At 44.8% G+C, this 72089-nt stretch overlaps 2 protein-coding genes across 5 annotated transcripts; one reads left to right on the top strand and one right to left on the bottom strand.

Annotated features, from left to right (window-relative positions):
• Nucleotides 1-24133: 24133 nt before the first annotated feature.
• Nucleotides 24134-29532, bottom strand: fam210aa (family with sequence similarity 210 member Aa). Of its 2 annotated transcripts, XM_084192953.1 has the most exons (5): nt 29435-29532; nt 28866-28900; nt 28236-28648; nt 27570-27681; nt 24134-27375 (listed from the first exon to the last, which is right to left on the bottom strand). In XM_084192953.1, exons 3-5 carry the CDS (start codon nt 28619-28621, stop codon nt 27076-27078), a joined length of 798 nt encoding a protein of 265 aa, XP_084049079.1. In that variant the 5' UTR covers nt 28622-28648; nt 28866-28900; nt 29435-29532; the 3' UTR covers nt 24134-27075. The 2 variants fall into 2 exon arrangements, with proteins under 2 accessions (XP_084049079.1, XP_084049080.1); XM_084192954.1 differs by lacking the exon at nt 28866-28900 and having other exon boundaries at nt 29435-29520.
• Nucleotides 29533-29601: 69 nt separating this feature from the next.
• rnmt (RNA (guanine-7-) methyltransferase) lies at nt 29602-67419 on the top strand. Of its 3 annotated transcripts, none has more exons than XM_084192950.1 (11): nt 29602-29861; nt 30339-30615; nt 30812-30938; nt 33596-33718; nt 44621-44736; nt 45023-45204; nt 47582-47746; nt 50348-50465; nt 53433-53534; nt 54693-54726; nt 65210-67419. In XM_084192950.1, exons 2-11 carry the CDS (start codon nt 30427-30429, stop codon nt 65245-65247), a joined length of 1194 nt encoding a protein of 397 aa, XP_084049076.1. In that variant the 5' UTR covers nt 29602-29861; nt 30339-30426; the 3' UTR covers nt 65248-67419. The 3 variants fall into 3 exon arrangements, with proteins under 3 accessions (XP_084049076.1, XP_084049078.1, XP_084049077.1); XM_084192952.1 differs by having other exon boundaries at nt 29828-29861; nt 30403-30615; XM_084192951.1 differs by having other exon boundaries at nt 29837-30001.
• The last annotated feature ends 4670 nt before the right edge of the window (nt 67420-72089 follow it).

The following is a 72089-nucleotide window of genomic DNA, read 5'->3' as shown; positions in this document are numbered from 1 at the left end:
CAGGGTTAGGGTTAGGTATGGTGAGGGTTAGGTTAAAACCAGGGTTAGGTATGGTGAGGGTTAGGTTAAAACCAGGGATAGGGTTAGGTATGGTGAGGGTTAGGTTAAAACCAGGGTTAGGTATGGTGAGGGTTAGGTTAAAACCAGGGATAGGGTTAGGTATGGTGAGGGTTAGGTTAAAATCAGGGTTAGGGTTAGGTATGGTGAGGGTTAGGTTAAAACCAGGGATAGGGTTAGGTATGGTGAGGGTTAGGTTAAAATCAGGGTTAGGGTTAAAACCAGGGATAGGGTTAGGTATGGTGAGGGTTAGGGTTAGGTTAAAACCAGGGTTAGGGTTAGTTATGGTGAGAGAGGGAACCATTTACATTACATTTACGTCATTTAGCAGACGCTCTTATCCAGAGCGACTTACAGTTAGTGAATTTTTTTTATTTTTATACTGGCCCCCCGTGGGAATCGGACCCACAACCCTGGCGTTGCAAACGCCATGCTATATCAACTGAGCTACATCCCTGCCGGCCATTCCCTCCCCTACCCTGGACAACGCTGGGCCAATTGTGCGCCGCCCATGAGTCTCCCGGTCGCGGCCGGCTGCGACAGAGCCTGGATTCGAACCAGGATCTCTAGTGGCACAGTTAGCACTGCGATGCAGTGCCGTAGACTTCTGCGCCACTCAGGAGCTCACTGGTGATAGTGGGGTGGGTTCTATTGGGTTCTAAGACATAATGGGTGGGTTTAGGGTAACTTTCCAAAAATGTCACGGTTTTCCAGAAATTCCGGTTGGAACATTCCTGGAATTAGGAGAGAATAAGCAGGAAAACCAGGGTTAGGGTTAGGTTAAAGCCAGGGTTAGGGTTAGGTTAAAACCAGGGTTAGGGTTAGGTTAAAACCAGGGTTAGGGTTAGGTTAAAACCAGGGTTAGGGCTAGGTTAAAACCAGGGTTAGGGTTAGGTTAAAACCAGGGTTAGGGCTAGGTTAAAACCAGGGTTAGGGTTAGGTTAAAACCAGGGTTAGGGTTAGGTTAAAACCAGGGTTAGGGTTAGGTTAAAACCAGGCAACTTTTGGGAAGTTACCAGACTTTTGCAACACTAAGTGGGTTCTAGTGAGTTCTAGGTAATATTAGGGAGGGTTTTGCATAATGTAATTGACCCTGTGGTTCTGCCTGACTGATGGATGAGGTGGTTCTGCCTGACTGACTGTTGGATGAGGTGGTTCTGCCTGACTCACTGGTGGATGAGGTGGTTCTGCCTGACTGACTAATGGATGAGGTGGTTCTGCCTGACTGACTAATGGATGAGGTGGTTCTGCCTGACTGACTGGTGGATGAGGTGGTTCTGCCTGACTGGTGGATGAGGTGGTTCTGCCTGACTGGTGGATGAGGTGGTTCTGCCTGACTGGTGGATGAGGTGGTTCTGCCTGACTGACTAATGGATGAGGTGGTTCTGCCTGACTGGTGGATGAGGTGGTTCTGCCTGACTGGTGGATGAGGTGGTTCTGCCTGACTGACTGATGGATGAGGTGGTTCTGCCTGACTGGTGGATGAGGTGGTTCTGCCTGACTGACTGATGGATGAGGTGGTTCTGCCTGACTGGTGGATGAGGTGGTTCTGCCTGACTGGTGGATGAGGTGGTTCTGCCTGACTGACTGGTGGATGAGGTGGTTCTGCCTGACTGACTGGTGGATGAGGTGGTTCTGCCTGACTGACTGGTGGATGAGGTGGTTCTGCCTGACTGACTGATGGATGAGGTGGTTCTGCCTGACTGACTAATGGATGAGGTGGTTCTGCCTGACTGACTGGTGGATGAGGTGGTTCTGCCTGACTGACTGATGGATGAGGTGGTTCTGCCTGACTGACTGGTGGATGAGGTGGTTCTGCCTGACTGACTGGTGGATGAGGTGGTTCTGCCTGACTAATGGATGAGGTGGTTCTGCCTGACTGACTGATGGATGAGGTGGTTCTGACTGACTAATGGATGAGGTGGTTCTGCCTGACTGACTGGTGGATGAGGTGGTTCTGCCTGACTGACTAATGGATGAGGTGGTTCTGCCTGACTGACTGGTGGATGAGGTGGTTCTGTCTGACTGACTGGTGGATGAGGTGGTTCTGCCTGACTGACTGATGGATGAGGTGGTTCTGACTGACTAATGGATGAGGTGGTTCTGCCTGACTGACTGGTGGATGAGGTGGTTCTGCCTGACTGACTAATGGATGAGGTGGTTCTGCCTGACTGACTGGTGGATGAGGTGGTTCTGCCTGACTGACTGGTGGATGAGGTGGTTCTGTCTGACTGACTGGTGGATGAGGTGGTTCTGCCTGACTGACTGATGGATGAGGTGGTTCTGACTGACTAATGGATGAGGTGGTTCTGCCTGACTGACTGGTGGATGAGGTGGTTCTGCCTGACTGACTAATGGATGAGGTGGTTCTGCCTGACTGACTGGTGGATGAGGTGGTTCTGCCTGACTGACTGGTGGATGAGGTGGTTCTGCCTGACTGACTGGTGGATGAGGTGGTTCTGCCTGACTGACTGGTGGATGAGGTGGTTCTGCCTGACTGACTGGTGGATGAGGTGGTTCCGACTGACTGATGGATGAGGTGGTTCTGACTGACTAATGGATGAGGTGGTTCTGCCTGACTGACTGGTGGATGAGGTGGTTCTGCCTGACTCACTGGTGGATGAGGTGGTTCTGCCTGACTCACTGGTGGATGAGGTGGTTCTGCCTGACTGACTGATGGATGAGGTGGTTCTGCCTGACTGACTGGTGGATGAGGAGGTTCTGCCTGACTGACTGGTGGATGAGGTGGTTCTGCCTGATGGATGAGATGGTTCTACCTGACTGACTGGTGGATGAGGTGGTTCTGCCTGACTGACTGGTGGATGAGGTGGTTCTGCCTGATGGATGAGATGGTTCTACCTGACTGACTGGTGGATGAGGTGGTTCTGACTGGTGGATGAGGTGGTTCTGCCTGACTGACTGATGGATGAGGTGGTTCTGCCTGACTGACTGATGGATGAGGTGGTTCTGCCTGACTGACTGGTGGATGAGGTGGTTCTGACTGGTGGATGAGGTGGTTCTGTTTGACTGATGGATGAGGAGGTTCTGCCTGACTGACTGGTGGATGAGGTGGTTCTGCCTGACTGACTGGTGGATGAGGTGGTTCTGCCTGACTGACTGGTGGATGAGGTGGTTCTGCCTGACTGACTGGTGGATGAGGTGGTTCTGCCTGACTGACTGATGGATGAGGTGGTTCTGCCTGACTGACTAATGGATGAGGTGGTTCTGCCTGACTGACTGGTGGATGAGGTGGTTCTGCCTGACTGACTGGTGGATGAGGTGGTTCTGACTGGTGGATGAGGTGGTTCTGTTTGACTGATGGATGAGGAGGTTCTGCCTGACTGACTGGTGGATGAGGTGGTTCTGTCTGACTGACTGGTGGATGAGGTGGTTATGCCTGACTGACTGGTGGATGAGGTGGTTCTGCCTGATGGATGAGGGGGTTCTGCCTGACTTACTGATGGATGAGGTGGTTCTGCCTGACTGATGGATGAGGAGGTTCTGCCTGACTGACTGATGGATGAGGTGGTTCTGTTTGACTGATGGATGAGGTGGTTCTGCCTGACTGACTGATGGATGAGGTGGTTCTGTCTGACTGACTGGTGGATGAGGTGGTTCTGCCTGACTGACTGGTGGATGAGGTGGTTCTGCCTGATGGATGAGGTGGTTCTGCCTGACTGACTGATGGATGAGGTGGTTTTGCCTGACTGACTGGTGGATGAGGTGGTTCTGCCTGATGGATGAGGTGGTTCTGCCTGACTGACTGGTGGATGAGGTGGTTCTGCCTGATGAATGAGGGGGTTCTGCCTGACTGACTGGTGGATGAGGTGGTTCTGCCTGACTGACTGGTGGATGAGGTGGTTCTGCCTGACTGACTGGTGGATGAGATGGTTCCGACTGACTGACGGATGAGGTGGTTCTGCCTGACTGACTGGTGGATGAGGTGGTTCTGCCTGACTGACTGGTGGATGAGGTGGTTCTGCCTGACTGACTGGTGGATGAGGTGGTTCTGCCTGTCTGACTGATGGATGAGGTGGTTCTGCCTGACTGACTGGTGGATGAGGAGGTTCTGCCTGACTGACTGAAGGATGAGGTGGTTCTGCCTGACTGCCTGGTGGATGAGGTGGTTTTGCCTGACTGACTGATGGATGAGGTGGTTCTGCCTGATGGATGAGGTGGTTCTGCCTGACTGACTGATGGATGAGGTGGTTCTGCCTGACTGACTAGTGGATGAGGTTGTTCTGCCTGACGGATGAGGTGTTTCTGCCTGACTGACTGATGGATGAGGTGGTTCTGCCTGACTGACTAATGGATGAGGTTGTTCTGCCTGACGGATGAGGTGGTTCTGCCTGACGGATGAGGTGGTTCTGCCTGACTGACCGGTGGATGAGGTGGTTCTGCCTGACTGACCGACTGATGAGGTGGTTCTGCCTGACTGACTGGTGGATGAGGTGGTTCTGCCTGACGGATGAGGTGGTTCTGCCTTACAGATGAGGTGGTTCTGCCTGACGGATGAGGTGGTTCTGCTTGACTAACTGGTGGATGAGGTGGTTCTGCCTGACTGATGAGGTGGTTCTGCCTGACTGACTGATGGATGAGAAGACTGTACATCTGAGACTAACGTTATAATCTTTGGGGTGATGAATATTCATTCTGTATAATCAAGTTTCTTCCACAGTCTCTTGGTGCATGGTGTTCAACTGGCTTGGTGGTCAAGTGTACACTGTGAAGTTTCATACTCATTTGCATTTCATTATTCATTCAATCTTTATTTATTAAAAACAATAGACTATGTTTTAAGTGAGAAGTAGGCATTGGTCTGAAGCTGAAAAAGAAAGGAAATTCACATGAGCTCCACAATGCCTCCTCACCCATGCTCCACCAAGGTTTTCCATGCTCTACCAAGGTTTTCCATGCTCTACCAAGGTTTTCCATGCTCTACCAAGGTTTTCCATGCTCTACCAAGGCTTTCCATGCTCTACCAAGGGTTTCCATGCATTACCAAGGCTTTCCATGCTCTACCAAGGTGTTCCATGCTGTACCAAGGCTTTCCATGCTCTACCAAGGTTTTCCATGCTCTACCAAGGCTTTCCATGCTCTACCAAGGTTTTACATGCTCTACCAAGGTTTTCCATGCTCTACCAAGGCTTTCCATGCTCTACCAAGGTTTTCCATGATCTACCAAGGTTTTCCATGCTCTACCAAGGCTTTCCATGCTCTACCAAGGCTTTCCATGCTCTACCAAGGTTTCCCATGCTCTACCAAGGTTTTAAATGCTCTACCAAGGTTTTCCATGGTCTACCAAGGCTTTCCATGCTCTACCAAGGTGTTCCATGCTCTACCAAGGCTTTCCATGCTCTACCAAGGCTTTCCATGCTCTACCAAGGTTTTCCATGCTCTACCAAGGTTTTCCATGCTCTACCAAGGTTTTCCATGCTATACCAAGGTTTTCCATGCTCTACCAAGGTTTTCCATGCTGTACCAAGGTTTTCCATGCTGTACCAAGGTTTTCCATGCTCTACCAAGGCTTTCCATGCTCTACCAAGGTTTTCCATGCTCTACCAAGGTTGTCCATGCTCTACCAAGGTATTCCATGCTCTACCAATGTTTTCCATGCTCTACCAAGGTTTTCCATGCTGTACCAAGGTTTTCCATGCTCTACCAATGTTTTACATGCTCTACCAAGGTTTTCCATGCTGTACCAAGGTTTTCCATGCTCTACCAAGGCTTTCCATGCTGTACCAAGGTTTTCCATGCTCTACCAAGGTTTTCCATGCTGTACCAAGGTTTTCCATGCTGTACCAAGGTTTTCCATGCTCTACCAAGGCTTTCCATGCTCTACCAAGGTTTTCCATGCTCTACCAAGGTTTTCCATGCTGTACCAAGGCTTTCCATGCTCTACCAAGGTTTTCCATGCTCTACCAAGGCTTTCCATGCTCTACCAAGGTTTCCCATGCTCTACCAAGGTTTTAAATGCTCTACCAAGGTGTTCCATGCTCTACCAAGGCTTTCCATGCTCTACCAAGGTTTTCCATGCTCTACCAAGGTTTTCCATGCTGTACCAAGGTTTTCCATGCTGTACCAAGGTTTTCCATGCTCTACCAAGGTTTTCCATGCTCTACCAAGGTTTTCCATGCTGTACCAAGGTTTTCCATGCTGTACCAAGGTTTTCCATGCTCTACCAAGGTTTTCCATGCTCTACCAAGGTTTTCCATGCTGTACCAAGGTTTTCCATGCTCTACCAAGGTTTTCCATGCTCTACCAAGGTTTTACATGCTGTACCAAGATTTTCCATGCTCTACCAAGGTTGTACATGCTCTACCAAGTTTTTCCATGCTGTACTAAGGTTTTCCATGCTGTACCAAGGTTTTCCATTATCTACCAAGGTTTTCCATGCTCTACCAAAGTTTTCCATGCTGTACCAAGGTTTTCCATGCTCTACCAAGGTTTTCCATGCTCTACCAAGGTTTTCCATGCTGTACCAAGGTTTTCCATGCTCTACCAAGGTTTTCCATGCTGTACCAAGGTTTTCCATGCTCTACCAAGGTTTTCCATGCTCTACCAAGGTTTTCCATGAAATACCAAGGTTTTCCAGGTTGTCCATGCTCTACCAAGGTTTTCCATACTCTACCAAGGTTTTCCATGCTCTACCAAGGTTTTCCATGCTGTACCAAATTTGTCCATGCTCTACCAAGGTTTTCCATGCTCTACCAAGGTTTTCCATGCTGTACCAAGGTTTTCCATGCTGTACCAAGGTTTTCCATGCTCTACCAAGGTTTTCCATGCTCTACCAATGTTTTCCATGCTCTACCAAGGTTTTCCATGCTCTACCAAGGTTTTCCATGCTCTACCAATGTTTTCCATGCTGTACCAAGGTTTTCCATGCTGTACCAAGGTTTTCCATGCTGTACCAAGGTTTTCCATGCTCTACCAAGGTTTTCCATGCTCTACCGAGGTTTTCCATGCTCTACCGAGGCTTTCCATGCTCTACCGAGGTTTTCCATGCTCTACCAAGGCTTTCCATGCTCTACCAAGGCTTTCCATGCTCTACCAAGGTTTTCCAGGCTCTACCAAGGCTTTCCATGCTCTACCAAGGCTTTCCATGCTCTACCAAGGCTTTCCATGCTCTACCAAGGCTTTCCATGCTCTACCAAGGTTTTACATGCTCTACCAAGGTTTTACATGCTCTACCAAGGTTTTCCATGCTCTACCAAGGTTTTCCATGCTCTTCCAAGGCTTTCCATGCTCTACCAAGGTTTTCCATGCTCTACCAAGGTTTTCCATGCTCTACCAAGGTTTTCCATGCTGTACCAAGGTTTTCCATGCTCTACCAAGGTTTTCCATGCTGTACCAAGGTTTTCCATGCTCTACCAAGGTTTTCCATGCTCTACCAAGGTTTTCCATGCTGTACCAAGGTTTTCCATGCTCTACCAAGGTTTTCCATGCTCTACCAAGGTTTTCCATGCTGTACCAAGGTTTTCCATGCTGTACCAAGGTTTTCCATGCTCTACCAAGGTTTTCCATGCTCTACCAATGTTTTCCATGCTCTACCAAGGTTTTCCATGCTCTACCAAGGTTTTCCATGCTCTACCAATGTTTTCCATGCTGTACCAAGGTTTTCCATGCTGTACCAAGGTTTTCCATGCTGTACCAAGGTTTTCCATGCTCTACCAAGGTTTTCCATGCTGTACCAAGGTTTTCCATGCTCTACCAAGGTTTTCCATGCTCTACCAAGGTTTTCCATGCTGTACCAAGGTTTTCCATGCTCTACCAAGGTTGTCCATGCTCTACCAAGGCTTTCCATGCTCTACCAAGGTGTTCCATGCTGTACCAAGGCTTTCCATGCTCTACCAAGGTTTTCCATGCTCTACCAAGGTTTTCCATGCTCTACCAAGGTTGTCCATGCTCTACCAAGGTTTTCCATGCTCTACCAATGTTTTCCATGCTCTACCAAGGTTTTCCATGCTCTACCAATGCTTTCCATGCTCTACCAAGGTTTTCCATGCTCTACCAAGGTTTTCCATGCTCTACCAAGGCTTTCCATGCTCTACCAAGGCTTTCCATGCTCTACCAAGGTTTTCCATGCTGTACCAAGGTTTTCCATGCTCTACCAAGGTTTTCCATGCTGTACCAAGGTTTTCCATGCTCTACCAAGGTTTTCCATGCTGTACCAAGGTTTTCCATGCTCTACCAAGGTTTTCCATGCTCTACCAAGGTTTTCCATGCTGTACCAAGGTTTTACATGCTCTACCAAGGTTTTCCATGCTGTACCAAGGTTTTCCATGCTCTACCAAGGTTTTCCATGCTATACCAAGGTTTTCCATGCTCTACCAAGGTTTTCCATGCTGTACCAAGGTTTTCCATGCTCTACCAAGGTTTTCCATGCTCTACCAATGTTTTCCATGCTCTACCAAGGTTTTCCATGCTGTACCAAGGTTTTCCATGCTCTACCAAGGTTTTCCATGCTCTACCAAGGTTTTCCATGCTCTACCAAGGCTTTCCATGCTCTACCAAGGTTTCCCATGCTCTACCAAGGCTTTCCATGCTCTACCAAGGTTTTCTAGCAAACAGCTTTGACCTACTACAGTAGCTATTGTGCTTCAAACTATGTGTATGCAGGATGCTTAGGATTCAAACCTTCTCAAACAGCCTAATTCATACTCTTTGAGGATGTGCTTCCCCAATAATGTGATTTGTACCACATACAAGGTAAAGTATTGGATTCTTCACACACCACAGTAATCCCATTCCACTACCCTTTCAAGCTTTTTTTTTTTTTGGATATGAAAGCAAGCTCTGCTTTTATACTTACCATCAGTCTTGATTGAGATGTTTTGTCTTGTAGTAATGTGGTGCCTGCCTGTATTTCCTTAAACCTTTATTTTAGCAATACATGTCATTGAGAAAAAGTTAGTTTACCTGTGTAATATTGACATAGGTTCAGAAACCCTGTCTGCACTATCACCCTGTAAAGACTTCACCACATCACTCCGTGACCGCAGTATCACCCTGTAAAGACTTCACCACCACCATCACACTGTGAACGCACTATGACTCTCTAAATACGCCACCACCACACTGACTGCACTATGACTATAAAGACTCCACCACCATCACCACCACCACACTGTGACTGCACCATGACTCTAAAGACTCCACCACCACACTGTGACTGAACTATGACACTGTAAAGACTCCTCCACCACCACCACACTGTGACTGCACTATGACTGTAAAGACTCCTCCACCACCACCACACTGTGACTGCACTATGACTGTAAAGACTCCTCCACCACCACCACACTGTGACTGCACTATGACTGTAAAGACTCCTCCACCACCACCACACTGTGACTGCACTATGACTGTAAAGACTCCTCCACCACCACCACACTGTGACTGCACTATGACTGTAAAGACTCCTCCACCACCACCACAACTATGACTGTAAAGACTCCTCCACCACCACCACACTGTGACTGCACTATGACTGTAAAGACTCCTCCACCACCACACTGTGACTGAACTATGACTGTAAAGACTCCTCCACCACCACCACACTGTGACTGCACTATGACTGTAAAGACTCCTCCACCACCACCACACTGTGACTGAACTATGACTGTAAAGACTCCTCCACCACCACCACACTGTGACTGCACTATGACTGTAAAGACTCCTCCACCACCACCACACTGTGACTGAAATATGACTGTAAAGACTCCTCCAACACCACCACACTGTGACTGCACTATGACTGTAAAGACTCCTCCACCACCACCACACTGTGACTGCACTATGACTGTAAAGACTCCTCCACCACCACCACACTGTGACTGCACTATGACTGTAAAGACTCCTCCACCACCACCAAACTGTGACTGAACTATGACTGTAAAGACTCCTCCACCACCACCACACTGTGACTGCACTATGACTGTAAAGACTCCTCCACCACCACCACACTGTGACTGCACTATGACTGTAAAGACTCCTCCACCACCACCACACTGTGACTGCACTATGACTTTAAAGACTCCTCCACCACCACCACACTGTGACTGCACTATGACTGTAAAGACTCCTCCACTACCACCACACTGTGACTGAACTATGACTGTAAAGACTCCACCATCACAATATGACTGCACTATGACTGTAAAGACTCCTCCACCACCACCACACTGTGACTGCACTATGACTGTAAAGACTCCTCCACCACCACCACACTGTGACTGCACTATGACTGTAAAGACTCCTCCACCACCACCACACTGTGACTGCACTATGACTGTAAAGACTCCTCCACCACCACCACACTGTGACTGAACTATGACTGTAAAGACTCCTCCACCACCACCACACTGTGACTGCACTATGACTGTAAAGACTCCTCCACCACCACCACACTGTGACTGAACTATGACTGTAAAGACTCCTCCACCACCACCACACTGTGACTGCACTATGACTGTAAAGACTCCTCCACCACCACCACACTGTGACTGAACTATGACTGTAAAGACTCCTCCACCACCACCACACTGTGACTGCACTATGACTGTAAAGACTCCTCCACCACCACCACACTGTGACTGCACTATGACTGTAAAGACTCCTCCACCACCACCACACTGTGACTGAACTATGACTGTAAAGACTCCTCCACCACCACCACACTGTGACTGCACTATGACTGTAAAGACTCCTCCACCACCACCACACTGTGACTGAACTATGACTGTAAAGACTCCTCCACCACCACCACACTGTGACTGCACTATGACTGTAAAGACTCCTCCACCACCACCACACTGTGACTGCACTTTGACTGTAAAGACTCCTCCACCACCACCACACTGTGACTGAACTATGACTGTAAAGACTCCTCCACCACCACCACACTGTGACTGCACTATGACTGTAAAGACTCCTCCACCACCACCACACTGTGACTGCACTATGACTGTAAAGACTCCTCCACCACCACCACACTGTGACTGCACTATGACTGTAAAGACTCCTCCACCACCACCACACTGTGACTGCACTATGACTGTAAAGACTCCTCCACCACCACCACACTGTGACTGCACTATGACTGTAAAGACTCCTCCACCACCACCACACTGTGACTGCACTATGACTGTAAAGACTCCTCCACCACCACCACACTGTGACTGAACTATGACTGTAAAGACTCCTCCACCACCACCACACTGTGACTACACTATGACTGTAAAGACTCCTCCACCACCACCACACTGTGACTGAACTATGACTGTAAAGACTCCTCCACCACCACCACACTGTGACTGCACTATGACTGTAAAGACTCCTCCACCACCACCACACTGTGACTGCACTATGACTGTAAAGACTCCTCCACCACCACCACACTGTGACTGAACTATGACTGTAAAGACTCCTCCACCACCACCACACTGTGACTGCACTATGACTGTAAAGACTCCTCCACCACCACCACACTGTGACTGAACTATGACTGTAAAGACTCCTCCACCACCACCACACTGTGACTGCACTATGACTGTAAAGACTCCTCCACCACCACCACACTGTGACTGAACTATGACTGTAAAGACTCCTCCACCACCACCACACTGTGACTGCACTATGACTGTAAAGACTCCTCCACCACCACCACACTGTGACTGAACTATGACTGTAAAGACTCCTCCACCACCACCACACTGTGACTGCACTATGACTGTAAAGACTCCTCCACCACCACCACACTGTGACTGCACTATGACTGTAAAGACTCCTCCACCACCACCACACTGTGACTGCACTATGACTGTAAAGACTCCTCCACCACCACCACACTGTGACTGCACTTTGACTGTAAAGACTCCTCCACCACCACCACACTGTGACTGAACTATGACTGTAAAGACTCCTCCACCACCACCACACTGTGACTGCACTATGACTGTAAAGACTCCTCCACCACCACCACACTGTGACTGAACTATGACTGTAAAGACTCCTCCACCACCACCACACTGTGACTGCACTATGACTGTAAAGACTCCTCCACCACCACCATACTGTGACTGAACTATGACTGTAAAGACTCCTCCACCACCACCACACTGTGACTGCACTATGACTGTAAAGACTCCTCCACCACCACCACACTGTGACTGCACTATGACTGTAAAGACTCCTCCACCACCACCACACTGTGACTGCACTATGACTGTAAAGACTCCACCATCACAATATGACTGCACTATGACTGTAAAGACTCCTCCACCACCACCACACTGTGACTGCACTATGACTGTAAAGACTCCTCCACCACCACCACACTGTGACTGCACTATGACTGTAAAGACTCCTCCACCACCACCACACTGTGACTGCACTATGACTGTAAAGACTCCTCCACCACCACCACACTGTGAATGCACTTTGACTGTAAAGACTCCTCCACCACCACCACACTGTGATTGAACTATGACTGTAAAGACTCCTCCACCACCACCACACTGTGACTGCACTATGACTGTAAAGACTCCTCCACCACCACCACACTGTGACTGCACTATGACTGTAAAGACTCCTCCACCACCACCACACTGTGACTGCACTATGACTGTAAAGACTCCTCCACCACCACCACACTGTGACTGAACTATGACTGTAAAGACTCCTCCACCACCACCACACTGTGACTGCACTATGACTGTAAAGACTCCTCCACCACCACCACACTGTGACTGCACTATGACTGTAAAGACTCCTCCACCACCACCACACTGTGACTGCACTATGACTGTAAAGACTCCTCCACCACCACCACACTGTGACTGCACTATGACTGTAAAGACTCCTCCACCACCACCACACTGTGACTGCACTATGACTGTAAAGACTCCTCCGCCACCACCACACTGTGACTGCACTATGACTGTAAAGACTCCTCCACCACCACCACACTGTGACTGCACTATGACTGTAAAGACTCCTCCACCACCACCACACTGTGACTGCACTATGACTGTAAAGACTCCTCCACCACCACCACACTGTGACTGCACTATGACTGTAAAGACTCCTCCACCACCACCACACTGTGACTGCACTATGACTGTAAAGAGTCCTCCACCACCACCACACTGTGACTGCACTATGACTGTAAAGACTCCTCCACCACCACCACACTGTGACTGCACTATGACTGTAAAGACTCCTCCACCACCACCACACTGTGACTGAACTATGACTGTAAAGACTCCTCCACCACCACCACACTGTGACTGCACTATGACTGTAAAGACTCCACCACCACCACCACACTGTGACTGCACTATGACTGTAAATACTCCTCCACCACCACCACACTGTGACTGCACTATGACTGTAAAGACTCCTCCACCACCACCACACTGTGACTGCACTATGACTGTAAAGACTCCTCCACCACCACCACACTGTGACTGCACTATGACTGTAAAGACTCCTCCACCACCACCACACTGTGACTGAACTATGACTGTAAAGACTCCTCCACCACCACCACACTGTGACTGCACTATGACTGTAAAGACTCCTCCACCACCACCACACTGTGACTGCACTATGACTGTAAAGACTCCTCCACCACCACCACACTGTGACTGAACTATGACTGTAAAGACTCCTCCACCACCACCACACTGTGACTGCACTATGACTGTAAAGACTCCTCCACCACCACCACACTGTGACTGAACTATGACTGTAAAGACTCCTCCACCACCACCACACTGTGACTGCACTATGACTGTAAAGACTCCTCCACCACCACCACACTGTGACTGCACTATGACTGTAAAGACTCCTCCACCACCACCACACTGTGACTGAACTATGACTGTAAAGACTCCTCCACCACCACCACACTGTGACTGCACTATGAATGTAAAGACTCCTCCACCACCACCACACTGTGACTGCACTATGACTGTAAAGACTCCTCCACCACCACCACACTGTGACTGAACTATGACTGTAAAGACTCCTCCACCACCACCACACTGTGACTGCACTATGACTGTAAAGACTCCTCCACCACCACCACACTGTGACTGAACTATGACTGTAAAGACTCCTCCACCACCACCACACTGTGACTGCACTATGACTGTAAAGACTCCTCCACCACCACCACACTGTGACTGAACTATGACTGTAAAGACTCCTCCGCCACCACCACACTGTGACTGAACTATGACTGTAAAGACTCCTCCACCACCACCACACTGTGACTGCACTATGACTGTAAAGACTCCACCACCACCACCACACTGTGACTGCACTATGACTGTAAAGACTCCTCCACCACCACCACACTGTGACTGCACTATGACTGTAAAGACTCCTCCACCACCACCACACTGTGACTGCACTATGACTGTAAAGACTCCACCATCACAATATGACTGCACTATGACTGTAAAGACTCCACCATCACAATATGACTGCACTATGACTCTGTGAAGACTCCTCCATCACACTGACTACACTATCAATCTGTAAAGACTCCTCCATCACACTGTGACTGCACTGACTTTTTTTTCTTCATACCGGCCCCCCGTGGGATGCGAACCCACAACCCTGGCGTTGCAAACGCCACGCCATGCTCTACCAACAAAGTTGGAAGCACAGAATCGTCTAGAATGTTATTGTATGCTGTTGCGTTAAGATTTCCCTTCACTGGAACTAAGGGGCCTAGCCCGAACCATGAAAAACAGCCCCAGACCATTAATCCTCCTCCACTAAACTTTGCAGTTGGCACTATGCATTGGGGCAGGTTCTCCTGGCATCCACCAAACCCAGATTAGTCCGTCGGACTGCCAGATGGTGACGCATGATTCATCTCTCCAGAGAACGCATTTCCACTGCTCCAGAGTCCAATGGCGGCAAGCTTTACACCACAGCCGACGCTTGCATTGCGCATGGTGATCTTAGGCTTGTGTGTGGCTGCTCGGCCATGGAAACCCATTTCATGAAGCTCCCGAGGAACAGTTCTTGTGCTGATGTTGGAACTCGGTAGTGAGTGTTACTGATGGTTTGCTTCAGCACTCCCGTTCTGTGAGCTTGTGTGGCCTACTTCACAGCTGAGCCTTTGTTGCGCCAAGAAATTTCACTTCACAATAATAGCACTTACAGTTGCCCGGGGCAGCTCTAGCAGGGCAGAGATTTGACGAACTGATTTGTTGGAAAGGTGGCATCCTATAACGGTGCCACATTGAAGGTCACTGAGCTTTTCAGTAAGGCCATTCTACTGTGTCATGGAAATTCTAATCAAAAGGAAGAGAGACTGCAGATTCTTCAAAACAACAACTTTTTATTATAAGATTTACAAATCTGGAGCAGTTAACAATCCACTCAACAGTGCAGTGTTAAGAGCCCAACCAACAAGAGTTGGGTCTCAGCTTTTATAACCTTTGTCTACGTGGCAGTTTAGCAGGTGTGTGAGATCATGGTGGGAACATACATACAAACCAGTGATAACGGCAGTTTTGTTACTCCTTTCTGCTGCTCCAGCCAGCCTCTGTCCTCTTCATATCTCCACACAGCTGTGCCCTTGAAAGATACCAAAAGAACAGGATGGACCAGAAACGGGTCACTCTCAGACGGCTGTTTGTCTTTGGCCGCGTGACTAAGTTACTCAGAAACAAGAGAGGAAAAACACTGGCTTCAGACAGTGGACATGTACAGGTTAGGGCTTATACAGCGCATGGGCATAACGGAGGTTGTCATTTTTTCCACCATAACTGCCAATGTTTGTCTATGGAGATTGCATGGCGGTGTGCTCGATGTTATACACCTGTCAGCACCTGGCTGGAATAGCTTCCTCTAATTTGAAGGGAAGTCCACATACTGCTGTATATACACTACCTGTCAAAAGTTTTAGAACACCTACTCATTCAAGGGTTTTTCTTTATTTTTACTATTTTCCACATTGTAGAATAATAGTGAAGACATCCAAACTATGAAAGAACACATATGGAATCAACAATGTGTTAAACAAATCAAAAAAAATATATATTTTATATTTGAGATTCTTCAAATAGTCACCCTTTGCCTTGATGACAGATTTGCACACTCTTGGCATTCTCTCAACCAGCTTCACCTGGAATGCTTCTCCAACAGTCTTGAAGGAGTTCCCACATATGCTGAGCACTTGTTGGCTGCTTTTCCTTCAATCTGCGGTCCGACTCATCCCAAACCATGTAAATTTGGTTGAGGTCGGGGGATTGTGGAGGCCAGGTCATCTGATGCAGCACTCCATCACTCTCCTTCTTGGTAAAATAATCCTTACACAGCCTGGAGGTGTGTTGGGTCATTGTCCTGTTGAAAAACAAATGATCGTCCCACTAAGCCCAAACCAGATGGGATGGCGTATCGCTGCAGAATGCTTAGGTAGCCATGCTGGTTAAGTGCGCCTTGAATTCTAAATAAATCACAGACAGTGTCACCAGCAAAAGCACCCCCACACCATAACACCTCCTCCTCCATGCTTTATGGTGGGAAATACACATGCGGACATCATCCGTTCACCCACACCGCGTCTCACAAAGACACGGCAGTTGGAACCAAAAATCTCAAATTTGGACTCCAGACCAAAGGACAAATTTCCACCGGTCTAATGTCCATTGCTCGTGTTTCTTGGCCCAAGCAAGTCTCTTCTTCTTATTGGTGTCCTTTAGTAGTGGTTTCTTTGCAGCAATTCAACCATGAAGGCCTGATTCACACAGTCTCCTCTGAACAGTTGATGTGTCCGTTACTTGAACTCTGTGAAGCATTTATTTGGGCTGCAATTTCTGAGGCTGGTAACTCTAATGAACTTATACTCTGCAGCAGAGGTAACTCTGGGTCTTCCAGTCCTGTGGCAGTCCTCATGAGAACCAGCTTCATCATAGCGCTTGATGGTTTTCGCGACTGCACTTGAAGAAACTTCCAAAGTTCTTGAAATGTTCCGTATTGACTGACCTTCATGTCTTAAAGTAATGATGGACTGTCGTTTCTCTTTGCTTATTTGAGCTGTTCTTGACATAATATTGACTTGGTCTTTTACCAAATAGGGCTATCTTCTGTATACCCCCCCTACCTTGTCACAACACAACTGATTGGCTCAAACGCATTAAGAAGGAAAGAAATTCCACAAATTAACTTTTAACAAGGCACAACCTGTTAATTGAAATGCATTCCAGGTGACAACCTCATGAAGCTGGTTGAGAGAATGTCAAGAGTGTTCAAAGCTGTCATCAATGCAAAGGGTGGCTATTTGAAGAATCTCAAATATAAAATATGTTTTGATTTGTTTAACACTTTGTTGGTTACTACATGATTCCATATGTGTTATTTCATAGTTTTGATGTCTTCACTATTATTCTACAATGTAGAAAATAGTAAAAATAAAGAAAAACCCTTGAATGAGTAGGTGTTCTAAAACGTTTGACCGGTAGTGTATAGTGTGACTATGATTGGGCCTGTCATGGCAAATAATGTCCCCAGCCAAAAAGTGTCCCCCCTGCATCACAATGGGTTTGGATGAACTATTAGCGTTCATTGCTATATCAACGGTGTGATGACCTAATGATTTGAATTTTGGAGATCATTACAGTGTAAATGACATTATTTTCATCCCCGCTATGCAAACAACGTTGATTTCTGCGACATTTTCGCTGTTTAAATGAGTTTGTTTAGCAAATAAAATTAAAACATTACTTCAAACTACTTTTGGGTACCTTGTTAACATTTCAACATGAAATCCATGTCTTAAACGTTGCTACGTTTCGGAAATAGCTAAGAAAATGTGTAATCTGCTTGACACATTAATGTTACTTACCTTACAGATCACAAAGTCAGCTAATTTCCACTCCATTCATATGCAAATATGTTTGATTCATACACTGGCTTGTCTGGCTGTCATGTTTTGATTTTAACCTGCCCTTCCCTCATCTACACTGAAATAATATAAGTAGTTCAGTAGTATAAATAATTCAGTAAGTCCTCTTATTATATATGTTTTTAAATCTCACATAGCTCATTAGTAAGCCCTTGTGGTTGAATATATATGGAGGTCCTAGGATACAACCATGAATAATGTGGAACTAATAGATAGTATCTGCTACCGCACGGACAGGACCCTGACCAGCTTCTACCCCAAGCCATAGACTGTTCTCTCTGCTACCGCACGGCAAGCGGTACCGATGCACCAAGTCTGGAACCAACAGGACCCTGACCAGCTTCTACCCCAAGCCATAGACTGTTCTCTCTGCTACCGCACGTCAAGCGGTACCGATGCACCAAGTCTGGAACCAACAGGACCCTGACCAGCTTCTACCCCAAGCCATAGACTGTTCTCTCTGCTACCGCACGGCAAGCGGTACCGATGCACCAAGTCTGGAACCAACAGGACCCTGACCAGCTTCTACCCCAAGCCATAAGACTACTAAACAAGACTCCAGCCACCCAAGCCATAGACTGTTCTCTCTGCTACTGCACGGCAAGCGGTACCGATGCACCAAGTCTGGAACCAACAGGACCTTGACCAGCTTCTACCCCAAGCCATAAGACTACTAAACAAGACTCCAGCCACCCAAGCCATAGACTGTTCTCTCTGCTACTGCACGGCAAGCGGTACCGATGCACCAAGTCTGGAACCAACAGGACCTTGACCAGCTTCTACCCCAAGCCATAAGACTACTAAACAAGACTCCAGCCACCCAAGCCATAGACTGTTCTCTCTGCTACCGCACGGCAAGCGGTACCGATGCACCAAGTCTGGAACCAACAGGACCCTTACCAGCTTCTACCCCAAGCCATAGACTGTTCTCTCTGCTACCGCACGTCAAGCGGTACCGATGCACCAAGTCTGGAACAAACAGGACCCTGACCAGCTTCTACCCCAAGCCATAGACTGTTCTCTCTGCTACCGCACGGCAAGCGGTACCGATGCACCAAGTCTGGAACCAACAGGACCCTGACCAGCTTCTACCCCAAGCCATAGACTGTTCTCTCTGCTACTGCACGGCAAGCGGTACCGATGCACCAAGTCTGGAACCAACAGGACCCTGACCAGCTTCTACCCCAAGCCATAGACTGTTCTCTCTGCTACCGCACGGCAAGCGGTACCGATGCACCAAGTCTGGAACCAACAGGACCCTGACCAGCTTCTACCCCAAGCCATAAGACTACTAAACAAGACTCCAGCCACCCAAGCCACAGACTGTTCTCTCTGCTACCGCACGGCAAGCGGTACCGATGCACCAAGTCTGGAACCAACAGGACCCTGACCAGCTTCTACCCCAAGCCATAGACTGTTCTCTCTGCTACCGCACGGCAAGCGGTACCGATGCACCAAGTCTGGAACCAACAGGACCCTGACCAGCTTCTACCCCAAGCCATAGACTCTTCTCTCTGCTACCGCACGGCAAGCGGTACCGATGCACCAAGTCTGGAACCAACAGGACCCTTACCAGCTTCTACCCCAAGCCATAGACTGTTCTCTCTGCTACCGCACGTCAAGCGGTACCGATGCACCAAGTCTGGAACCAACAGGACCCTGACCAGCTTCTACCCCAAGCCATAGACTGTTCTCTCTGCTACCGCACGGCAAGCGGTACCGATGCACCAAGTCTGGAACCAACAGGACCCTGACCAGCTTCTACCCCAAGCCATAGACTGTTCTCTCTGCTACTGCACGGCAAGCGGTACCGATGCACCAAGTCTGGAACCAACAGGACCCTGACCAGCTTCTACCCCAAGCCATAGACTGTTCTCTCTGCTACCGCACGGCAAGCGGTACCGATGCACCAAGTCTGGAACCAACAGGACCCTGACCAGCTTCTACCCCAAGCCATAAGACTACTAAACAAGACTCCAGCCACCCAAGCCATAGACTGTTCTCTCTGCTACTGCACGGCAAGCGGTACCGATGCACCAAGTCTGGAACCAACAGGACCTTGACCAGCTTCTACCCCAAGCCATAAGACTACTAAACAAGACTCCAGCCACCCAAGCCATAGACTGTTCTCTCTGCTACCGCACGGCAAGCGGTACCGATGCACCAAGTCTGGAACCAACAGGACCCTTACCAGCTTCTACCCCAAGCCATAGACTGTTCTCTCTGCTACCGCACGTCAAGCGGTACCGATGCACCAAGTCTGGAACAAACAGGACCCTGACCAGCTTCTACCCCAAGCCATAGACTGTTCTCTCTGCTACCGCACGGCAAGCGGTACCGATGCACCAAGTCTGGAACCAACAGGACCCTGACCAGCTTCTACCCCAAGCCATAGACTGTTCTCTCTGCTACTGCACGGCAAGCGGTACCGATGCACCAAGTCTGGAACCAACAGGACCCTGACCAGCTTCTACCCCAAGCCATAGACTGTTCTCTCTGCTACCGCACGGCAAGCGGTACCGATGCACCAAGTCTGGAACCAACAGGACCCTGACCAGCTTCTACCCCAAGCCATAAGACTACTAAACAAGACTCCAGCCACCCAAGCCATAGACTGTTCTCTCTGCTACCGCACGGCAAGCGGTACCGATGCACCAAGTCTGGAACCAACAGGACCTTGACCAGCTTCTACCCCAAGCCATAAGACTACTAAACAAGACTCCAGCCACCCAAGCCATAGACTGTTCTCTCTGCTACCGCACGGCAAGCGGTACCGATGCACCAAGTCTGGAACCAACAGGACCCTGACCAGCTTCTACCCCAAGCCAAAGACTGTTCTCTCTGCTACCGCACGGCAAGCGGTACCGATGCACCAAGTCTGGAACCAACAGGACCCTGACCAGCTTCTACCCCAAGCCATAGACTGTTCTCTCTGCTACCGCACGGCAAGCGGTACCGATGTACCAAGTCTGGAACCAACAGGACCCTGACCAGCTTCTACCCCAAGCCATAGACTGTTCTCTCTGCTACTGCACGGCAAGCGGTACCGATGCACCAAGTCTGGAACCAACAGGACCCTGACCAGCTTCTACCCCAAGCCATAGACTGTTCTCTCTGCTACCGCACGGCAAGCGGTACCGATGCACCAAGTCTGGAACCAACAGGACCCTGACCAGCTTCTACCCCAAGCCATAAGACTACTAAACAAGACTCCAGCCACCCAAGCCATAGACTGTTCTCTCTGCTACCGCACGGCAAGCGGTACCGATGCACCAAGTCTGGAACCAACAGGACCTTGACCAGCTTCTACCCCAAGCCATAAGACTACTAAACAAGACTCCAGCCACCCAAGCCACAGACTGTTCTCTCTGCTACCGCACGGCAAGCGGTACCGATGCACCAAGTCTGGAACCAACAGGACCCTTACCAGCTTCTACCCCAAGCCATAGACTGTTCTCTCTGCTACCGCACGTCAAGCGGTACCGATGCACCAAGTCTGGAACCAACAGGACCCTGACCAGCTTCTACCCCAAGCCATAGACTGTTCTCTCTGCTACCGCACGGCAAGCGGTACCGATGCACCAAGTCTGGAACCAACAGGACCCTGACCAGCTTCTACCCCAAGCCATAGACTGTTCTCTCTGCTACCGCACGGCAAGCGGTACCGATGCACCAAGTCTGGAACCAACAGGACCCTGACCAGCTTCTACCCCAAGCCATAAGACTACTAAACAAGACTCCAGCCACCCAAGCCATAGACTGTTCTCTCTGCTACTGCACGGCAAGCGGTACCGATGCACCAAGTCTGGAACCAACAGGACCTTGACCAGCTTCTACCCCAAGCCATAAGACTACTAAACAAGACTCCAGCCACCCAAGCCATAGACTGTTCTCTCTGCTACCGCACGGCAAGCGGTACCGATGCACCAAGTCTGGAACCAACAGGACCCTTACCAGCTTCTACCCCAAGCCATAGACTGTTCTCTCTGCTACCGCACGTCAAGCGGTACCGATGCACCAAGTCTGGAACAAACAGGACCCTGACCAGCTTCTACCCCAAGCCATAGACTGTTCTCTCTGCTACCGCACGGCAAGCGGTACCGATGCACCAAGTCTGGAACCAACAGGACCCTGACCAGCTTCTACCCCAAGCCATAGACTGTTCTCTCTGCTACTGCACGGCAAGCGGTACCGATGCACCAAGTCTGGAACCAACAGGACCCTGACCAGCTTCTACCCCAAGCCATAGACTGTTCTCTCTGCTACCGCACGGCAAGCGGTACCGATGCACCAAGTCTGGAACCAACAGGACCCTGACCAGCTTCTACCCCAAGCCATAGACTGTTCTCTCTGCTACCGCACGGCAAGCGGTACCGATGCACCAAGTCTGGAACCAACAGGACCCTGACCAGCTTCTACCCCAAGCCATAAGACTACTAAACAAGACTCCAGCCACCCAAGCCATAGACTGTTCTCTCTGCTACCGCACGGCAAGCGGTACCGATGCACCAAGTCTGGAACCAACAGGACCTTGACCAGCTTCTACCCCAAGCCATAAGACTACTAAACAAGACTCCAGCCACCCAAGCCATAGACTGTTCTCTCTGCTACCGCACGGCAAGCGGTACCGATGCACCAAGTCTGGAACCAACAGGACCCTTACCAGCTTCTACCCCAAGCCATAGACTGTTCTCTCTGCTACCGCACGTCAAGCGGTACCGATGCACCAAGTCTGGAACCAACAGGACCCTGACCAGCTTCTACCCCAAGCCATAAGACTACTAAACAAGACTCCAGCCACCCAAGCCATAGACTGTTCTCTCTGCTACCGCACGGCAAGCGGTACCGATGCACCAAGTCTGGAACCAACAGGACCTTGATCAGCTTCTACCCCAAGCCATAAGACTACTAAACAAGACTCCAGCCACCCAAGCCATAGACTGTTCTCTCTGCTACCGCACGGCAAGCGGTACCGATGCACCAAGTCTGGAACCAACAGGACCCTGACCAGCTTCTACCCACAAGCCATAAGACTGCTGAATAGTTAGTCCGGGTAGCTATTGGTTAACTACTAAACTATCTACACTGAACAAACATATATAAACGCAACAATTTCAAAGGTTTTACTGAGTTACAGTTCATATAAGGAAATCAGTCAACTGAAATAAATTCATTAGGTCGTTATCTATGGATTTAACATGACTGGGAATACAGATATGCATCTGTTGGTCACAGATACCTTAAAAAAAGGTAGGGGCGTGGATCAGAAAACCAGTCAGTATCTGGTGTGACCACCATTTACCTCATATAGCGCGACACATCTCCTTCACATAGAGTTGATCAGGCAGTTGATTGTGGCCTGTGGAATGTTGTCCCACTCCTCTTCAATGGTTGTGTGAAGTTGCTGGATATTGGCAGGAACTGGAACACTCTGTCGTACATGTCGATCCAGAGCATCCCAAACATGCTCGATGGGTGACATGTCTGGTGAGTATGCAGGCCACGGAAGACCTGGGACATTTTCAGCTTCCAGGAATTGTGTACAGATCCTTGCGACATGGGGCCGTTCATTATCATGCTGAAACATGAGGTGATGGCGGTGGATGAATGGCACGACAATGGGCCTCAGGATCTCATCACGGTATCTCTGTGCATTCAAATTGCCATTGATAAAATGTTCTCCCGAGTGGCGCAGTGGTCTAAGGCACTGCATCGCAGTGCTAGCTGTGCCACTAGAGATCCTGGTTCGAATCCAGTCTCTGTCATAGCCATACACGTGGTCTGCCGGTTGGACATACTGCCAAATTCTCTAAAATGATGTTGGAGGCGGCTTATGGTAGAGAAATTAACATTACGTTCTCTGGAAACAGCTCTGGTGGACATTCCTGCAGTCAGCATGCTAATTGCACTCCCTCAAAACATGTGGCATTGTGTTGTGTGACAAAACTGTACATTTTAGAGTGGCCTTTTGTCCCCAGCACAAGGTGCACCTGTGTAATGATCATGATGTTTAATCAGCTTCTTGATTTGCCACACCTGTCAAGTGGATGGATTATCTTGGCAAATGAGAAATGCTCACTAAAAGGGATGCAAACGCATTTGTGCACAAAATTTGAGAGAAATAAGCTTTTTGTGCGTATGGAAATGTTGGATAATCTTTTATTTCAGCTCATGAAACATGGGACAAACACTTTACATGTTGCGTTTCTACTTTTGTTGATCCTTTTTGCACTAACTCTTGACTCATCACATACGCTGCTGTTACTGTTTATTATATATACTGTATGTACATATCTACCTCAACTACCTGGTTACCCCTGCACTTCGACTCAGTACTGGTACTTCCTGTATATAGCCAAGTTATTACCTCGTTACCCCTGCACTTCGACTCAGTACTGGTACTTCCTGTATATAGCCAAGTTATTACCTCGTTACCCCTGCACTTCGACTCAGTACTGGTACTTCCTGTATATAGCCAAGTTATTACCTCGTTACCCCTGCAATTCGACTCAGTACTGGTACCTCCTGTATGTAGCCAAGTTATTACCTCGTTACCCCTGCACTTCGACTCAGTACTGGTACTTCCTGTATATAGCCATGTTATTACCTCGTTACCCCTGCACTTCGACTCAGTACTGGTACTTCCTGTATATAGCCAAGTTATTACCTCGTTACCCCTGCACTTCGACTCAGTACTGGTACTTCCTGTATATAGCCAAGTTATTACCTCGTTACCCCTGCACTTCGACTCAGTACTGGTACTTCCTGTATATAGCCATGTTATTACCTCGGTACCCCTGCACTTCGACTCGGTACTGGTACTTCCTGTATATAGCCAAGTTATTACCTCGTTACCCCTGCACTTCGACTCAGTACTGGTACTTCCTGTATGTAGCCAAGTTATTACCTCGTTACCCCTGCACTTCGACTCAGTACTGGTACTTCCTGTATGTAGCCAAGTTATCGTTACTCATTGTGTTATTATGTTTCTATTACTTCTCTCTGCATTGAAGGGCCCATTAGTACACATTTCACTGTTAGTCTACATCTGTTGTTTAAGAAGCATTTGACAAATAACATTTGATTTGAATATAGTTGTGTTGTAATAAAATAAAATGTCAGTTTGACATGAAGGCTTTCTACTCCAAACGTAGCCAACATTGTTAAGACTGGACCAATAACAATACTGGTCAAAAGTTTTAGAACACCTACTCAATCAAGGGTTTCTTTTTATTTGTACTATTTTTTAAGTTGTAGAAAAATAGTGAAGACATCAAAACTATGAATTAACACATATGGAATCATGTAGTATTTTTGGGTATATATTTTATATTTGAGATTCTTCAAATAGTCACCCTTTGCCTTGATGACAGCTTTGCACACTATTGGCATTATCTTAACCAGCTTCACCTGGAATGCTTTTCCAACAGTCTTGAAGGAGTTCCCACATATGCTGAGCACTTGTTGGCTGCTTTTCCTTCAATCTGCGGTCCGACTCATCCCAAACCATCTCAATTTGGTTGAGGTCGGGGGATTGTGGAGGCCAGGTCATCTGATGCAGCACTCCATCACTCTCCTTCTTGGTAAAATAGCACTTACACAGCCTGGAGGTGTGTTGGGTCATTGTCCTGTTGAAAAACAAATGATCGTCCCACTAAGCCCAAACCAGATGGGATGGCGTATCCCTGCAGAATGCTGTGGTAGCCATGCTGGTTAAGTGTGCCTTGAATTCTAAATAAATCACAGACAGTGTCACCAGCAAAGCACCCCCACACCATAACACCACCACCTCCATGCTTTACGGTGGGAAATACACATGCAGAGATCATCTGTTCACCCACACCGCGTCTCACAAAGACACGGCAGTTGGAACCAAAAATCTCAAATTTGGACTCCTGTGTCTGTTACTTGAACTCTGTGAAGCATTTATTTGGGCTGCAATTTCTGAGGCTGGTAACTCGAATGAACTTATACTCTGCAGCAGAGGTAACTCTGGGTCTTCCAGTCCTGTGGCAGTCCTCATGAGAGCCAGTTTCATCATAGCGCTTGATGGTTTTTGCGACTGCCCTTGAAGAAACTTCCAAAGTTCTTGAAATGTTTCGTATTGACTGACCTTCATGTCTTAAAGTAATGATGGACTGTCGTTTCTCTTTGCTTATTTGAGCTGTTCTTGCCATAATATGGACTTGGTCTTTTACCAAATAGGGCTATCTTCTGTATACCCCCCCTACCTTGTAACAACACAACTGATTGGCTCAAACACATTAATTGAAATGCATTCCTGGTGACTACCTCATGAAACTGGTTGAGAGAATGCCAAGAGTGTGCAAAGCTGTCATCAAGACAAAGGGTGGCTATTTGAAGAATCTCAAATATAAAAATATATTTTGATTTGTTGAACACTTTTTTTGGTTACTACATGATTCCATATGTGTTATTTCATAGTTTGGATGTCTTCACTATTATTCTGCAATGTAGAAAATAGTAAATATAAAGAAAAACCCTTGAATGAGTAGGTGTTCTAAATCATTTGACCGGTAGTGTATATTTGAATATTTCAGCAGATCTCACTGTGAATCTGTTTTCATTGGCAAGCTAATGGAGGACAAATACGTTTTAATATTTCAGATAAATCTCTCAGTATAACATTGTAAAAACAACAATAACCTTCTTGTAACATGAGCCAGTGTGAATGTTGTGGTTGTGACTGACTGCCTGGGGACCGTAACTGTCTAATAGAACATCTGCAGTGAACCAATTCAAAGCCCACTCCTCCACCACACATACCATGTTCTTCTGGAATCACTCCTTCATACAAATATTTCCCAGAAAATGTAGCACCCATTTTTCAACTTTTAACTCCATATAACTATTTTCCTCCTTACTTCCTGGATCCTTTGCTATTTGAGCAGGTGCAGCAGCCTACTATTTGCAGTCAAGCAGAGGTGAGAAGAGAAATGCTTTGATGTTATGAGTATGTGGTGTCTGATTAAATCAGTTTAGGGAAATGTGTCCAGCCATCCTTTTCAAGGGCTATAGTGGCCATATGAACATTTATTTAATTATATCCAGGAATTAACATATGATATCTACTCCGGCTTCTTTCTGAAAGACACTTTGTCTTTGGTCTCTTGGAGTTTCTCTGCCAACTTGTCCTTGTTATCCCCAATCCTCCCCGACAGACGATCTCTGGTCTCTTCCATCTTCTCTGACAACCTGTCCTTTGTCTCTTCCATCTTCTCAGAGAGGCGTTCCCTGGTCTCCTCCATCTTGTCCTGCAGGTACTCCTTAACAGGCGGTGGGGTGGTCATGTGACCATGTTTACGGAGGTACCTGATCGAGAGGGACGTCCCCCCTAATGTCACGGTGTACCTGGCTGGGGTGGCAATCTGACAATAAACAACATGGACATTGTGGTTAGTGTTAATGTGATTAGTATGATGTGTTAAGATTAATGTGGTGATTTAGCTCTGGACCAACACTCAAAATAATTGCCATTGTCCAACAAGCCAATCACAAACAGTCCAACAAGCCAATCACAAACAATTGCTGTCCAAACATGTAATGAGATGAGCATTCTTACCTTGTACATGGCATAGGCAGTCAGTGCATAGCCACTCTGGGAATGCTCCAACAGCTTAACAAGCTTCTCTGGGAATCCAACATACTCCAGAAACGGAACCACATTTACACCCCTAAATGGTTAATTTAATATGGTTAATTTTCTATGACACATCAAGTCAGTCAAGTGTCAACAACTAAAATAATTACCATCACTGGGCCCATCCTAGTCTGAGCCTAACTAAAGCAGGCTTAATGGCAGCTCTTACTGCCAGGCCAGACAACCCTGATTGTTTAATCAGAATACTGTACATCTAAATGAGACTCAGTGGTGTCTGCCAGGCAGTAACCTCAGGTTGACCAGGGATGGAGAAAAGCCCATTATCACTAATGGCCATATGGAGAGGAGCAACAGAAACAGTCTCAGAATAACATCTCACATGACCGTTTATGGGTTTTGTCTTTGCTCCTTCCTCTCATGTCAGGTTGCTAAATAATATCTTGATATCTGTACAACGTTACTCCTAACTTTCTGCATGGCAGCGTAGTAAAGAACTGTCTGTTGTAATTAATAACTAATTCCTTATTATGTACTTTGTATTTCATGCTGCATTTTTGTGATACAGAGCTCCCTTGCAAAAGAGACATTGGGACTTCCCTGCATAGATAAATATTAAATAAAACTTACTGCATGGCAGCATAGTAAAAGGTCCCGAACCACATTGAGGAGGTAATGAGGTGAAGGGGGATCATCACCTTCCCATACTGCTTTAGAGTTCTCCTGAACCTCTGGACCAGACCAATGGACCGGTCCCCCATGATATCCTCCTGGCCTGGGTCAACATTGCTATGGCCCTCTTCTGTGGTGGGCTTACGGGGTGCTGTGGTCCACACTGCTCCTGATGTGCTCACCCAGCGTGGACTGAGACTGGGGCTGAGGCCAGGGTTCCTGAGGAAGTAGGAGGCCATCCGTGGACCCAAGATGGTGGACGGCTCGCAGGTAACTGGGCCCAGGAGCATGGAGCGCAGGGCAGCTGATTGCCACAAGGCTCTCTGGTTAAAGAGACGCTGCATCTTCTGACTTGCTGCTTAGTCCACCCTCTGTAGCAAAACAACACACTATATTATACATTTGGTTCCATTGAGCCTTTGTATTCACACGTTTTATTCAACAACATAGCAAAAACCAATCATTATTGATGTGATCAGAAAATAGTTGCATTGATTTCTACAGTGGATGACATTAACGCGACTATAGTGCAATACTTGGTGCATGTTGAATGTATAAAACAGTCATACAGAACAATGCCATAGCTACCTTAGAATAACGGTTCAGTAAAGTTGATCCAGTTGCTGAAATGGAAGATAACTAGCTTAATTGTGCTTATCTAGGATAACCATCCAACTCAATGTTCGATCACTCACTCACGGTCAATGAACTTCTATCTAGATATTCAACCACAATTTCATGTTGGAAGCTCGCTGGTCGCTACACAAAACAAATCAAAGCATGAATTGCATTAATAGTTTAAAGATGGGCAACACCTCGATCAGCCCAACAACGTTATTGAACCAATGTTGCATCATAAATTCTGCAGTCAAACTTTTCCATTATGTAATCAAATTGTCACCCTTTTTATACTATTGCTTTCAAGTCTACACATACAATTTGATGCATACTTTGGATTTCACAGAACGCACTGCAAAGCAATACTGCAAGGCAAACGCAGCGTTCCATTGGAAGTGAATGTACCGTGAATCGCGGTACGCACGTCGTTAGCCAGCTAGCCGGAGGGGTTAGTCAGCAACATCGCACAACGTTGATGGCGACACAAAATGTAAGCCACCTACAAAACGTACACTTATCATATATCTAAAGGAACGTACTTGACAATCCGACATGGTATTTCGGTCTTTCCACCCAGGCTAAAATTGAGATTTGTCATTCAGCAGAAAATCCTCCCATGTCGCATAAATATTACGTCAATGATAGGCCCGCAAGGACTTGTGGGAAGAGTAGTGCAGATACACAGCCAAACACGCCATTGACGTTTATTGCGTTTTCTACCAAATTGAAAGCGTCACTTGATCACCAAAACAAAATTGAAAGCATGTTGATTTTCTTCAGATATTACATCGTGTTCCCCTATAGCTAATAGATAATGTAAAAAAAAGTAATATTACATAATGGCTGTCAGTCATGAAAAAGCATCCATTCGTACTCCGTGCCAGTGGGGGGGGGGATACTGTATATGTTGGTGTTGGAAACTACAAAATTACGACCGTCTCAGATGCATAATGGCGGAAAACTCAAGTGAGTGGGAACACTGTGGTTATTCCAATGTTATGTGGTGTTGTAGCTAAATGTACAGTGCCGTTTGTTAGCTAGCTTTTTTCATGTTTTCAACACGTTGAAATAATTACATTGTTCTTAATCTTTGCACCAAGCTACTTGTAAGTGTGTGTTTTATATGTGTGCATGTGACGCTATCCAGGATGAAATATTCTTAGCTAGCTAACGGTTAGCTTGCTACTGTAACTAGTTAACTAGCTGGTGCTAATTCCACTCAAACTGAGTACACATTGTTATTATTGATCTGTTTCCAGTTCAGGAGCTGCTAATCTCATATAGAAAACACAAACAGCGTTTATACTGTCTAGCTAGCTAAATAATTTAGATACATTTGAAAACTAAGTAACGTTAGCTAAGAAGATACATTTCACTAGCATATAGCTACCTAGTTCTGTGCAAGTAAATAACATATCTCTTGATTTTACAAATTATTTGCAGAAGTTTACAGAAGAAGTTGAACGTGCCATTGCTATCCTTTTGACAAAACTCTCTCCTGCCAAAGTTGACTCTTCTCTGACCAGTGGAGATGGCAGAGGTTGATCAGACTGTGGATCTGTCCGAGGCAGAGGCAGAGGCAGAGACAGAGACAGGAGAGGGTGGGAACGGGCATCTGTCTTCCAGTGCAGACCAAAACAGTGGGTCCAGTACAGGACAGAAGTCTACCACCAAGAGGAAGCATGAGGAGGAGGACGACAGCTCTCCAACTAAGAAACGGGTAAGAAATTGATGAATTAGAAAGGATCTGAACTGATTAATTAGAGAACTATTGAATGATAGATCAGTGAATCATCTCTCTTTCTCCCCCTGTCTCTCTTTCTCCCCCTGTCTCTACTTCTCCCCCTGTCTCTCTCTCCCCCTGTCTCTACTTCTCTCCCCCTGTCTCTCCTTCTCTCCCCCCTCCTATGTTCCAGCATGGTCATGGAGAAAAGGTGGCAACCCATTACAACCTGCTCCAGGAGACCGGCCTCGCTGCCAGGAGCCAGAGCAGAATATTCTACATGAGGAACTTCAACAACTGGCTTAAAAGTGTTCTAATTGGTAAGATTCTAATATATATTGTTTACAGGAAACTCATTCAACAAATCTAGATGAAGTGTGGAAAAAGGACTGGGGGGGGGCAAATATACTTCTCCCATGGGCAAATAAACTAAAAAGTGGTGATGCTATTAATTTAAAACATTGTGATAAATAAAAAAGTATTCATTTTTCCAGTTTCATTTAAGGACCAAAGGATTGACAGCAGTTCCATATAGATTGCAAAATAGTTGGGAAGAGATTTTTGACGTATCGATTCCATGGCAAATGGTTTATGAACTGATACGTAAAACGATGCCGGATTCAAAACTTAGAATTTTTCAATTTAAATTATTAGACAAAATTCTTGCAACCAATAGAATGGGGGATACAATCTTCCCAGCTCTGCATATTTTGCTGCGAAGAGACAATCATTAGATCATTTGTTTTGGTTCTGTCCATTTGTAGCTTGTTTTTGGTCACAGGTCCAGGAATGGCTGAAGGATTGCAATATTTACCTGGAGCTAACCCTGCAGATAGCACTACTGGGTGATCTGAAAAGTCATAGTCAATCGATCAATAATATAATAATACTTTTAGCAAAAATGTTTATTTTCAATTTACAATCTGTAGAAACAATGAGAATAGAAAGGTTCAGAACTTTTGTGAAACATCACAGTACAGTTGAACAATATATGGCAAATAGAAATCCAATATGGATGGTGTTAAGAGATAGATGGGAGGGGTTGAATGGAGCTGAAGGTTGGGACTAAAACAACTAATAACAACAAAATAACTAATTTAAAACATACTGTGTCCATAATAAGTATATACAGTGGGGAGAACAAGTATTTGATACACTGACGATTTTGCAGGTTTTCCTACTTACAAAGCATGTAGAGGTCTGTAATTTTTATCAGAGGTACACTTCAACTGTGAGAGACGGAATCTAAAACAAAAATCCAGAAAATCACATTGTATGATTTTTAAGTAATTAATTTGCATTTTATTGCATGACATAAGTATTTGATCACCTACCAACCAGTAAGAATTCCGGCTCTCACAGACCTGTTAGTTTTTCTTTAAGAAACCCTCCTGTTCTCCACTCATTACCTGTATTAACTGCACCTGTTTGAACTCGTTACCTGTATAAAAGACACCTGTCCACACACTCAATCAAACAGACTCCAACCTCTCCACAATGGCCAAGACCAGAGAGCTGTGTAAGGACATCAGGGATAAAAGTATAGATCTGCACAAGGCTGGGATGGGCTACAGGACAATAGGCAAGCAGCTTGGTGAGAAGGCAACAACTGTTGGCACAATTATTAGAAAATGGAAGAAGTTCAAGATGACGGTCAATCACCCTCGGTCTGGGGCTCCATGCAAGATATCACCTCGTGGGGCATCAATGATCATGAGGAAGGTGAGGGATCAGCCCAGAACTACACGGCAGGACCTGGTCAATGACCTGAAGAGAGCTGGGACCACAGTCTCAAAGAAAACCATTAGTAACACACTACGCCATCATGGATTAAAATCCTGCAGCGCACGCAAGGTCCCCCTGCTCAAGCCAGCGCATGTCCAGGCCCGTCTGAAGTTTGCCAATGACCATCTGGATAATCCAGAGGAGGAATGGGAGAAGGTCATGTGGTCTGATGAGACAAAAATAGAGCTTTTTGGTCTAAACTCTACTCGCCGTGTTTGGAGGAATAAGAAGGATGAGTACAACCCCAAGAATACCATCCCAACCGTGAAGCATGGAGGTGGAAAAATCATTATTTGGAGATGCTTTTCTGCAAAGGGGACAGGACGACTGCACCGTATTGAGGGGAGGATGGATGGGGCCATGTATCGCGAGATCTTGGCCAACAACCTCCTTCCCTCAGTAAGAGCATTGAAGATGGGTCGTGGTTGGGTCTTCAAGCATGACAACGACCCGAAACACACAGCCAGGGCAACTAAGGAGTGGCTCCGTAAGAAGCATCTCAAGGTCCTGGAGTGGCCTAGCCAGTCTCCAGACCTGAACCCAATAGAAAATCTTTGGAGGGAGCTGAAAGTCCGTATTGCCCAGCGACAGCCCCGAAACCTGAAGGATCTGGAGAAGGTCTGTATGGAGGAGTGGGCCAAAATCCCTGCTGCAGTGTGTGCAAACCTGGTCAAGACCTACAGGAAACATATGATCTCTGTAATTGCAAACAAAGGTTTCTGTACCAAATATTAAGTTCTGCTTTTCTGATGTATCAAATACTTATGTCATGCAATAAAAGGCAAATTAATTACTTAAAAATCATACAATGTGATTTTCTGGATTTTTGTTTTAGATTCCGTCTCTCACAGTTGAAGTGTACCTGTAAAAATTACAGACCTCTACATGCTTTGTAAGTAGGAAAACCTGCAAAATCGGCAGTGTATCAAATACTTGTTCTCCCCACTGAATGTATGCGAAAAAATAATTCCGATTCTAAACTACTATAAAAACTGTTCCCACTGCTCTGATTGGACTACAGTAGATTCGTCAGAGCAGTCTGTTGGACCATCTGAGCTGGAGGTCAGCAATGCTTTGCCTAATATTGTTTCACTGCTTTGCTGTGAATTCAATGCACTCCGTTAGCCTTTATTCTTTGTGCTCTAGATATCTTGTTCTATCTGTAAACTAGAGGTCCCTCCCGTCCTCCCAGGTGAGGTCCTGGACACGGTGCGTCAGAGCCGCAGAGAGCTGTCTGTTCTGGACCTGGGCTGTGGGAAAGGTGGAGACCTGCTCAAGTGGAGGAAAGGACACATCAGCCGGCTGGTCTGTGTAGGTAGGTACAGGACAATATGTTGCTCTTTTTTCTTCTGTCTGAGTAGCAGTCCACATGATCACAACAAGCTTGTTCCTAACCACATCTAGGATCTTTCTCAGTCTTCCCTCGATTGCTTTTGTCCTCTCCTCGCTGATGTTCTGAGCAGTAGGAAGAGAGAGGACATGAGAAACCTCTCCTCGCTGATGTTCTGAGCAGTAGGAAGAGAGAGGACATGAGAAACCTCTCCTCGCTGATGTTCTGAGCAGTAGGAAGAGAGAGGACATGAGAAACCTCTCCTCGCTGATGTTCTGAGCAGTAGGAAGAGAGAGGACATGAGAAACCTCTCCTCGCTGATGTTCTGAGCAGTAGGAAGAGAGAGGACATGAGAAACCTCTCCTCGCTGATGTTCTGAGCAGTAGGAAGAGAGAGAGGACATGAGAAACCTCTCCTCGCTGATGTTCTGAGCAGTAGGAAGAGAGAGGACATGAGAAACCTCTCCTCGCTGATGTTCTGAGCAGTAGGAAGAGAGAGAGGACATGAGAAACCTCTCCTCGCTGATGTTCTGAGCAGTAGGAAGAGAGAGAGGACATGAGAAACCTCTCCTCGCTGATGTTCTGAGCAGTAGGAAGAGAGAGGACATGAGAAACCTCCTCGCTGATGTTCTGAGCAGTAGGAAGAGAGAGGACATGAGAAACCTCTCCTCGCTGATGTTCTGAGCAGTAGGAAGAGAGAGAGGACATGAGAAACCTCTCCTCGCTGATGTTCTGAGCAGTAGGAAGAGAGAGGACATGAGAAACCTCCTCGCTGATGTTCTGAGCAGTAGGAAGAGAGAGGACATGAGAAACCTCCTCGCTGATGTTCTGAGCAGTAGGAAGAGAGAGGACATGAGAAACCTCTCCTCGCTGATGTTCTGAGCAGTAGGAAGAGAGGACATGAGAAACCTCTCCTCGCTGATGTTCTGAGCAGTAGGAAGAGAGAGGACATGAGAAACCTCCTCGCTGATGTTCTGAGCAGTAGGAAGAGAGAGGACATGAGAAACCTCCTCGCTGATGTTCTGAGCAGTAGGAAGAGAGAGAGGACATGAGAAACCTCTCCTCGCTGATGTTCTGAGCAGTAGGAAGAGAGGACATGAGAAACCTCTCCTCGCTGATGTTCTGAGCAGTAGGAAGAGAGGACATGAGAAACCTCTCCTCGCTGATGTTCTGAGCAGTAGGAAGAGAGAGAGGACATGAGAAACCTCTCCTCGCTGATGTTCTGAGCAGTAGGAAGAGAGAGAGGACATGAGAAACCTCTCCTCGCTGATGTTCTGAGCAGTAGGAAGAGAGAGGACATGAGAAACCTCTCCTCGCTGATGTTCTGAGCAGTAGGAAGAGAGAGGACATGAGAAACCTCTCCTCGCTGATGTTCTGAGCAGTAGGAAGAGAGAGGACATGAGAAACCTCTCCTCGCTGATGTTCTGAGCAGTAGGAAGAGAGAGAGGACATGAGAAACCTCTCCTCGCTGATGTTCTGAGCAGTAGGAAGAGAGAGGACATGAGAAACCTCTCCTCGCTGATGTTCTGAGCAGTAGGAAGAGAGAGAGGACATGAGAAACCTCTCCTCGCTGATGTTCTGAGCAGTAGGAAGAGAGAGGACATGAGAAACCTCTCCTCGCTGATGTTCTGAGCAGTAGGAAGAGAGAGAGGACATGAGAAACCTCTCCTCGCTGATGTTCTGAGCAGTAGGAAGAGAGAGAGGACATGAGAAACCTCTCCTCGCTGATGTTCTGAGCAGTAGGAAGAGAGAGGACATGAGAAACCTCTCCTCGCTGATGTTCTGAGCAGTAGGAAGAGAGAGGACATGAGAAACCTCTCCTCGCTGATGTTCTGAGCAGTAGGAAGAGAGAGGACATGAGAAACCTCTCCTCGCTGATGTTCTGAGCAGTAGGAAGAGAGGACATGAGAAACCTCTCCTCGCTGATGTTCTGAGCAGTAGGAAGAGAGGACATGAGAAACCTCTCCTCGCTGATGTTCTGAGCAGTAGGAAGAGAGAGAGGACATGAGAAACCTCTCCTCGCTGATGTTCTGAGCAGTAGGAAGAGAGAGGACATGAGAAACCTCTCCTCGCTGATGTTCTGAGCAGTAGGAAGAGAGGACATGAGAAACCTCTCCTCGCTGATGTTCTGAGCAGTAGGAAGAGAGGACATGAGAAACCTCTCCTCGCTGATGTTCTGAGCAGTAGGAAGAGAGGACATGAGAAACCTCTCCTCGCTGATGTTCTGAGCAGTAGGAAGAGAGAGAGGACATGAGAAACCTCTCCTCGCTGATGTTCTGAGCAGTAGGAAGAGAGAGGACATGAGAAACCTCTCCTCGCTGATGTTCTAAGCAGTAGGAAGAGAGAGGACATGAGAAACCTCTCCTCGCTGATGTTCTGAGCAGTAGGAAGAGAGAGGACATGAGAAACCTCTCCTCGCTGATGTTCTGAGCAGTAGGAAGAGAGAGAGGACATGAGAAACCTCTCCTCGCTGATGTTCTGAGCAGTAGGAAGAGAGAGAGGACATGAGAAATGGGGGAAGGCCTGTTGAAAAGAAGCCTTGAGGTGCAGTACAGTTTAGTTTTCATATGTTGTCTTGTGTTGACAGACATAGCAGCTGTGTTGTTTACCATGTTGTCAGACATAGCAGCTGTGTTGTTGTTTAAATGTTGTCAGACATAGCAGCTGTGTTGTTGTTTACATGTTGTCATGTTGACAGACATAGCAGCTGTGTTGTTGTTTACCATGTTGTCCTGTTGATAGACATAGCAGCTGTGTTGTTGTTTACATGTTGTCATGTTGACAGACATAGCAGCTGTGTTGTTGTTTACATGTTGTCATGTTGACAGACATAGCAGCTGTGTTGTTGTTTACCATGTTGTCCTGTTGATAGACATAGCAGCTGTGTTGTTGTTTACATGTTGTCATGTTGACAGACATAGCAGCTGTGTTGTTGTTTACATGTTGTCATGTTGACAGACATAGCAGCTGTGTTGTTGTTTACCATGTTGTCCTGTTGATAGACATAGCAGCTGTGTTGTTTACCATGTTGTCCTGTTGATAGACATAGCAGCTGTGTTGTTGTTTACCATGTTGACAGACATAGCAGCTATGTTGTTGTTTACCATGTTGTCCTGTTGACAGACATAGCAGCTGTGTTGTTGTTTAAATGTTGTCAGACATAGCAGCTGTGTTGTTGTTTAAATGTTGTCAGACATAGCAGCTGTGTTGTTGTTTATCATGTCCTGTTGATAGACATAGCAGCTGTGTTGTTGTTTACCATGTTGTCCTGTTGATAGACATAGCAGCTGTGTTGTTGTTTACCATGTTGTCCTGTTGATAGACATAGCAGCTGTGTTGTTGTTTACCATGTTGTCCTGTTGATAGACATAGCAGCTGTGTTGTTGTTTACCATGTTGTCAGACATAGCAGCTGTGTTGTTGTTTACCATGTTGTCCTGTTGATAGACATAGCAGCTGTGTTGTTGTTTACATGTTGTCAGACATAGATGTGTTGTTGTTTACATGTTGTCAGACATAGCAGCTGTGTTGTTGTTTACATGTTGTCAGACATAGCAGCTGTGTTGTTGTTTACCATGTTGTCAGACATAGCAGCTGTGTTGTTGTTTAAATGTTGTCAGACATAGCAGCTGTGTTGTTGTTTATCATGTTGTCCTGTTGATAGACATAGCAGCTGTGTTGTTTACCATGTTGTCCTGTTGATAGACATAGCAGCTGTGTTGTTGTTTACCATGTTGTCATGTTGATAGACATAGCAGCTGTGTTGTTGTTTACCATGTTGTCCTGTTGATAGACATAGAAGCTGTGTTGTTGTTTACCATGTTGTCCTGTTGATAGACATAGCAGCTGTGTTGTTGTTTACCATGTTGTCCTGTTGATAGACATAGCAGCTGTGTTGTTGTTTACCATGTTGTCCTGTTGATAGACATAACAGCTGTGTTGTTGTTTACCATGTTGTCCTGTTGACAGACATAGCAGCTGTGTTGTTGTTTACCATGTTGTCCTGTTGATAGACATAGCAGCTGTGTTGTTGTTTACCATGTTGTCAGACATAGCAGCTGTGTTGTTGTTTACCATGTTTTCATGTTGATAGACATAGCAGCTGTGTTGTTGTTTACCATGTTGTCAGACATAGCAGCTGTGTTGTTGTTTACATGTTGTCCTGTTGACATACATAGCAGCTGTGTTGTTGTTTACCATGTTGTCCTGTTGAAAGACATAGCAGCTGTGTTGTTGTTAACCATGTTGTCCTGTTGACATACATAGCAGCTGTGTTGTTGTTTACCATGTTGTCCTGTTGACATACATAGCAGCTGTGTTGTTGTTTACCATGTTGTCCTGTTGAAAGACATAGCAGCTGTGTTGTTGTTAACCATGTTGTCCTGTTGACATACATAGCAGCTGTGTTGTTGTTTACCATGTTGTCCTGTTGGTAGACATAGCAGCTGTGTTGTTGTTTACATGTTGTCAGACATAGCTGTGTTGTTGTTTACATGTTGTCAGACATAGCAGCTGTGTTGTTGTTTACATGTTGTCAGACATAGCAGCTGTGTTGTTGTTTACATGTTGTCAGACATAGCAGCTGTGTTGTTGTTTATCATGTTGTCCTGTTGATAGACATAGCTGTGTTTACCATGTTGTCCTGTTGATAGACATAGCAGCTGTGTTGTTGTTTACCATGTTGTCATGTTGATAGACATAGCAGCTGTGTTGTTGTTTACCATGTTGTCCTGTTGATAGACATAGAAGCTGTGTTGTTGTTTACCATGTTGTCCTGTTGATAGACATAGCAGCTGTGTTGTTGTTTACCATGTTGTCCTGTTGATAGACATAGCAGCTGTGTTGTTGTTTACCATGTTGTCCTGTTGATAGACATAACATCTGTGTTGTTGTTTACCATGTTGTCCTGTTGACAGACATAGCAGCTGTGGGGCTGCAGGTAGCTTAGTGGGTAAGAGCGTTGTGCCAGTAACCGAAAGGTCGCTGGTTCTAATCCCCGAGCCGACTAGGTGAAAAATCTGTCTGTGCCCTTGAGCAAGGCACTTAACCCTAATTGCTTCTGTAAGTCGCTCTGGATAAGAGTGTCTGCTAAATGACTAAAATGTAAAATGTAAATGTCTGTGTTGTTGTTTACCATGTTGTCCTGTTGATAGACATATCAGCTGTGTTGTTTACCATGTTGTCAGACATAGCAGCTGTGTTGTTGTTTACCATGTTTTCATGTTGATAGACATAGCAGCTGTGTTGTTTACCATGTTGTCAGACATAGCAGCTGTGTTGTTGTTTACATGTTGTCCTGTTGACATACATAGCAGCTGTGTTGTTGTTTACCATGTTGTCCTGTTGAAAGACATAGCAGCTGTGTTGTTGTTAACCATGTTGTCCTGTTGACATACATAGCAGCTGTGTTGTTGTTTACCATGTTGTCCTGTTGACATACATAGCAGCTGTGTTGTTGTTTACCATGTTGTCCTGTTGAAAGACATAGCAGCTGTGTTGTTGTTAACCATGTTGTCCTGTTGACATACATAGCAGCTGTGTTGTTGTTTACCATGTTGTCCTGTTGGTAGACATAGCAGCTGTGTTGTTGTTTACATGTTGTCAGACATAGCTGTGTTGTTGTTTACATGTTGTCAGACATAGCAGCTGTGTTGTTGTTTACATGTTGTCAGACATAGCAGCTGTGTTGTTGTTTACATGTTGTCAGACATAGCAGCTGTGTTGTTTACCATGTTGTCATGTTGATAGACATAGCAGCTGTGTTGTTTACCATGTTGTCCTGTTGATAGACATAGCAGCTGTGTTGTTGTTTACCATGTTGTCATGTTGATAGACATAGCAGCTGTGTTGTTGTTTACCATGTTGTCCTGTTGATAGACATAGAAGCTGTGTTGTTGTTTACCATGTTGTCCTGTTGATAGACATAGCAGCTGTGTTGTTGTTTACCATGTTGTCCTGTTGATAGACATAACAGCTGTGTTGTTGTTTACCATGTTGTCCTGTTGACAGACATAGCAGCTGTGTTGTTGTTTACCATGTTGTCCTGTTGATAGACATAGCAGCTGTGTTGTTGTTTACCATGTTGTCAGACATAGCAGCTGTGTTGTTGTTTACCATGTTTTCATGTTGATAGACATAGCAGCTGTGTTGTTGTTTACCATGTTGTCAGACATAGCAGCTGTTGTTGTTTACATGTTGTCCTGTTGACATACATAGCAGCTGTGTTGTTGTTTACCATGTTGTCCTGTTGAAAGACATAGCAGCTGTGTTGTTGTTAACCATGTTGTCCTGTTGACATACATAGCAGCTGTGTTGTTGTTTACCATGTTGTCCTGTTGACATACATAGCAGCTGTGTTGTTGTTTACCATGTTGTCCTGTTGAAAGACATAGCAGCTGTGTTGCTGTTAACCATGTTGTCCTGTTGACATACATAGCAGCTGTGTTGTTGTTTACCATGTTGTCCTGTTGGTAGACATAGCAGCTGTGTTGTTGTTTACCATGTTGTCCTGTTGATAGACATAGCAGCTGTGTTGTTGTTTACCATGTTGTCAGACATAGCAGCTGTGTTGTTGTTTACATGTTGTCATGTTGACAGACATAGCAGCTGTGTTGTTGTTTACCATGTTGTCCTGTTGATAGACATATCAGCTGTGTTGTTGTTTACCATGTTGACAGACATAGCAGCTATGTTGTTGTTTACCATGTTGTCCTGTTGATAGACATAGCAGCTGTGTTGTTGTTTAGCATGTTGTCCTGTTGACAGACATAGCAGCTGTGTTGTTGTTTACCATGTTGTCAGACATAGCAGCTGTGTTGTTTACCATGTTGGCATGTTGATAGACATAGCAGCTGTGTTGTTGTTTACCATGTTGGCATGTTGATAGACATAGCAGCTGTGTTGTTGTTTACCATGTTGTCATGTTGATAGACATAGCAGCTGTGTTGTTGTTTACCATGTTGTCCTGTTGATAGACATAGCAGCTGTGTTGTTGTTTACCATGTTGTCCTGTTGATAGACATAGCAGCTGTGTTGTTTACCATGTTGTCCTTTTGATAGACATAGCAGCTGTGTTGTTTACCATGTTGTCCTGTTGGTAGACATAGCAGCTGTGTTGTTGTTTACCATGTTGTCAGACATAGCAGCTGTGTTGTTTACCATGTTGTCCTGTTGATAGACATAGCAGATGTGTTGTTGTTTACCATGTTGTCCTGTTGATAGACATAGCAGCTGTGTTGTTATTTAGCATGTTGTCCTGTTGACAGACATAGCAGCTGTGTTGTTTACCATGTTGTCCTGTTGTCAGACATAGCAGCTGTGTTGTTGTTTACCATGTTGTCCTGTTGACAGACATAGCAGCTGTGTTGTTGTTTACCATGTTGTCCTGTTGTCAGACATAGCAGCTGTGTTGTTGTTTACCATGTTGTCCTGTTGATAGACATAGCAGCTGTGTTGTTGTTTACCGTGTTGTCCTGTTGATAGACATTGCAGCTGTGTTGTTGTTTACCATGTTGTCAGACATAGCAGCTGTGTTGTTGTTTACCATGTTGTCATGTTGACAGACATAGCAGCTGTGTTGTTGTTTACATGTTGTCAGACATAGCAGCTGTGTTGTCGTTTACCATGTTGTCAGACATAGCAGCTGTGTTGTTGTTTACCATGTTGTCATGTTGACAGACATAGCAGCTGTGTTGTTGTTTACCATGTTGTCCTGTTGATAGACATAGCAGCTGTGTTGTTGTTAACCATGTTGTCCTGTTGACATACATAGCAGCTGTGTTGTTGTTTACCATGTTGTCCTGTTGACATACATAGCAGCTGTGTTGTTGTTTACCATGTTGTCCCGTTGAAAGACATAGCAGCTGTGTTGTTGTTAACCATGTTGTCCTGTTGACATACATAGCAGCTGTGTTGTTGTTTACCATGTTGTCCTGTTGGTAGACATAGCAGCTGTGTTGTTGTTTACCATGTCCTGTTGAAAGACATAGCAGCTGTGTTGTTGTTTACCATGTTGTCCTGTTGATAGACATAGCAGCTGTGTTGTTGTTTACCATGTTGTCAGACATAGCAGCTGTGTTGTTGTTTACATGTTGTCATGTTGACAGACATAGCAGCTGTGTTGTTGTTTACCATGTTGTCCTGTTGATAGACATATCAGCTGTGTTGTTGTTTACCATGTTGACAGACATAGCAGCTATGTTGTTGTTTACCATGTTGTCCTGTTGATAGACATAGCAGCTGTGTTGTTGTTTAGCAAGTTGTCCTGTTGACAGACATAGCAGCTGTGTTGTTGTTTACCATGTTGTCAGACATAGCAGCTGTGTTGTTTACCATGTTGGCATGTTGATAGACATAGCAGCTGTGTTGTTGTTTACCATGTTGGCATGTTGATAGACATAGCAGCTGTGTTGTTGTTTACCATGTTGTCATGTTGATAGACAGCAGCTGTGTTGTTGTTTACCATGTTGTCCTGTTGATAGACATAGCAGCTGTGTTGTTGTTTACCATGTTGTCCTGTTGATAGACATAGCAGCTGTGTTGTTTACCATGTTGTCCTGTTGATAGACATAGCAGCTGTGTTGTTTACCATGTTGTCCTGTTGGTAGACATAGCAGCTGTGTTGTTGTTTACCATGTTGTCAGACATAGCAGCTGTGTTGTTGTTTACCATGTTGTCCTGTTGATAGACATAGCAGATGTGTTGTTGTTTACCATGTTGTCCTGTTGATAGACATAGCAGCTGTGTTGTTGTTTAGCATGTTGTCCTGTTGACAGACATAGCAGCTGTGTTGTTGTTTACCATGTTGTCCTGTTGTCAGACATAGCAGCTGTGTTGTTGTTTACCATGTTGTCCTGTTGACAGACATAGCAGCTGTGTTGTTGTTTACCATGTTGTCCTGTTGTCAGACATAGCAGCTGTGTTGTTGTTTACCGTGTTGTCCTGTTGATAGACATTGCAGCTGTGTTGTTGTTTACCATGTTGTCAGACATAGCAGCTGTGTTGTTGTTTACCATGTTGTCTTGTTGATAGACATAGCAGCTGTGTTGTTGTTTACATGTTGTCAGACATAGCAGCTGTGTTGTTGTTTACCATGTTGTCAGACATAGCAGCTGTGTTGTCGTTTACCATGTTGTCAGACATAGCAGCTGTGTTGTTGTTTACCATGTTGTCATGTTGACAGACATAGCAGCTGTGTTGTTGTTTACCATGTTGTCCTGTTGATAGACATAGCAGCTGTGTTGTTGTTTACCATGTTGTCAGACATAGAAGCTGTGTTGTTGTTTACCATGTTGTCATGTTGACAGACATAGCAGCTGTGTTGTTGTTTACCATGTTGTCCTGTTGATAGACATAGCAGCTGTGTTGTTGTTTACCATGTTGTCCTGTTGACAGACATAGCAGCTGTGTTGTTGTTTACCATGTTGTCCTGTTGATAGACATAACAGCTGTGTTGTTGTTTACCATGTTGTCCTGTTGATAGACATAGCAGCTGTGTTGTTGTTTACCATGTTGTCCTGTTGACATACATAGCAGCTGTGTTGTTGTTTACCATGTTGACAGACATAGCAGCTGTGTTGTTGTTTACCATGTTGTCCTGTTGTCAGACATAGCAGCTGTGTTGTTGTTTACCATGTTGTCCTGTTGATAGACATAGCAGCTGTGTTGTTGTTTACCATGTTGTCCTGTTGATAGACATAGCAGCTGTGTTGTTGTTTACCATGTTGTCCTGTTGATAGACATAGCAGCTGTGTTGTTGTTTACATGTTGTCAAACAGCAGCTGTGTTGTTGTTTACCATGTTGTCAGACATGGCAGCTGTGTTGTTGTTTACCATGTTGTCCTGTTGTCAGACATAGCAGCTGTGTTGTTGTTTACCCTGTTGTCCTGTTGTCAGACATAGCAGCTGTGTTGTTGTTTACATGTTGTCAGACATAGCAGCTGTGTTGTTGTTTACCATGTTTCCTGTTGTCAGACATAGCAGCTGTGTTGTTGTTTACCCTGTTGTCCTGTTGTCAGACATAGCAGCTGTGTTGTTGTTTACCATGTTGTCCTGTTGATAGACATAGCAGCTGTTGTTGTTTACCATGTTGACAGACATAGCAGCTGTGTTGTTGTTTACCATGTTGTCCTGTTGTCAGACATAGCAGCTGTGTTGTTGTTTACCCTGTTGTCCTGTTGTCAGACATAGCAGCTGTGTTGTTGTTTACATGTTGTCAGACATAGCAGCTGTGTTGTTGTTTACATGTTGTCAGACATAGCAGCTGTGTTGTTGTTTACCATGTTGTCAGACATAACAGCTGTGTTGTTGTCATGTTGACAGACATAGCAGCTGTGTTGTTGTTTACCATGTTGTCTTGTGTTGACAGACATAGCAGCTGTGTTGTTGTTTACCATGTTGTCTTGTGTTGACAGACATAGCAGCTGTGTTGTTGTTTACCATGTTGTCAGACATAGCAGCTGTGTTGTTGTTTACCATGTTGACAGACATAGCAGCTGTGTTGTTGTTTACCATGTTGTCTTGTGTTGTCAGACATAGCAGCTGTGTTGTTGTTTACCATGTTGTCAGACATAGCAGCTGTGTTGTTGTCCTGTTGATAGACATAGCAGCTGTGTTGTTGTTTACCATGTTGTCCTGTTGATAGACATAGCAGCTGTGTTGTTGTTTACCATGTTGTCCTGTTGATAGACATAGCAGCTGTGTTGTTGTTTACCATGTTGTCTTGTGTTGACAGACATAGCAGCTGTGTTGTTGTTTACCATGTTGTCAGACATAGCAGCTGTGTTGTTGTCCTGTTGATAGACATAGCAGCTGTGTTGTTGTTTACCATGTTGTCTTGTGTTGACAGACATAGCAGCTGTGTTGTTTACCATGTTGTCTTGTGTTGACAGACATAGCAGCAGTATCGGTGGATCAGTGCCAGGTTCGTTATGAGGATATGAGGAAGAGGGGTCATCCTAACGAACGTATCTTCTCTGCAGAGTTCATCACAGCTGACTGCACCAAGGTACACAGTCTCTACACATACAGCATGAAGACGCCCCCCCCCCCTCTGTCTCTACACATACAGCATGAAGACGCCCCCCCCCCCCTCTGTCTCTACACATACAGCATGAAGTGGTCATTTGTTTTGGTCTGTAAAAATTAGAACATCAGAATATCACAATGTTCTGTGTGCAGAAATAGAAATGTGTTACAGAGGCACCATGTCACATTACTTTCATTAACATTCTTCCAACCTCTCAATACCTTCAACGTAGCAGCTGTGATGTTGTGTTCCGCTCTGCCTTCAGGAGCTGCTGACAGACAAGCTGAAGGATCCAGAGATGCAGTTTGATGTGACCAGCTGTCAGTTTGTCTACCATTACTCCTTTGAGACACAGCAGCAGGCGGATCTGATGTTGAAGAACGCCTGTGAGCAGCTGAGACCAGGAGGATACTTCATAGGCACCACACCAGACGCATATGAACTGGTGTAAGTAGATACTTCATAGTCACCAGACTCATATGAACTGGTGTAAGTAGATACTTCATAGTCACCAGACATATGAACTGGTGTAAGTAGATACTTCATAGTCACCAGACATATGAACTGGTGTAAGTAGATACTTCATAGTCACCAGACATATGAACTGGTGTAAGTAGATACTTCATAGTCACCAGACATATGAACTGGTGTAAGTAGATACTTCATAGTCACCAGACATATGAACTGGTGTAAGTAGATACTTCATAGTCACCAGACGCATATGAACTGGTGTAAGTAGATACTTCATAGTCACCAGACATATGAACTGGTGTAAGTAGATACTTCATAGTCACCAGACATATGAACTGGTGTAAGTAGATACTTCATAGTCACCAGACATATGAACTGGTGTTAGTAGATACTTCATAGTCACCAGACATATGAACTGGTGTAAGTAGATACTTCATAGTCACCAGACATATGAACTGGTGTAAGTAGATACTTCATAGTCACCAGACATATGAACTGGTGTAAGTAGATACTTCATAGTCACCAGACATATGAACTGGTGTAAGTAGATACTTCATAGTCACCAGACATATGAACTGGTGTAAGTAGATACTTCATAGTCACCAGACATATGAACTGGTGTAAGTAGATACTTTATAGTCACCTCCAATCATCATCCAAGACAAATGGGTTTCCATCACATTTTCAACTCTACTAAACAATGTGCGTTATATAGCGAGTGTGCCAACAGTTTGTGCCAACATCTGGCGGATAGTGTGGGAAGGCTACCTACATGATATTATGGACCTGCTGGTCTGATGGTTACTGTCAGTGGCTTGATGACATGATATCTACCTGCTGGTCTGATGGTTACTGTCAGTGGCTTGATGACATGATATCTACATTTTACATTACATTTTAGTCATTTAGCAGACGCTCTTATCCAGAGCGACTTACAGGAGTAATTAGGGTTAAGTGCCTTGCTCAAGGGCACATCGACAGATTTTTCACCTAGTCGGCTCGGGGATTAGAACCAGCGACCTTTCGGTTACTGGCACAACGCTCTTAACCACTAAGCTACCTGCTGGTCTGATGGTTACTGTCAGTGGCTTGATGACATGATATCTACCTGATGGTTACTGTCAGTGGCTTGACGACATGATATCTACCTGCTGGTCTGATGGTTACTGTCAGTGGCTTGATGACATGATATCTACCTGCTGGTCTGATGGTTACTGTCAGTGGCTTGATGACATGATATCTACCTGCTGGTCTGATGGTTACTGTCAGTGGCTTGACGACATGATATCTACCTGATGGTTACTGTCAGTGGCTTGACGACATGATATCTACCTGCTGGTCTGATGGTTACTGTCAGTGGCTTGATGACATGATATCTACCTGCTGGTCTGATGGTTACTGTCAGTGGCTTGACGACATGATATCTACCTGCTGGTCTGATGGTTACTGTCAGTGGCTTGATGACATGATATCTACCTGCTGGTCTGATGGTTACTGTCAGTGGCTTGATGACATGATATCTACCTGCTGGTCTGATGGTTACTGTCAGTGGCTTGACGACATGATATCTACCTGCTGGTCTGATGGTTACTGTCAGTGGCTTGATGACATGATATCTACCTGCTGGTATGATGGCTACTGTCAGTGGCTTGATGACATGATATCTACCTGCTGGTCTGATGGTTACTGTCAGTGGCTTGATGACATGATATCTACCTGCTGGTCTGATGGTTACTGTCAGTGGCTTGACGACATGATATCTACCTGCTGGTCTGATGGTTACTGTCAGTGGCTTGATGACATGATATCTACCTGCTGGTCTGATGGTTACTGTCAGTGGCTTGATGACATGATATCTACCTGCTGGTCTGATGGTTACTGTCAGTGGCTTGATGACATGATATCTACCTGCTGGTCTGATGGTTACTGTCAGTGGCTTGACGACATGATATCTACCTGCTGGTCTGATGGTTACTGTCAGTGGCTTGACGACATGATATCTACCTGCTGGTCTGATGGTTACTGTCAGTGGCTTGATGACATGATATCTACCTGCTGGTCTGATGGTTACTGTCAGTGGCTTGACGACATGATATCTACCTGCTGGTCTGATGGTTACTGTCAGTGGCTTGATGACATGATATCTACCTGCTGGTCTGATGGCTACTGTCAGTGGCTTGACGACATGATATCTACCTGCTGGTCTGATGGCTACTGTCAGTGGCTTGATGACATGATATCTACCTGCTGGTCTGATGGTTACTGTCAGTGGCTTGATGACATGATATCTACCTGATGGTTACTGTCAGTGGCTTGACGACATGATATCTACCTGTGCTCTGTTCCTCTTCAGGAAGCGTGTGGAAGCCATAGACTCCAACTCCTTTGGTAACGAGGTGTTCAGCGTGACGTTTCAGAAGAAGGGCCATTACCCTCTGTTCGGCTGTCAGTATGACTTTAATCTGGAGGGGGTGGTCAATGTCCCAGAGTTCCTGGTTTATTTCCCCCTGTTTGAAGAGTAAGTGTTACCAGAGTAAGGGTTATCAGAGGAAGGGTTATCAGAGGAAGGGTTACCAGAGGAAGGGTTATCAGAGTAAGGGTTACCAGAGTAAGGGTTACCAGAGTAAGGGTTATCAGAGGAAGGGTTACCAGAGGAAGGGTTACCAGAGTAAGGGTTATCAGAGGAAGGGTTATCAGAGGAAGGGTTACCAGAGTAAGGGTTACCAGAGTAAGGGTTACCAGAGGAAGGGTTACCAGAGGAAGGGTTACCAGAGGAAGGGTTATCAGAGGAAGGGTTATCAGAGGAAGGGTTATCAGAGGAAGGGTTATCAGAGGAAGGGTTACCAGAGTAAGGGTTACCAGAGTAAGGGTTATCAGAGGAAGGGTTACCAGAGGAAGGGTTATCAGAGTAAGGGTTACCAGAGTAAGGGTTATCAGAGGAAGGGTTATCAGAGGAAGGGTTACCAGAGTAAGGGTTATCAGAGTAAGTGTTATCAGAGTAAGTGTTATCAGAGTAAGGGTTACCAGAGGAAGGGTTACCAGAGGAAGGGTTACCAGAGGAAGGGTTATCAGAGTAAGGGTTATCAGAGGAAGGGTTATCAGAGGAAGGGTTATCAGAGGAAGGGTTACCAGAGGAAGGGTTACCAGAGTAAGGGTTATCAGAGTAAGGGTTATCAGAGTAAGGGTTACCAGAGTAAGGGTTATCAGAGGAAGGGTTATCAGAGTAAGGGTTATCAGAGTAAGGGTTATCAGAGGAAGGGTTATCAGAGTAAGGGTTACCAGAGTAAGGGTTACCAGAGTAAGGGTTATCAGAGGAAGGGTTACCAGAGGAAGGGTTATCAGAGTAAGGGTTACCAGAGGAAGGGTTACCAGAGTAAGGGTTACCAGAGTAAGGGTTATCAGAGGAAGGGTTATCAGAGGAAGGGTTACCAGAGTAAGGGTTATCAGAGTAAGGGTTACCAGAGTAAGGGTTATCAGAGGAAGGGTTATCAGAGGAAGGGTTATCAGAGGAAGGGTTATCAGAGTAAGGGTTATCAGAGGAAGGGTTACCAGAGGAAGGGTTATCAGAGTAAGGGTTACCAGAGTAAGGGTTACCAGAGGAAGGGTTACCAGAGGAAGGGTTACCAGAGGAAGGGTTACCAGAGGAAGGGTTACCAGAGGAAGGGTTACCAGAGTAAGGGTTACCAGAGTAAGGGTTACCAGAGGAAGGGTTACCAGAGGAAGGGTTACCAGAGTAAGGGTTATCAGAGTAAGGGTTATCAGAGTAAGGGTTACCAGAGGAAGGGTTATCAGAGTAAGGGTTACCAGAGGAAGGGTTATCAGAGTAAGTGTTATGACATGTTGGTCAAGTGAATCCACCTGCTTGTGGAAATGGAAGTAGATGTCATTACCAGGGGTTGGAAGTTAAATTAATTTCCAATCGTTTCATTCTGAACAGAACCACTATTTTTTTCGTTCCATTCCACTGTTCCGACCAGCAAAATAAAGTTCTGAACTGGTTCGAACCCCCCCAAAAAAAGTACTGGTTTATATGATTATTTTCTGTTCCTTTTTTACATTTAGCTCATTAAATGACTTCACCAATCAGTGCTGACAGAGCAGGCAGGCTGGTTGGTTACATGAGTGATGGACAGAAGTGTAGCCAATGGCACAAGGTGCGACTGAAACTTTGCGGATGGGGAGAGAGCGAGAGCGTGTTGAGGAGGAGGCTTGAAGCGCTGGGCATCTTGTTATGACATGCATTATCTGAATTAGGTCCACAGAATTATAACTAGGAGGAGCGGCTTCTATGGAGGAACGTTGAATGTCCTTTGAACTAGCAAGCTTGTTTGTGCAGAGCGGCACCAGAATTAAAAACACGTCTTACCTTTTTGTAGTTAATAAATCCAACGTGAAACGTGATAACAAGGCTATAGTAACTTTAACTAGCATTGAAAAAGTTAATCCATTCTTCTCTAGCTAATTAACAATCTCTCTCTCCCTAATTTCTGAATCACGCCTGTAACGTCAGTACAGAAGCCTCTGCTTCAGAGGGGGAGGGAGCCTGAACACACTGGTAAAGATGTTCAGCTTGCAGACACTGGAATATGTTTCTGACTGAGACAATGAGGGGTTTGCATAGGCGCTTTGTTGCGTTTTTGTTGTTGTTGTGGGACTAGAAAGAAATGCATGGAATGTAAAATAACGTTATTAACAGGTTCCCATGCTTTCGAAGTAACGGTCTGGTTCACTTCCATTCCAGTTTCCATTTCAGTTCCTTGAATCTTTTTTTCTTTCGGTTCTGTTCCCTGAACCGGTTCCAACCCCTGGCATAACATTTGTTTTCAACCTTTGAACTGTCTTGACTTGGTATTTTAGTCATATTGTAATATTAGAAGATACCAGAAGGTGGTGGACAGGGATTACATGGAATCAGTAATGCGTCTGGCAAAACTTTACCTCACAAACAGAATGGTTTCATTGATAACGTCTTTGTATTTAAAGGTAAATACATTTTTATAGTTTTTAAATATTTTGATCCCAAGGTGAAATGTCACCAATGTCTCAGATTCAGTTTCTTATAAATATACTTTATATTAGTCTCTTACCAGAGAGCTGAGCTAGTGTTTTCTATTGACAGGATGGCCAAGAAGTACAACATGCGTCTGGTGTTTAAGAAGACGTTCTCCCAGTTCTTTGAGGAGCACATAAAGAACAACCAGCACAAGATGTTGATGCAGAGGATGCAAGCACTGGAGGTGGGGATCAATACACACTACCGTTCAACAGTGGGGATCAATACACCCTACCGTTCAACAGTGGAACAGTTTGGGGATCAATACACACTACCGTTCAACGGTGGGGATCAATACACACTACCGTTCAACAGTTTGGGGATCAATACACACTACCGTTCAACAGTTTGGGGATCAATACACCCTACCGTTCAACAGTGGGGATCAATACACCCTACCGTTCAACGGTGGGGATCAATACACACTACCGTTCAACAGTTTGGGGATCAATACACACTACCGTTCAACAGTTTGGGGATCAATACACCCTACCGTTCAACAGTTTGGGGATCAATACACACTACCGTTCAACAGTGGAACAGTTTGGGGATCAATACACACTACCGTTCAACGGTGGGGATCAATACACACTACCGTTCAACGGTGGGGATCAATACACCCTACCGTTCAACGGTGGGGATCAATACACACTACCGTTCAACAGTGGGGATCAATACACCCTACCGTTCAACAGTTTGGGGATCAATACACACTACCGTTCAACAGTTTGGGGATCAATACACACTACCGTTCAACAGTTTGGGGATCAATACACACTACCGTTCAACAGTTTGGGGTCACTTAGAAATGGCCTTGTTTTCGAAAAGAAAAGCCATTTTTTTTGTCCATTTAAAATAACATAAAATGGATCAGAAATACAGTGTAGACATTGTTAATGTTGTAAATTGCTATTGTAGCTGGAAACGGCTGATTGTTAATGGAATATCTACATAGGCGTACAGAGGCCCATTATCAGCAACCATCAGTCCTCTGTTCCAATGGCACGTTGTGTTTGGTAATCCAAGTTGATCATTTTAAAAGGCTAATTGATCATTAGGAAACCCTTTTGCAATTATGTTAGCAGAGCTGAAAACTGTTGTGCTGATTTAAAGAAGCAATAAAACTGGCCTTCTTGAGACTAGTTGAGTATCTGGAGCATCAGCAATTGTGGGTTCGATTACAGGCTCAAAATGGCCAGAAACAAAGAACTTTCTTCTGAAACTCGTCAGTCTATTCTTGTTCTGAGAAATGAAGGCTATTCCATGCGAGAAATTGCCAAGAACCTGAAGATCTCGTACAACGCTGTGTACTACTCCCTTCACAGAACAGCGCAAACTGGCTCTAACCAGAATAGAAAGAGGAGTGGGAGGCCCCGGTGCACAACTGAGCAAGAGGACAAATACATTAGAGTGTCTATTTTGAGAAACAGGCGCCTCACAGGTCCTCAACTGGCAGCTTCATTAAATAGTACCCGCAAAACACCAGTCTCAACGCCAACAGTGAAGAGGCGACTCCGGGATGCTGACCTTCTAGGCAGAGTCCCAAAGAAAAAGCCATATCTCAGACTGGCCAATAAAAAGTAAAGATTAAGATGGGCAACAGAACACAGACACTGGACAGAGGATGATTAGAAAAAAGTTATGGACAGACGAATCGAAGTTTGAGGTGTTCGGATCACAAAGAACATTTGTGAGACGCAGACCAAATGAAAAGATGCTGGAGGAGTGCTTGATGCCATCTGTCAAGCATGGTGGAGGCAATATGATGGTCTGGGGGTGCTTTGGTGGTGGTAAAGTGGGAGATTTGTACAGGGTAAAAGGGATCTTGAAGAAGGAAGGGTATCACTCCATTTCGCAACGCCATGCCATACCCTGTGGACGGCGCTTGATTGGAGCCAATTTCCTCCTACAACAGGACAATGACCCAAAGCACAGCTCCAAACTATGCAATAACTATTTAGGGAAGAAGCAGTCAGCTGGTATTCTGTCTATAATGGAGTGGCCAGCACAGTCACCGGATCTCAACCCTATTGAGCTGTTGTGGGAGCAGCTTGACCGTATGTTATGTAAGAAGTGCCCATCAAGCCAATCCAACTTGTGGGAGGTGCTTCAGGAAGCGTGGGGTGAAATCTCTTCAGATTACCTCAACAAATTAACAACTAGAATGCCAAAGGTCTGCAAGGCTGTAATTGCTGCAAATGGAGGATTCTTTGACGAAAGCAAAGTTTGAAGGACACAATTATTATTTATATAAAAAATCATTATTTCTAACCTTGTCAATGACTACATTTCCTATGCTTTGCTATATTTCCTATTCAAACTCATTTCATGTATGTTTTCATGGAAAACAAGGAAATTTCTAAGTGACCCCAAACTTTTGAACGGTAGTGTACATCAATAGATGAATCAGTTACCTGGACTGATCAATGAAACAGAAATAAAAAACCATGAGGAACCAGGATCTTTGCAAGAAGGTTATTGTATTCAAGACAACGTATTAAATGTCTGCAGGTGGGGGATTCAAAGTCCCCACTACTTTACCCCACTAGCTATAGGCTACTAAATGTAGCCTTTGCCCACAGTGGTGTCTCATGTTCATTGATGCAGAATAATTAGTGGAACGCTTGTCAATTGTGTTTAATAATATGACTCTCCGTTACAGAGACACCAGTACCTCTGTTAATTATGTGACGTGAAGATAACACAGTTCAATGCAAACTGGACAGAAAAGCTGTACTTTAGATTAATGCAATGCAAAGGCCACACTCATTTATTAAAGATACATTTTTATGATTTGATGAAACAGGAATTGTTTTAATGACGTCCCATATCTTTTGACGTGAGGAATGAACCATTCTTTAGATATCATGTGTCTTTGTAGCATCTGAAAACAATATCAAGTCTTCACTAGCCTGGAGCAACAGCCTTCAATTTGATATAGTCCCCATCTGTGCTGTCCTGTCTAGAACCTCTGCAGAGAAAGAAGTGTTCTTAACATTAGTAACCAAAAACAAGTCTCTTTATGTATCCGGAGTGTATTATAGACACACTGTGAGTCAGCGGCGCCACGGTGTGACTCATAACCTGGCTGGACAGAGCTTCTAAAAGGAAAAGGGTGATGTTGCTGTAATTAATTGTGTTGTTGTGTCAGTCTTTCCCGACAGAAAACAGGAACAAGTCATCCTCAGACAGCCTTGATGATTATGATCACGCCAAGAGAAAGGCTGACAGCCCTAATGTCAAGCTGCCACTGGTAAGAGATAATGAATGTCTCTGTCTTGGGACCTATCTTCATATTGACAAGCACAACTCCATGACTTCAATGGAGATTTAGATGAAGTGTTTTCAGTGTAAATTTAAACCACTAAACTCACATAAAAAGTATGTAGAAAAGATAATGGAACTATGTTTTTAAATAAGATCATCTTCAAGAACAAACGATCACCAAATAAAAACTAGACGGGGAGAATCTAAAATACAAAACATTTCATGGCATACATTGATTTTGTGATAATGTTTGAGTCACTCAGACAGCATAAGAACATGGCAAAATGTGTGGAATTACAGGAAACTAGCTTTAAAATGTTCTCTCCGCCCCATAGCGAAATGTGGAGAATTGCAGGAAATTTGCTTTAAAACATTACAATTTTGGCATGGTTTTAGAGGTCCTCTAAAACCATGCCATTGCCCACCCCCACTATCAACCCCCACACCCCCACTGTCAACCCCCACACCCCCACTATCAACCCCCCACTATCAACCCCCCCACCCCATGCCAACTTTGCCACCACTGCTGAAAAAAGTATTGGGGGAAGCACTGAGATTTATACAATGAGATATAACTTTGAGAACTTTTTAGCTTTGTAAAATTACTTTCTTTAAAGGGGCAATCTGCTATTGAATACATACAAACATTTTGGGATTTTTTAAATTAATGATATACCCATTAATTCTTGAAGAATATAATTTATGAATGCCTCATGAGATTAGTTAAACTGTCGTACCCCATCAGAACTCAAAATATAACCTTGTTTTCTCTAAGGTAGATAATGGAAACAAACACTCTATAGCCCCTAAACATGGTTAAAACTATTATTTTGATCTCATGGATCGTCAGCCCTCGGATCCATAGCTCTGTCTATACATTTTTACAATTCTCCAGCCCCATCCCTCAGCTGTTTACCAAAACAAGTGATGGGGTGATGCTTTTGTTGTTGTTTGAAGTGCAGATTACCCCTTTTAAAAATTTGAATGATGCAGTCAGTGAAAGTGTTTACACTAATGTAATAGATGCATTTCTAATCAAGAGCCTTTCATGGTACCCAAGGACAGTGTTTATAAGAAACATTAGAATATCCAATGTACAGAAACGGCATTGTGACCATCTGTATTGCTCCTTGTTTCTGTACAGGGAACATTGAGCAAGTCTGAGTGGGAGGCAACAAGTAAGTAGCATGGGTTTTGTTTCAACCCTTTTTGTGTGTTATTTGTAACCAGTCATGTTAACTGCTTCTACTAACAGTACTAGTCATTAGTTCTGGATTTACACTCTTCAGTATTAATCTGCTGTTTCTAATCTAATTTTAGAGTGTAATAAATGTCAGTAAAGGCTGAAATGTTTCACAGCTAAAGATGTATAGATGAATGTATACTACATCATGTGTACTTAATAAGTCTGTCTGATTTAGAGACTCAACACAGGACTGTTGTTGTTATTGTTCCATGGTTTGGTTGTAGATATTAGTCCTAGTACCGTCAGGATGATATCTCTATTGGTTGTAGATGTTAGTCCTAGTACCGTCAGGATGATATCTCTATTGGTTGTAGATATTAGTCCTAGTACCGTCAGGATGATATCTCTATTGGTTGTAGATATTAGTCCTAGTACCGTCAGGATGATATCTCTATTGGTTGTAGATATTAGTCCTAGTACCGTCAGGATGATATCTCTATTGGTTGTAGATATTAGTCCTAGTACCGTCAGGATGATATCTCTATTGGTTGTAGATATTAGTCCTAGTACCGTCAGGATGATATCTCTATTGGTTGTAGATATTAGTCCTAGTACCGTCAGGATGATATCTCTATTGGTTGTAGATATTAGTCCTAGTACCGTCAGGATGAAATCTCCACAGAATCTCGTAAAGGACCATGTAAAACGTTTAAAGTCCCAGTCTTTCCTGTGTTTTTGTATATACAGTTGAAGTTGGAAGTTTACATACACCTTAGCCAAATACATTTAAACTCAGTTTTTCACAATTCCTGACATTTAATCCTAGTAAATATTCCCTGTCTTAGGTCAGTTAGGATCACCACTTCATTTTAAGAATGTGAAATGTCAGAATAATAGTAGAGTGATTTATTTCCGCTTTTATTTATTTCATCACATTCCCAGTGGGTCAGAAGTTTACATACACTCAATTAGTATTTGGTAGCATTGCCTTTAATTTGTTTAACTTGGGTCAAACGTTTCGGGTAACCTTCCACAAGCTTCCCACAATAAGTTGGGTGAATTTTGGCCCATTCCTCCCGACAGAGCTGGTGTAACTGAGTCAGGTTTGTAGGCCTCCTTGTTCACGCACGCTTTTTCAGTTCTGCCCACAAATGTTCTATAAGATTGAGGTCAGGGCTTTGTGATGGCCACACCAATACCTTGACTTTGTTGTCCTTAAGCCATTTTGCCACAACTTTGGAAGTATGCTTGGGGTCATTGTCCATTTGGAAGACCCATTTGCGACCAAGCTTTAACTTCCCGACTGATGTGTTCATGTTGCTTCAATATATCCACATCATTTTCCTTCCTCATGATGCCATCTATTTTGTGAAGTGCACCAGTCCCTCCTGCAGCAAAGCACCCCCACAGCATGATGCTGCCACCCCCGTGCTTCACGGTTGGGATGGTGTTCTTCGGCTTGCAAGCATCCCCCTTTTTCCTCCAAACATAACGATGGTCATTATGGCCAAACAGTTCTATTTTTGTTTCATCAGACCAGAGGACATTTCTCCAAAAAGTACAATATTTGTCCCCATGTGCAGTTGCAAACCGTTGTCTGGCTTTTTTATGGCAGTTTTGGAGCAGTGGCTTCTTCCTTGCTGAGCGGCCTTTCAGGTTATGTCGATATAGGACTCGTTTTATTGTGGATATAGATACTTTTGTACCTGTTTCTTCCAGCATCTTCACAAGGTCCTTTGCTGTTGTTCTGGGATTGATTTGCACTTTCCGCACCAAAGTACGTTCATCTCCAGGAGACAGAACGCGTCTCCTTCCTGAGCGGTATGATGGCTGCGTGGTCCCATGGTGTTTATACTTGCGTACCATTGTTTGTACAGATGAATGTGGTACCTTCAGGCATTTGGAAATTGCTCCCAAGGATGAACCAGACTTGTGGAGGTGTACCATTTTTTTCCTGAGGTCTTGGCTGATTTCATTTGATTTTCCCATGATGTCAAGCAAAGAGGCACTGAGTTTGAAGGTAGGCCTTGAAATACATCCACAGGTACACCTCCAATTGACTGAAATTATGTCAACTTGCCTATCAGAAGCTTCTAAAGCCATGACATCATTTTCTGGAATATTCCAAGCTGTTTACATACACTAAATTGACTGTGCCTTTAAACTTCTGACCCACTGGAATTGTGATACAGTGAATTATAAGTGAAATAATCTGTCTGTAAACAATTGTTGGAAAAATTACTTGTCATGCACAAAGTAGATGTCCTAACCGACTTGCCAAAACTATAGTTTGTTAACAAGACATTTGTGGAGAGGTTGAAAAACAAGTTTTAATGACTCCAAACTAAGTGTATGTAAACTTCCGACTTCAACTGTATATCCACACTATGAGGTTGGAATAATACTGTGAAATTGTGAAAATGATGATAATGATGATAAGGATGATAATGATGATAATGCCCTTTTAGTGTAATAGCTGTTTGAAAAGACTGCCTGAGATTTCAGCCTGTTGTGGTGGGATGGAGTTTTGGCCTGCCTGGTGATTTAGTGGGGTAGTCTTTGATATGTGGATATTATATACCTCACATGCGACCCATGAATCAACCGTCCTATTAATATGATTCAAGTCTATTAAACTGAATATCTGATTCCATTTAACGTTATAGTAAAACCATGTGCAATCAAGTATTATGCTTTTGCCGACTAAGATCAAGAAATGGTCATGAGAAGCGAATATCAAAGCAAGTATTATTTAATAACTTAGTCAAATGAATGGATTCACATACAAGGCATAAACCTAAGTTACAAGGCAATACTGACATTAACAAAGCATAATTCTAGGCATATACACTGAACTAAAATATAAACGCAACATGTAAAGTGTTGGTCCCATGTTTCATGAGCTGAAATAAAAGATCCCAGAAATGTTCCATACGCACAAAAAGCTTATTTCTCTCAAATTTGTTTACATCCCTGTTAGTGAGCATTTTCCCTTTGCCAAGATATGCCACACCTATCAGGTGGATGGATTATCAAGAAGCTGATTAAACGGCATGATTATTACACAGGTGCACCTTGTGCTGGGGACAATAAAAGGCCACTCTAAAATGTGCAGTTTGTCATACAGCACAATGCCACAGATGTCTCAAGTTTTGAGGGAGTGCAATTGGCATGCTGACTGCAGGAATGTCCACCAGAGCTGTTGCCAGAGAATTGAATGTTCATTTCTCTACCATAAGCCACCTTGAACGTCGTTTTAGAGAATTTGGCAGTACGTCCAACCGTCCTCACAACCACAGACCACATGTATGGCGTCATGTGTGCGAGCGGTTTGCTGATGTCAACGTTGTAAACAGTGCCCCATGATGGCGGTGGGGTTATGGTATGGGCAGGCATAAGCTACGGACAACAAACACAATTGCATTTTATCAATGGCAATTTGAATGCACAGAGATACCGTGACGAGATCCTGAGGCCCATTGTCGTGCCATCACTTAATGTTTCAGCATGATAATGCACGGTCCCATGTCGCAAGGATCTGTACACAATTTCTGGAAGCTGAAAATGTCCCAGTTCTTCCATGGCCTGCATACTCACCAGACATGTCACCCATTGAGCATGTTTGGGATGCTCTGGATTGACGTGTACGACAGCATGTTCCAGTTCCCGCCAATATCCAGCTTCTTCGCACAGCCATTGAGGAGGAGTGGGACAACATTTCACTCGCCCCAATCAACTGCCCTCTATGTGAAGGAGATGTGTCAAGCTGCATGAGGAAAATGGTGGTCACACCTGATACTGACTGGTTTTCTGATCCACGCCCCTACCTTTTTTAAAGGTATCTGTGACCAACAGATTCATATATGTATTCCCAGTCATGTGAAATCCATAGATTACGACCTAATTTATTTATTTCAATTGACTGATTTCCTTATATGAACTGTACATTTTTGAAATTGTTGCATGTTGCGGTTATATGTTTGTTCTAGGTCCTAGGTTAACTTACAAGACCAAGCATGAAAAAAGAGATGCCTAGGAAATTAGAATTGTTCATACCTCGATGGACTGGACACAGGGTAAGAGACAGAACAATGGGATAAGATGGTGGTAGTCAAGCTGAGGTTAACCCACTGTTTATAAATAGCTATATGGTGGTAGTCAAGCTGAGGTTAATCAATAAATGCAAGCAGACATTTTGATTAGCTAGGTAGCTAACGTCAGAGGGGGAAGGGCTGACTGGTCCTTGGGCATTGTCTTGGTCCATTTGCCATGCGGCCAGAGGGTGACCGAGAGCACTTAAATTAGGGCCGAGCCTACAGTGACATCACCAGCCGTTAAATTAGTTAATAGACCAATAAGAGAGTTCCAAACCTTTCTGCCAATAACAGCTCGTTTTGGTTTTCCCCTCCCCACTCCCAGACAGTCCTAGCCCCACTCAGATCACTGACAGTCCAAAGTTCTTTACTTGAGAAATTGCTCTTGCTAAGAAGCTATTTTTGTTTCTTTTTGATTTTAATTGAAAACAATCACAGTAATGTACACTATATATACAAAAGTATGTGGACACCCATTCAAATTAGTGGATTCTGCTATTTCAGCCACACCCGTTGCTGACAGGTGTATAAAATCGAGCACACAGTCATGCAATCTCTATAGACAAACATTGGCAGTAGAATGGTCAACTGTAAGTGCTGTTATTGTGAAGTTTAAACATCTAGGAGCAACAACGGCTGAGCTGCGAAGTGGTAGGCCACACAACTGGACCGCTGAATCGTCTGTCCTCGGTTGCAACACTCACTACCGAGTTCCAAACTGCCTCTGGAAGCAACATCAGCACAAGAACTGTTCCTCGGGAGCTTCATGAAATGGGTTTCCATGGCCGAGCAGCCGCACACAAGCCTAAGATCACCATGCGCAATGCCAAGCGTCGGCTGGAGTGGTGTAAAGCTCGTCGCCATTGGACTCTGGAGCAATGGAAACGCGTTCTCTGGAGTGATGAATCACGCTTCACCATCTGGCAGTCTGACGGACGAATCTAGGTTTGGCGGATGCCAGGAGAACGCTACCTGCCCCAATGCATAGTGCCAACTGTAAAGTTTGGTGGAGGAGGAATAATGGTCTGGGGCTGTTTTTCATGGTTCGGGCTAGGCCCCTTAGTTCCAGTGAAGGGAAATCTTAACGCTACAGCATACAATGACATTCTAGACGATTCTGTGCTTCCAACTTTGTGGCAACAGTTTGGGGAAGGCCCTTACCTTTTTCAGCATGACAATGCCCTGTGCACAAAGCGAGGTCCATACAGAAATGGTTTGTCAAGATTGGAGTGGAAGAACTTGACTGGCTTGCACAGAGCCCTGACCTCAACCCCATCGAATACCTTTGGGATGAATTGGAACGCAGACTGCTAGCCAGGCCTAATCGCCCAACATCAGTGCCCGACCTCACTAATGCTCTTGTGGTTGAATGGAAACAAGTCCCCGCAGCAATGTTCCAACATCTAGTGGAAAGCCTTCCCAGAAGAGTGGAGGCTGTTATAGCAGCAAAGGGGGGACCAACTCCATATTAATGTCCATGATTTTTGGAATGAGATGTTGGACGAGCAGGTGTCCACATACTCTTGGTCGTGTAGTGTATGTAGGGAGTGAAATAGGGTAGCTGTCTATGTAACCAACTGAAATGTTAATGTTGGGTTGTGTAGTGTACTTAATGGTTACCCAGAAATGATTTGATATTGAGATAAAAACGGCTGCTTTGGACCTTTTTTAATATTGTTGCTTTCCCCTCCACACACTTAGGCAGTAACCTGTAACACTGTTGAGTTTCTGTGGTGGTCGCTGCAGCAGGGAGGAGAGCGAGACCAACGTGGGTCACATAGTCGCTCGCTGTCTTTTTTTTTTTTACTCCCTTTAGTCCATACAGGAGATACGGCCCAAATTCTCTTCATGTGGGCATATCAGAACCATTAAGCCTTGTTCACACTGACAGTTTGAAGTGATTTAAATCAAATTTTGTTGCGTATCAGATTCAAGTCTGATCTTTTTCCTACAGTGTGAACAGCCAAAAGGCACATGGAATCTGATATTTTCAAGGCAGATTTAAACCACATTCATACGTGGTTTGAAATCAGATACAAATCGGATTCCTGGCCATGCGACTTGTGTCTGAATGGTCAAATCAGATTTATTTGCAGTCAATACTTTTATTTATCATATCTTGTCTGTTTACAGTTTGACAAGTACATGTGGTAGCTAACTGGCTTGTTAATTGTTTACAAAAACGAATTTGTAAATGTGCTAGCAAGCTAAACAGCTAACTAGCTTGTTGACTGTTGTGGCTAGCCCCCCAAAAGGTTTAAAGTTGGATCATCCTTGAGGCTTTAAGTGTTCTAACACTATGATCTCGAACAAAGAAATTAAGTTGTAATGAAAACCAATAGAACAGGAGCGACATGCAGGGGAAGTCTTTATAAAAGAATCGCCTCCACATTTCTATGGTTTGATTTTGGCTAAGCTAATTTGAAAGCAAGGTAAGACGTTCCTCATTATTTGAAGAAAAGCAAAACGTTCAGGTTTCAAACAATTATACTGCCTTAAGCTCACATTGTAAAGCGGTGGTTGACGCGCTGATAGTAATAATAATAGCTTGCATACCGTTGACTATAGCACTCGAATGGCGAATGGGTAGCGTGCTTTAATTATGAGTTGAGCTTGAGAAATAAAAATTGTAGCTCTTTTAAATCATGACCATCAAAACAGTTTTTAACATGCATTTAGAATTATTTGTTGCTCATGACTGGGCTTATAAAAGCACGTTTCACCCCAGTACCAGCAGTGATATCACCAAAACATCCTAAACCGGCTGAAATTATAGTCAGTCTTCTCAAACAGCTCTAAAGGCCATTATCATCATCTTCACCCTCATAGTGTGGGCATACAGTGCATTCGGAAAGTATTCAGACCCCTTCACTTTTTTCACATTTTGTTACGTTACAGCCTTATTCTAAAATGGATTCAATATTTTTTCCCCTCATCAATCTACACGCAATTCCCCATAATGACAACTCGAGAACAGGTTTTTTGACATTTTTGCTAATTTATTACAAATAAAAAACATACCTTATTTACATAAGTATTCAGACCCGTTGCTATGAGACTCGAAATTGAGCTTAGGCGTATCAAGGATCCTCCTTGATGTTTCAACAACTTGATTGGAGTCCACCTGTGGTAAATTCAATTGATTGGACATGATTTGGAAAGGCACACACACCTGTCTATATAAGGCCCCAGTATGAAAATGAATGCACTCACTAACTGTAAGTCGCTCTGGATAAGAGTGCCTGCTAAATGACTAAAATGTAATGTAAAATGTCCCACAGTTGACAGTGCATGTCAGAGCAAAAACCAAGCCATGAGGTCGAAGGAATTGTCCGTAGAGTTCCGAGACAGTATTGTGTCGAGGTACAGATCTGGAGAAGGTTATCAAAAAATTTCTGCAGCATTGAAAGTCCCCAAGAACACATTGGCCTCCATCATTCTTAAATGGAAAAGTTTGGAACCACCAAGACACCCGGTTAAACTGAGCAATCGGGGGAGAAGAGCTTTGGTCAAGGAGGTGTCCAAGAACCTGATGGTCACTCTGACAGAGCTCCAGAGTTCCTCTGTGGAGATGGGAGAACCTTCCAGAAGGACAACCATCTCTGCAGCACTCCACCAATCAGGCCTTGATGGTAGAAAGGCCAGACGGAAGTCCTCAGTAAAAGGCACATGACAGCACGCTTGGAGTTTGCCAAAAGGCACCTAAAGGACTCTCACACCATGAGAAACAAGATCCTCTGGTCTGATGAAACCAAGATTGAATTATTTGCCTGAATGCCAAGCGTCACGTCTGGAGGAAACCTAACACCATCCCTATGGTGAAGCATGGTGGTGGCAGTATCATGCTGTGGGGATGTTTTTCAGCGGCAGGGACTGGGAGACTAGTCAGGATCGAGGGAAAGATGAACGGAACAAAGTACAGAGAGATCCTTGATGAAAACCTGCTCCAGAGCGCTCAGGACCTCAGACTGGGCTGAAGGTTCACCTTCCAACAGGACAACGACCCTAAGCACACAGCCAAGACAACGCAGGAGTGGCTTCGGGACAAGTCTCTGAATGTCCTTGAGTGGCCCAGCCAGAGCCCGGACTTTAACCAGATCGAACATCTCTGGAGAGACCTGAAAATAGCTGTGCAGCAACGCTCCCCATCTAACCTGACAGAGCTTGAGAGGATCTGCAGAGAAGAATGGGAGAAACTCCCCAAATACAGGTGTGCCAAGCTTGTAGTGTCATACCCAAGAAGACTTGAGGCTGTAATCGCTGCCAAAGGTGCTTCACTGAATGCTTATGTAAAAGTGATAATTCAGTTTTTTGTTTTACATTTGCAAAAATGTCTAGACCTGTTTGTGCGTTGTCATTATGGGGTATTGTGTGTAGATTGATGAGGGGAGAAAAAACAATGTGATCCATTTTAGAATAAGGCTGTAACGTTACAACGTGGAAAAAGTCAAGGGGTCTGAACCTTACGAAGGCGCTATATATATAAAACACAGGTACAGTTGAAGTCGGAAGTTTACATTCTTAGGTTGGAGTCATTAAAACTTGTTTTTCAACCACTCCACACATTTCTTGTTAACAAACTATAGTTTTGGCAAGTCGGTTAGGACATCTACTTTGTGCATGACACGAGTCATTTTTCCAACAATTGTTTACGGACAGATTATTTCACATAATTCACTGTATCACAATTCCAGTGGGTCAGAAGTTTACATACACTAAGTTGACTGCGCCTTTTAAACAGCTTGGAAAATTTCGTCATGGCTTTAGAAGCTTCTGATAGGCTAATTGACATCATTCGAGTCAATTGGAGGTGTACCTGTGGATGTATTTCAAGGCCTACCTTCAAACTCAGTGCCTCATCGCTTGACATCATGGGAAAATCTAAAGAAATCAGCCAAGATCTCAAAAAAAAAAATGGTAGACCTCCACAAGTCTGGTTCATCCTTGGGAGCAATTTCCAAATACCTGAAGGTACCACGTTCATCTGTACAAACAATAGTACGCAAGTATAAACACCATGGGACCACACAGCCGTCATACCGCTCAGGAAGGAGATGCGTTCTGTCTCCTAGAGATGAACGTACTTTGGTGCGGAAAGTGCAAATCAATCCCAGAACAACAGCAAAGGACCTTGTGAAGATGCTGGAGGAAACGGGTACAAAAGTATCTATATCCACAGTAAAACAAGTCCTATATCGACATAACCTGAAAGGCCACTCAGCAAGGAAGAAGCCACTGCTCCAAAACCGCCATAAAAAAGCCAGACAACGGTTTGCAACTGCACATGGGGACAAAGATTGTACTTTTTGGATAAATGCCCTCTGGTCTGATGAAACAAAAATAGAACTGTTTGGCCATAATGACCATCGTTATGTTTGGAGGAAAAAAGGGGATGCTTTCAAGCCGAAGAACACCATCCCAACTGTGACGCACGGGGGTGGCAGCATCATGCTGTGGGGGTGCTTTGCTGCAGGAGGGACTGGTGCACTTCACAAAATAGATGGCATCATGAGGAAGGAAAATTGTGGATATATTGAAGCAACATCTCAAGACATCCGTCGGGAAGTTAAAGCTTGGTCGCAAATGGGTCTTCCAAATGGACAATGACCCCAAGCATACTTCCAAAGTTGTGGAAAAATGGCATAAGGACAACAAAGTCAAGGTATTGGAGTGGCCATCACAAAGCCCTGACCTCAATCCTATAGAAAATGTGTGGGCAGAACTGAAAAAGCGTGTGCGAGCAAGGAGGCCTACAAACCTGACTCAGTTACACCAGCTCTGTCAGGAGGAATGGGCCAAAATTCACCCAACTTATTGTGGGAAGCTTGTGGAAGGCTACCCGACACGTTTGACCCAAGTTAAACAATTTAAAGGCAACGCTACCAAATACTAATTGAGTGTATGTAAACTTCTGACCCACTGGGAACGTGATGAAATAAATAAAAGCTTAAATAAATCACTCTACTATTATTCTGACATTTCACATTCTTAAAATAAAGTGGTGATCCTTACTGATCTAAGACAAGGAATTTTTACTAGGATTGAATGTCAGGAATTGTGAAAAACTGAGTTTAAATGTATTTGGCTAAGGTGTATGTAAACTTCCGACTTCAACTGTAAATCATGTTTTTGAATGCACTGGGCCTTTAAGCAAGCACATATAAGTCAATATTATTGGTTGGGCCAAATCCTTCTGCTCCGAGTTGAGGTTGTGACACTGCAATGACCTGTCTGCTAATGAGCTGATTTTATTAATCAATCAAACCTAATTGAATTATCTCTCTCCTCTTAATGCCCCGGATGTGCACTAGCTAATGTGGATCCTAATGAATTAAACAAAACTCTCTTTCTTCCATCTCCATCTCTCCATCTCTCTCTCAGGCATATACCTGGTGTTTGCATTTGAGAAAATGTCCTGAATGCCAGAGAAGAGAACCCCAGTTTGAGAAGTCGACTCGTCAATATAACAATATTACACTGTTTTTTGTTTGGTATGTTTTGGGGGGGGGGTGTTTTTGAAGAACAGACTTGCTACCCACTCTGCAGTGCTTTGGGCAGAGCATGGGGGGGAAAAAAATAAAATAAAATGGGGGTAGAATTGCTAATGTAGTTTTAATGTTTTCCTGTATTGGTTTGAGCTTTGACTGTATTTGACAGTAAGCTTGTGTTGTCCTATCCATCCAGCCATCAGCTATAGCCAGACTGTTGTCATCATCTGTAGTTCATATCTATCCAGCCTTACTACTTCACCTTTAACCTAGTGATGTCCTTTATACAACGGGGTGTGTCTAATCCTGAATGCTGATTGGTTAAAACCGCATTCCAGCCGGTGTCTATTCCACAAGTTACCACCGGCTAAATCTATGATGTTAAAATGCCCATTTACTCTGTTCCATCTGACTGCCCAATCCACTCTCATCAGCCTAGCCAGGTACTTTATAAACTTGATCTCCACTATAAAAAGGCATGTAGACATTCTCACATTTCTTTTAGACTAACAATATTTTTTCAACAGTGGAGATTTGAATAAACCTTGATCTGTCTCTCTGACATTTGCAACATTGTTTCAATATTCCAGCTGTCGCATAGTAATGAACGTGTCGGGAGGAGACAGGAAGGCAGCTTTTCTCAGCCAGTCGAATTCATGAATCAGCATAATTTCTATGGCTATATGCAAAGAAATATCAATAGAAAACAGGTCAAACGTGCAGCTAGTTCTTTCCTGCTTCAGTTTGAAGTGATTATGTTAGCTGTGTTGTTGTTGGCTAGCTCCTCTGAACAGCAGTGTCCTGACGAGAGAGCACATTTTCTATGCCAGGTGAAATCTTGCATCATTAGCTCATTGTTATGGATGTATCCAAATAAATGTCACTAGAAAACAGCTTAAACAGCTTAAACAAATGCAAACGAAGCTACTGTTGTTATTCTGGCTGCACTGTTTGACGTGACTGTAAATTAGCCGTAGTTGGCTAGCTAGCAAGGGATCAGAACGTCGCCAGCCAGTGTGGCAATAGAACATTTAGAACGAATGACTGTATCCATAGATACAGAACAAAAACACCTAACGACTGGGTCGCGTCTCTGGAACCAAACCGATAGAACGAACGACCAGCCGGCTTGGGTAGCAACCCTAGATTTGTGTCGGGACTATATCTTGTGGAAGGATGAAATAGTTTGAAGAAATTCATCAAAATATTTTTTTTTATTAAAATATGTAAATCATTATTTGAATATGTTGGTAACCCCATTGTATAAAAGTGATAATGCCCTTGAAGCCGGTGTTTTGAAGATATATTGACTTCGCCTCGGGCCTAACAACACCCGTGCCAAAATATCCTCCAAACACCGGCTTCGAGGGCATAATCACTTAAATAATAAATAGCATGTTACTGAAACGACATTTGAGGATACGTAGTACTGGCATCAAAGTAGTCATGTTTTCACATTTCAGAATTGCAAATGATGGGCAGCTTTGGCTCCCGGCTCCCACTATTTCCAGGTAGAAGCCTATTTCTCTTTCAACATGTAATATGTGTCTGTTCCAACAGGATGTGTTGTATCAGTGGTACTCTGTCCTATAAAGGATGGTTGTCTACAAGAGGATTAGATCAGTGAATCAATACTAGTTCAAAGTAGGAACATCTTGTAGAGGTGTTTTAAGGCTCAACTATGTTTCAGGTAATCAGCCTGTAGATTGGGGGGTTTGACCTAATCAACACATTTTTTACATTTTAGTCATTTAGCAGACGCTCTTATCCAGAGCGACTTAGTTAGTGAGTGCATACATTTTTATACTGGCCCCCCGTGGGAATCGAACCCACAACCCTGGCATTGCAAACGCCATGCTCTACCAACTGAGCTACACGGGACTATAACACATTGATCCTTATGTAACCCTATGTAGTCCTGTGTAGCTAAATGACTACCTGGGGTATGTGTACCTTCTGTCTATTCCCTATATAATGCTTTTGACCAGTTACCATTAGCCCCCCAAGGAATTCAGCTAAAATGAGATGAATTGAGGAAACCTGTTCCCAAGTATTCCCTCAAATAAAATAAAAGATGTCTCTCAATGTAATCAAGGTATGAAATGATTGTCATGTTCTTTTTGGGCTGAATCTAGTTTCCTATTCCTGATACAGTATATTGCGACATCAGAATTTGAAAATGTGAAAGCAGTTAGCTAGTCATGTTTTTATATTCATTTAACGGTCAATATTTTGTTTTGAAAAATGTAATCTGACCAAAGCACCGGTTCCAGTCCAGTACAGGAGGATTGGGGCCAGTAATCTGACCAAAGCACCGGTTCCAGTCCAGTACAGGAGGACTGGGGCCAGTAATCTGACCAAAGCACCGGTTCCAGTCCAGTACAGGAGGACTGGGGCCAGTAATCTGACCAAAGCACCGGTTCCAGTCCAGTACAGGAGGATTGGGGCCAGTAATCTAACCAAAGCACCGGTTCCAGTCCAGTACAGGAGGACTGGGGCCAGTAATCTGACCAAAGCACCGGTTCCAGTCCAGTACAGGAGGACTGGGGCCAGTAATCTGACCAAAGCACCGGTTCCAGTCCAAGTGCCAATGCCAGGTGTTTCCATTTGTTGGATGACATGAAAATAGAGCTCCCTGGCAACGCTCACCAGTGGTGGGTTTGGTGTGGAAATGAGAATGAATGAGCAGAAAATAACCCCATACCTACTGTCAAATATGGTGCTGGATCTTTGACGTTATGGGGCTATTTACCACTGGTCCTGGGGCCCTTGTTAAGGTCAACAGCATCATAAACTTTACCCACTACCAGGACATTTTATACAAAAACCTGGTTGCTTCTGCCAGGAGGCTGAAACTTGGCCGCAAGTGGATCTTCCAGCAAGACAATAACCTCAAGCACACATTGAAATCCACAAAGAAATGGTTAATTGGCCACAAAATCAACATTTTGAAATGGCCATCTTAGTCTCCAGACTTGAAACCCAATGAAAACCTGTGGTTTGAATTGAAGGGGGAAGTCCATAAACGCAGACGAAGGATATCAAGGATCTGGAAGGATTCTGAATGGTCGAAGCGCCTCCTAGTGTCTCCAACATAAAACATTGGAGAAAAGGGCTCCATGCCGTTTCCTCGCAAGGTGAGGTATTGAAAACGGATGTCAATCATTTTGACACTACCTTTTCTGAGCATTTGTATTAGTATAAAATATAATTTCCCTTTTTTTTTTTTTTTGCGTACAAGACAAGCTCAGGCTAGCCTGATTGTGGGTGTCAAGTGTGTGGCATCGCTTTCTATTGGCCGTGGAATCAGCCATAGCCTCCAGAACGTGTAATGCTTCGAAAAATAAAAGGATGTTTCATAAATATTCTGTTCACACGTTTTGCTTGAATGCTCTTCATGCATCCAACCATGAAAGACCCCTGTAACAGTCCCTGTAACAGTCCAGCAGGGTCAAATGATAATCACAGTGGTTGTAGAGGGTGCAACAGGTCAGCACCTCAGGAGTAAATGTCAGTTGAGCTCCGGTGCATCCTGTTTCCATTGATCATCCTTGATGTTTCTACAACTTCATTGGAGTCCACCTGTGGTAAATTTTAAATTTATTGGACATGATTTGAAAGGCACACACCTGTCTATATAAGGTCCCACAGTTGACAGTGCATGACAGCAAAAACCAAGCCATGAGGTAGAAGGAATTGTCCGTAGAGCTCCGAGACAGGATTGTGTCGAGGCACAGATCTGGGGAAGGGTACCAAAACATTTCTGCAGCATTGAAGGTCCCAAGACTCTTCCTAGAGCTGGCCGCCTGGCCAAACTGAGCAATCGAGGGAGAAAGGCCTTGGTCAGGGAAGTGACCAAGAACCCGATGGTCACTCTGACAGAGCTCCAGAGTTCCTCTGTGGAGATTGGAGAACCTTCCAGAAGGACAACCATCTCTGCAGCACTCTACCGATAAGGCCTTTATGGTAGAGTGGCCAGATGGAAGCCACTCCTCAGTAAAAGGCACATGACAGCCCGCTTGGAGTTTGCCCAAAGGCACCTAAAGGACTCTCTGATCATGAGAAACAAGATTCTCTGGTCTGATGAAACCAAGATTGAACTCTTTGCCTGAATGCCAAGCGTCACGTCTGGAGGAAACCTGGCACCATCCCTACGGTGAAGCATGGTTGTGGCAGTATCATGCAGTGGGGATGTTTTTCAGGGACTGGGAGACTAGTCAGGATCGAGGGAAAGATGAACGGAGCAAAGTACAGAGAGATCCTTGATGAAAACCTGCTCCAGAGCGCTCAGGACCTCAGACTGGGGCGAAGGTTCACCTTCCAACAGGACAATGACCCTAAGCACACAGCCAAGACAATGCAGGAGTGGCTTCGGGACAAGTCTCTGAATGTCCTTGAGTGGCCCAGCCAGAGCCCAGACTTGAAAACGATCTAACATCTCTGGAGAGACCTGAAAATAGCTGTGCTGCGACGCTCCCCATCCAATCTGACAGAGCTTGAGAGGATCTGCAGAGAAGAATGGAAGAAAGGTACACTTCAACTGAGACGGAATCTAAAACAAAAATCCAGAAAATCACATTGTATGATTTTAAAGTAATTAATTTGCATTTTATTGCATGACATAAGTATTTGATCACCTACCAACCAGTAAGAATTCCGGCTCTCACAGACCTGTTAGTTTTTCTTTAAGAAGCCCTCCTGTTCTCCACTCATTACCTGTATTAACTGCACCTGTTTGAACTCGTTACCTGTATAAAAGACACCTGTCCACACACTCAAACAGACTCCAACCTCTCCACAATGGCCAAGACCAGAGAGCTGTGTAAGGACATCAGGGATAAAATTGTAGACCTGCACAAGGCTGGGATGGGCTACAGGACAATAGGCAAGCAGCTTGGTGAGAAGGCAACAACTGTTGGCGCAATTATTAGAAAATGGAAGAAGTTCAAGATGACGGTCAATCACCCTCGGTCTGGGGCTCCATGCAATATCTCACCTCATGGGGCATCAATGATCATGAGGAAGGTGAGGGATCAGCCCAGAACTACACGGCAGGACCTGGTCAATGACCTGGTCAATGACCTGAAGAGAGCTGGGACCACAGTCTCAAAGAAAACCATTAGTAACACACTACGCCGTCATGGATTAAAATCCTGCAGCGCACGCAAGGTCCCCCTGCTCAAGCCAGCGCATGTCCAGGCCCGTCTGAAGTTTGCCAATGACCATCTGGATAATCCAGAGGAGGAATGGGAGAAGGTCATGTGGTCTGATGAGACAAAAATAGAGCTTTTTGGTCTAAACTCCACTCGCCGTGTTTGGAGGAAGAAGAAGGATGAGTACAACCCCAAGAACACCATCCCAACCGTGAAGCATGGAGGTGGAAACATCATTCTTTGGGGATGCTTTTCTGCAAAGGGGACAGGACGACTGCACCGTATTGAGGGGAGGATGGATGGGGCCATGTATCGCGAGATCTTGGCCAACAACCTCCTTCCCTCAGTAAGAGCATTGAAGATGGGTCGTGGCTGGGTCTTCCAGCATGACAACGACCCGAAACACACAGCCAGGGCAACTAAGGAGTGGCTCCGTAAGAAGCATCTCAAGGTCCTGGAGTGGCCTAGCCAGTCTCCAGACCTGAACCCAATAGAAAATCTTTGGAGGGAGCTGAAAGTCCGTATTGCCCAGCGACAGCCCCGAAACCTGAAGGATCTGGAGAAGGTCTGTATGGAGGAGTGGGCCAAAATCCCTGCTGCACTGTGTGCAAACCTGGTCAAGACCTACAGGAAACGTATGATCTCTGTAATTGCAAACAAAGGTTTCTGTAACAAATATTAAGTTCTGCTTTTCTGATGTATCAAATACTTATGTCATGCAATAAAATGCAAATTAATTACTTAAAAATCATACAATGTGATTTTCTGGATTTTTGTTTTAGATTCCATCTCTCGCAGTTGAAGTGTACCTATGATAAAAATTACAGACCTCTACATGCTTTGTAAGTAGGAAAACCTGCAAAATCGGCAGTGTATCAAATACTTGTTCTCCCCACTTTATATATATACACACAGTGAGGGAAAAAAGTATTTGATCCCCTGCTGATTTTGTACGTTTGCCCACTGACAAAAACATGATCAGTCTATAATTGTAATGGGTTTATTTGAACAGTGAGAGACAGAATAACAACAACAACAAAAATCCAGAAAAACACATGTCAAAAATGTTATAAATTGATTTGCATTGATGATGAAGAGGAAGGGACTGAAATGGGTTCAAAGGCAGACCTCGTTCAGCACTATTGAGACGACTCCGACAACCTGTGAAGATGATGTCAACCACAGAGAAGAGTCAATGCCTCAATACGGCTATTAGCTAAATGGTTCCACAGTAAGTTATGTGTTGGAGTGCACTGTACAGCTTGGAGGTGCTGAGAGGGGAGTTCAGTTGGACTAGTAATCTGAGTGGTTGGGGAGTCATTGGTTTGTTCCCACCTTTACAATTATCTGTGAGCACATGGATCTAGAATGGAAAAGTAGCAGTTCCTAGGGCCGAGACTACTGTACATTCAGCTAGTAGTTCCTGGGGCTGAGACTACTGTACATTCAGCAGGCAGGTAATAACATCCAGGCAGTCAGTAACCAGGCAGGCCATACTGTCCAGTCAGTCAGTAACCAGGCAGGCAATAACGTCCAGGCAGTCAGTAACCACGCAGGGACTCCGCAACAGTCAGTAGGCAGGCAGTCGGCAGGCAGTACCCTAATCCTCCTAGCAGGCTA

The sequence above is a fragment of the Coregonus lavaretus genome (genome assembly GCF_964263955.1).
Source record: "Coregonus lavaretus genome assembly, contig: HAP1_SCAFFOLD_223, whole genome shotgun sequence".
NCBI classification, from domain to species: Eukaryota; Metazoa; Chordata; class Actinopteri; order Salmoniformes; family Salmonidae; genus Coregonus; species Coregonus lavaretus.
This window is presented reverse-complemented; position numbering and strand designations above follow the sequence as displayed.

Bases quoted from the DNA above. Each gene is read 5' to 3' on its own strand.
- fam210aa (XM_084192953.1), bottom strand. From the start codon at position 28,621: ATGCAGCGTCTCTTTAACCAGAGAGCCTTGTGGCAATCAGCTGCCCTG. The intron at 27,682-28,235 runs GTAAGTTTTATT...TTAACCATTTAG, and splicing joins TTTTACTATGCTGCCATGCA to GGGTGTAAATGTGGTTCCGT. The intron at 27,376-27,569 runs GTAAGAATGCTC...GTTTATTGTCAG, and splicing joins CTGCCTATGCCATGTACAAG to ATTGCCACCCCAGCCAGGTA.
- rnmt (XM_084192950.1), top strand. From the start codon at position 30,427: ATGGCAGAGGTTGATCAGACTGTGGATCTGTCCGAGGCAGAGGCAGAG. The intron at 30,616-30,811 runs GTAAGAAATTGA...CCTATGTTCCAG, and splicing joins GCTCTCCAACTAAGAAACGG to CATGGTCATGGAGAAAAGGT. The intron at 45,205-47,581 runs GTAAGTAGATAC...GTTCCTCTTCAG, and splicing joins CCAGACGCATATGAACTGGT to GAAGCGTGTGGAAGCCATAG.